This window comes from Jaculus jaculus, chromosome 12, assembly GCF_020740685.1.
Source record: "Jaculus jaculus isolate mJacJac1 chromosome 12, mJacJac1.mat.Y.cur, whole genome shotgun sequence".
NCBI lineage: Eukaryota > Metazoa > Chordata > Mammalia > Rodentia > Dipodidae > Jaculus > Jaculus jaculus.
The window spans coordinates 7927395-7999483 of NC_059113.1; the positions used below are offsets into that span (position 1 = coordinate 7927395).

The following is a 72089-nucleotide window of genomic DNA, read 5'->3' on the forward strand; positions in this document are numbered from 1 at the left end:
TTCTGTATCCATGCTTGCTTACCTATAGCCTCCCCCACCCCCATTCCTGGGAAGCCTCTACCCAAGGACATTTCAGAGATACCTAACCACGGAGGCCCAAAAGATAAGTTCGGCAAACAGCTCTTGCAAAAGATAGGTTCTGCAAACAAGTTACTGACCTAAGACAAGTAGGCTGGAGTTGCACCTTCTCTGAAATCCCCGTGCGCGTGCTTTTAAACCTATCATTTCCAAAGTCGCAATGTACCACTGCTTGCTTAGCCAATCATGGGCCCATCCCCTACTTCTTTGTTCAAATTCCTGTATAAGCCCCTTCTCCCTGAAGGAAGGGTCTCTCTCTCTCACTACTGCTGTGCCGGACTGTATGGACGGAGCCCAGGCCTAGGCTTGCAATAAAGAAACCTGTTGCTTTTACATTTGAGTGTCTCGGCTTCTGTGGCCGTTCTCTGGGTGACTCCCGGGTGACCAGAGGTCTTGGCTAAACTGGATAAAAGAGGAGATAACATGTCTTACCTCTTAAGACTAGCTGGGTGAAAGTTGAATAAGGCACAAGACAGACGGGTGTTAAAGAACCCTTCATGGTGTACAAAACACTGGGAACCTGTAAGAGGAGTCAGATAGGAAGGAAAGAACAAGCATTCTTCAATAGTAGAACATGTCCCTGTTTCTACAGAGAACATCACCCGTTTCTAACTGACCTCTACACATGCCCGCACACTTAATGTCCCTATATACCCTAAAACCATGAGGGTTCCGTGTGTCACCTGAGAAAAAAATTCCGACTTCAAAAAACTTGGAAATGAAGACCAGAGTATACATTTCAAGAAATGGGCCTCAGGTTTCATCTTGTTGGTGCTCTTTTACTTCTGTGATTATACGCTTTCTTCCAATGAAATAGTATTAGAACCTAACATGACATAAGGGGTCTCGAATGCAGCCTCCTCCTTTCTTTCCCTCTCTCCCTCCCTCCCTCCCTCCCTCCCTCCCTCCTTCCCTCCCTCCCTCCCTCCTTCCCTCCCTTCCTTTCCTGCTTTATTTCTTCCTTTCTGTGGTGTTCATCATATGTGGCGTCCAGAGGTCAATTCTGGGTGCCGCCCTCTTTTTTGTAACCTTACCTTTTGAGGCAGAACCTCTCACCAGAGCCCAGAGCTACCAATGCCACCAGTCACACTAGCAGGCCGGCTCCAGGATCCCTGGTGCTCCGCTTGCCCAGGGCTGGGACTACAGGCCGGCTGCCACGCTGTTGCCTTGCAAATTCCTGCGATTGAAATATTCCATCCTGAGGGCGAGGGAGTCAAAAAGGTCAACATATCTGGGAGAACTGAAACTTAAAAGGTCATGAGACCACTGCCTAAGGTTATAGGAATGATAAACAGCTATTGAGGGTTTGGAGGTAGACAACTGTTAATTAGCAATTAAGACATTCATTCCTGGGGGAAGGAAGAAAGCTCTGGAGACTCAGGAAGTTAACAAGTCTGGGGGAGGGGGGAGGTCCCAAGACCCCTCCTTAAGGCGATATAAAAGGAAATCTAGCGCTTGAGGATGACCCGGAGTTGCCCTCAAGGCAACTATTGCGCTCCAGACTCTGCGACCAGCCTAGCTGCTTGCAGATTGTGCAGTGAGCTCTAGAGATCCAGCTTCCCTGGGGTATCACCAGTGCTGCGACGGCCTTTTTGGGTGATGCAGCTAGCGGCCTTTGGGTCTTCACGCCCTTTAAGTGAGCGCTCACCCTAAGAGTGAGGGAGGAGCATCCACACGGGTAATCCCAACATAGGGAGCTCCACCTAAGTGGCTACGGGGCGGGATGAGACTTCTTGGTAGTGGGGCTGCTTTAGTGGGAGGTGAGAGGGGTGGGGTCTCCCTGGCTTCTGTAGGCAACCCCTTACCCTGCTCTGTAAGGCTCTGCAACAAATTCATTGGTTCACCAAAACTAGATTTGGTGCAATCATACAAAAGGAGGAACAGGTGCAAGATGGCATTTTTTTTTTTTTATTCGCAATCAGCCAGGGACAGGGGCCCAAGGAGACACCCGCCACCTTGCCCACCCTGGCAGGACTAGAACCCGTGTCTGACCCCAGTCTCTTCCAAGATGGCTGCACGGAACACTCCCCAGCGGCAGCTTCCCACTTCTTTCTCAGCTGGCCTTTCCTGGGTGGACCCCAATCAGATCGCCCCCTTTACAGGTGGAACCGGAGATGTGGCTCATCCTAATTGGATGTATATATAACCCACATCAAGGAGCCTGGCCGCATTGCAGCACTCTTCTCGGGCCCCTTCATCCCCTGCATCTGTCCAAGCGCAAATGTGTAACCCTCGAGCATGGCTGGTAATTGGGGAGGATTTCTAGTTCCCCATGTGCTTTCCTGCTTTGTTTTGGGGTGCTTTTCTGTGTTGCTACAAGTGTGACCTCTCTTTAAGCTCCAAGCCCTTAACTATGATCTCTGAGCCCCTCTTCGGGCTTGGGCTCTCATGCCTTATTTCCTATTTCGATAGATGTATGAACTCTCCCTAGCGCTCTTTAATTTCTGAGTCCTTTACCCCGTCTTAACCCTCTCAGATCCTCTACATGAGGGTGATGGTGTGGCTCGGCTCTCCTGTTTGATTTCCATATGCGCACTTGCCTTCCCAGGGTGCCTTCTTCCTCAGAAACGTGAAGATTTTCTCCATCTCCGCTCCCCTTTCTAGCTTGGCAAGGGGGAGAATTCTTCTCTGTCTTGAGCCTTTCAGATAGCCTTCCCCCTGGGTCCTAACTCATAATTCATAATTTACCCTTCTTGGACTCTGTGTTTTCCTTTTTCTTTTTCTTTTTCTTTTCTTTTTCTTTTTGCTAACTCAGATGAGAGTCCAAAATTGGGGGAACCACAGGCCTTGGATTGCCTGCATGTTTATGGAATTTTATCCCTCTGTGGGCTCAAAATCCTGCATCAGTACTTTGGTCTATCATCTGAGCCCTATCTGGGGTGAATAGATGTGTGTCCAGCTTGCCACCGGGACAAGTTTCCCTGCTCACATACCCATCTGGTATTTATGCGAATGTTGGGATTTGAACACCAATCCTCAAGGTTGCACAGTAAGTGCTTTATCAGTTCATCCATCTCCCCAGGCCCTCTTCCTTTTTCTTCTTTCTTTATTCTCCTTTCCTGTCTTTCTCTGTCTTTTGAGACAAGGTCTTATTTTAGCCGAGACTAACCTGGAACTGTGCAGTCCTGACTGGCCTTGGGCCCACTGGGGTCCTCCTACTTCAGCCTTCTGAGTGCTGGGATGACAAGGAGGAGCCACCTTGCTCAATTTTCTCCCTTTTCTTCAACCCTCTTCTTGATGGGCTGCAAACACAATGTGGAAAGTTTGTGAATCTCCATTCTCGAGGCTAGTTTTCGCATAAAACTGAAGATGTGTATTGTGAGGCCCATGAGCTCATGGGCCTTTTATTGCCTTAGTCACTTCATCCCCAGTGTCCAGAACAGTACTATGGTAGAAAAGAAGCAGAAAGTTGAACTGATTCACTGAGTTACTATATGAATTAATTGCTGAGGAGCTAAAACTTATTTTTCTCAGCAGATGGAAAAAAGTCCCAAAGAAGGAACTGTCCAGAAAGGGCCCAAAAGGATGATAAGAAGGAAAGACAGTTTAGGCGAAAACAAAGTAAAATGGAGTTCATTGTTAGGATGCCCTGACTCCAGAAATGATTGATGTGCAAATTGTCACATCTTGTTTGTTCACTTACCTCTCTCCTTGACTATGAAACCTATAAAATGGAAATAAATCTGTGGAGGGCTAACTCAAGCTCTTTGCTCCCTCCCACTTACCACCCTCCACCCTCTCCAGTAATAAACTCTACTTTGACTCATTCTGGCATTGGAGTGATCTTTCCAGAATTTCTACAATGCCTGACACAAATTTGTTGATATGAACCAATGTCAGAAAAACCAAGTGATTTGGACTAAATCACTCAGGAAACATCCAAGGCTGGCTCCGTGCATAGTGAGTGACTAGGACATTTGGAAACATTTCTGTCATCAGAATAGGGTTGCAGGAGAGCTATGTGCAGAAGCATGCTGAGAGTATTGGGTATGGGAGTTTGAGGGACTTGTAGTGACTGCACACAGTGGGTGAATAGACAATTAAGATAGCCAGCTTTCAGTTTAGACTCACTGGCTCAGCACTTCAACCCCTGTTGCAAAATACCACTTTCAAGCACTAAGCTGCTTACTCATCTGTGGATGTTTCCCTCTTTTGCTACCACAATGCTTTCTGTCATCTATCTATCTATCTATCTATCTATCTATCTATCATCTATCTATCTATCTATCTATCTATCATCACCTATCATCTATCAATCATCATCTATCATCTTTTTTTAAAAAAATTTTATTTTATTTATTTATTTGAGAGTGACAGACACAGAGAGAAAGACAGATAGAGGGAGAGAGAGAGAATGGGCACACCAGGGCTTCCAGCCTCTGCAAACGAACTCCAGACGCGTGCGCCCCCTTGTGCATCTGGCTAACGTGGGACCTGGGGAACCGAGCCTCGAACCGGGGTCCTTAGTCTTCACAGGCAAGCGCTTAACTGCTAAGCCATCTCTCCAGCCCTATAATCTTTTTTCTTTCTCCCTTTCACTCTCTTTTTTTTGGGTACTGTGCCATATTATGAAGTCCTAACTTTTCTCCAACTTGCTGTAGTCCTCCTACTTCAGCCTCTCCAGTCCTGGATTTAAAGCTGTGCATAAACACATCCTGCTTGGCATGGGACCTTAACATTTCTTAACATTTAGTGTGTATGTAAACCATATAAGAAATATCATTCATATGCATACTTTACACAAAAATTGTGTGTGTGTGTGTGTGTGTGTGTGTGTGTGTGTGTGTGTGTGTACATGGCAGCATGCGTTTGGAGGTCAGAGAGTAACTGCTGGGTCAGTGCTCACCTCTCCATCTCATTCAAAGCACTTGTCCTCTTGATATTTCTCTGCTGCACTGGGCTTTTAGGAATTTCCCATTTTTGCTGTGCATTTCACAGCCAGTATTGCTGTACTGGGGTTGCAGAAGCCTGCCATAGGTTCTGTTTTATATGGGGTTTGGGGATCTAGCTGGGTACTCAGCCTTAAGCAGTGACTGCTCTGTCTACTGAACCATCTACCCAGCTTCTAATATATAGATTAAAAACAATTAAGACAGGCTTTGACTTTAGCACAGGCTAGATTGAACTCAACATGTAGTCAAGGATAGACTCAAACTTGTGGGGATGCTCCTCCAGCTTTGACCTTCTGAGTGCTGGGATTATAGGCACAAGTCACCACACTTGCCTAAAATGCAGATTTTAATGCAGAAGGTCTGGGGGTAAGGCCTCAGGTTCTGCATTTTAATACATTGCTACATGATAGAAAGCTGTTCAGTTATGTCAACATTTTTTCTTTTTCTTTCTCTCTCTCTCTCTCTCTCTCTCTCTCTCTCTCTTTTTTTTTTTTTGTTTCTTGTTTTTTGAGGTAGGGTCTCACTCTAGTCCAGGCTGACCTGGAATTCACTATGGAGTCTAAGGGTGGCCTCAAACTCACAGCAATCCTCCTACCTCTGCCTCCTGAGTTCTGGGATTTATGTCAACATTTTGAGCAGCATGGCCACACAAACACTGAATATGACTTTAAGAACTATGTGTTTTTAAATATAATTTCTTAGTCTTTACAGGACGTAGAGAGTGGTGAATTTACAAAATTGCTCTTGTAAACTTTATGCCTGCACTTCAATAAATATGTCGTTTTACATGTGCATTTTGAAATGTGATTTGGCCATTAACTTGTAATTTAATTCAAAGCCAATTCTCCTTCATTTTAATAGTGATCCTGTACCTGTAGGCTTCCAGACTTTCAAAAAGTTCGATTTAGCCTTAGGTTAAAAGACTTTGGGCTAAGATTAGTAGCTATTAAGAATAATGCAGTAGGCAGGCAGGCAGGCTCTGGAAGTACTAGAGGTAAATTCAGGACATTTTGAAACATTCAAGCACTTAGAAAAAGTACCAATTGTGAAAGGGTGACCTATTTCAAGGCTAGGCTTAGGTACAGTTATTCTTATCCAAAAACCCAGACTGTGTACACCTCACAAACAAAAGATTTCTATCTGTAGCAGTTGCCCTTATTACATACTGTTCATTACATTAGTTTAAGGTGGTGAATAACTTAGGTATCACCTGTAGTATTATCTGTAATTTCCTTGCTGTGAGTGTCTCATAAAATGTTACTATTTGTTTGTTTGTGTCATGCTTCCATTTAAAAATATTTATAAGATTCGTTATGGTTATGGATACAAATAAAACAAGTGCAAAATGAACTTTCTGCATTTATGAAAATGTATTTTATGGGAGAAAAGGAGACAATAAAGCATAACAAAATAAATACATGATTTCATTAATTCATTTCATGTGAAGATAAATACTGTTTCATGGAAATTGATGAGTAATCATTTAGACAGTGACTGATATTGAGGGTTCTCAGGTTGAGTGATCTGGAAAAATCTCCAGATTTTTTGTTTTTTTTTAATGAGAGAGAACAAGAGCAAGAGCAAGCAAGGGTGGGAGGGAGGGAGAGAAAAGGAGTGAGAATTAGCACGCCTGGGCCTCCAGCCACTGTAATCGAAATGACAGACACATGAGCCACCTTGTACATGTGTGTGACATTGCGCATACATCACCTTGCGTGTCCAGTTTACGTGGGATCTGGGGAGTTGAACATGGGTCCTTAGGCTTTGCAGGCAAGTGCTTTAACTGCTAAGCCATCTCTCCAGCCCCAAAGTGTTATTGTGGTGTGAGTAAAAAAGACATAATATTACAAAGAGAAGGGAGAACTGCACAGAGAAAATGCCATATGTGAATAATAATCCTGGGAGGCTGAAGGGCCTTCAAATCCAGACAGTGTATGGCACAAAGGATGGGGAGACAGTAGAAAATAAACCCAAGACATGGAACTGGCATCCCCATCAAGTAGAGCTCTGAAAATCAAAGTTGGGGATCCAGATTTTATTCTATGCTATTGTAAGTATTTCATGGTTTGAATGAAGAAATTAGATTTTTTAAAGTTTTCCCTTGTGAAATTTTCTTATTTTTTTCAGGTGAACAAATCCATGGTTTTCTTTATGGACCCAGATCATCATTATTACTCAATATCTATACTCAGTTCAATGTTGTTCAAGTTCAATGTGGGATTTGGGTGGTCCTGAGGTCCTAGCAATCCCAGGGTCAGGTTCTCCTCTTTGTTTTCAATTATGTCAAAAATGATTCTTAGACACTGGCTGATATTCACCCTCTTTATTCTAGTCTGACAAGACGAAGAGGTGAGGCTGGGGTGTGGCTCTGTGGTAGAGTGTTTGCTTAGCATATACAAGGCTCTGGCTTCCATTTCTAACACTGCAAATTTGGATAAACAGACCAATGGCATGAGCTAGACACAATCAGGGGATTTATGACTGACTAATTAGGAGATTGCCCACCTAGAGACAGTTCTCAAGTTTTGAGGATCCTTTCCTCTTTTCTGCTCTCTTCTACCCTTTCCCTCATCTTTCCTTCCTCCCTCCCTTCCTTCTACAGGTTTTCATTTTAGCTCACAGTGACCTGGAACTCACTCTGTAGCCCAGGCTTAGGACCTTCCTACTTCAGCTTCCCAGAATGTTGGGATTACAAGAGTTAGCCACCATAACCAGATCTTTCCCTATTGTTGTTTTTGTTGTTGTTGTTGCTCATTTATTTATTTATTTGAGAGCAACAAACACCGAGAGAAAGAGGGAGGGAGGGACAGAGGGAGGGGGGTGGAGGGAGGGAGATGGAGGGAGAGAATGGGCGCGCCAGGGCCTCCAGCCACTGTAAATGAACTCCAGATGCATGCACTCCCTTGTGCATCTGGCTAACATGGGTCCTGGGGATCAAGCCTTGAACTGAGGTCCTTAGCCTTCACAGGCAAGCACTTAACCACTAAGCCATCTCTCCAGTCCCCAATTCTTATTTTTGTATTTGAGGTGGGTCAGTAACAAGGTGTTGCTTTCATAGAGCAACCTTAAAGAATTCTTGTAAGAACTTTGTTTGCAAGCTCTTAAAATCTGCTTCTGTGTAGAGGTACTTTTGTCTTTTGTAAATCCTTAGGGCAGTACTATCATACTACTAAGTGACATGTTGCATGGGTTTGCAAAATGTTCGAGCCACCTTTTTGAGTATCATTAATCTTATAGTCATGATATGTCCCCAATAGCAGACTTCATCTTTCTTTCACATTTCTCAGTCTCTTCTCTATTCAGTTTTTCACCATATGAACATTTCTCTACTATATTAAACATTTCTAAAATAGTGTGTTTTCCTGCTATAGTGCATATCATTTGTTTTCCAACTGGTCCTTTTGACCCTATTCCTTCAGAGTACAGACTGTGATTTAGTCATCTTTTGAATGCACATAGCTCCAGGTACAGTGCACAGCTCACAGCAACGTTCAGTGAAGGACCACATGAGTTCTTTTTATTACTATTATTATTTTGTTTTTTTCAAGGTAGGGTCTCGCTGTAGTACAGGCTGACCTGGAATTCACTATGTAGTCTCAGGGTGGCCTCAAATTCATTGCAAGCCTCCTACCTCTGCCTCCTGAGTGCTGGGATTAAAAAAGCATGCTCCACCATGTCCAGCTATGAGTTCCTGTATTACCCTGGAACTTATGCTTCCACTCCTAACTTTTCTATTGGATACCAGCCTCTTATTTTAAAATATCTATTTGAATTTTAATTGATGGTTCTGCATTTCCTCAAACTCAAAATTACGTACTCATTAGCTTTTCAAACTTCTTTAATTTTGTAATACCAACCTTTTTCTTTCCTAAATCAGAAATCTTAGAGTCCTTTGATACACTTTGAATGTTTGGATTTTTTTTTTTATTTGCTTCTTTGACTCAAAAGTCTGATTTGGGCTTTCATCATGTAATTCTTGAAAATAAGATTTTCTGCTGCCTGAAGAGTAACTCTGAGTAAAGTTTCTTTACTCCTCAAATTCCTACTGCATATTTCTGCAAGATCCTTCATTGTTATGCCAGACATGTTCATACATTGTTACATTTTCACTTTGTTTTTGCACAATGAATATGTGCCTAACACATTATTCTCTCTGTAAAAATCATATTCAATGCTTCATGAACTAAATGAAATAGTATTTTGACTTTATTTTGCAGAAAAAGAAAATTAAAAATTAGATTACAAATTTCCAGGTTAGCTATACCAATAACAAAATGTTATAACTGAGACTTGAACACATGTATACTTAGCTGGGCACTCTGAACACTGTTTAATAATTGTATCTTAACTTCTCCCTTCACCTTGAAATGATTCCACTATACAGCTCACCAATCTTAATTTCACATTGCTGCTCCACTTTCATATAATATGCCGAATTCATTCCTAGTTATCTTTTAAAAATAATATGTATAAATATATGATATATAAATATATATAATATATAATACATATAATATATAAATATATATTTATATTTACTTAGGTTATAAACACCTCAGAATTACGATAGATGATTGTGGCTGTCCCACAACAACCCTATTATTGTTTATTTTTGGACATAGGGTCTCCCTGTAGCCCAGGCTAATGTGGAACTCAACATGTAGTCTCAGGGTGGCCTTGAATTTAAAGTGATCTTACCATTGCCTCCAGAGTGCTGGGATTAATGGCATGCACTACCACGCCCAGCCTCCCACAACAAATTCTTGATACATAATTTATAATTTTTTTATACAATCCTTAATATGTATAAATGCTTACTAACCAATATTCTTCCTTGTTTGGGGAGGGTTCTCAAGATAGGTCATTTCTTTTTTTTCAAAGTAGGGTCTCACTCTAGCCCAGGCTAACCTGGAATTTACTACTGTAGTCTCAAGGCTGACCTCAAACTCATGGTGATCCTCTACCTGTGCCTCTTGAGTGCTGGGGTTAAAGATGTGTGCCATTATGGCCAGCTTAAAAGTAAATTCTTACTTTAGCCCAGGCTAGACCTGGAACTCACTCTGTCGTCCCAGGATGGCGTCAAACTCAAAGCGATCCTCCTACCTCTGCCTCTGGAGTGCACCACCATGCTGGTACAACATTATTTCTCTGAAGTACTGATACATCAAATTGAAGATTAGGATATCAGGATATTCTCATCTGTTCTACAGTCCTCAGAGCCTTTTGCTTGATCTCTTCACAATTCAGACTTAAATTTAGCCAGATTCAGTTAGTTCACTTTAGGGTTATCCTACCCTTTCTATAAAGTAGAACATACACAATATAGACCTCTCCATGGTAACAACGTTTAGGAAAATGCAGTTGCTGTTCTGAGAATATACTGGAGAAAGAATGGAATAGTTCTATTTGTCTTGCGTTTTCTTCTTCTTTTTAAAAATTTTTTTCTTTTCTCTTGAAAATCAGATATGAACATATTTAGTATGTAAAACAACACATGCTGCTACCGCCTCCTTTTCCCCTCCCCCCACCACAGTGAAAGGTTAAATCCGCGATTTTCATTTGACCGTAATGAAAACTGAAATATTTTTCCTTGACTTTCTGTTTTAAAAGTTCCCAGACGCAGAAAGCAGCACTCTTCAAGCCTCCTCTGTCCTTCAATCCCGCCTCCCAGCTGCGTGTGGCCCACTAGCTCTCCCAAGCTCCTGAGGGCCCGCGCGCTGCGTCGCGCCGTCGCGCCCGTGACGTCACGCGCCCTCCCGGAAGCGCCGCGCGGGGGGGCGTGTCCTCAGCTCCCTCCTCGTGTGGCTCCAGGTTAGACGCGCGAGTTTCGGGTCCGGGGTGCGGCGGGCCGCTGACGGGCAGGTCCTGTCGGGGCCGCCGCCATGGACGTGGTGGAGGCCGCCGCCGCGCAGCTGCGAACCTTCCAGTTCGGTGTCTCGGGCACGGGGGCTCGCGAAAGCCCCACGGGGTCGTCGCCGCCGCCGCCGCCCGCAGAGCCCGGGCCGCCGCCGGTGCCCACGCCGGACGGGTCCCCGGACGCCGAGCGCGCCGCGGAGCCTCAGCCTGCCGGCCAGCCGCCTCCCGGCCCCGACCCCGGCGACACCTCGGACTCCGACTCGGACTCGGACAGGTCGAGTAGGCCCCGGAGCTGGTGGGACCGGGTCCTTGCGGGGGGCGGCACGAGCTGGGCCCTGGGAGCCCTCGGGGTCCCGGGCTGGGCCTGCGACGCCCACGTGGGGCTGCTGGGGAAGGTGGTAGCCTGCGAGGGTCTGTGTATCGGCACTCGCATTGTTTTAAAGGATGTAGTTTGTAAGCAGAGCGGTAGGACAGAGATCGGCAGAGGGAATGGGCACGCCAGGGCCTGCAGCCGCTGCACGCTGGCTTCCAGATGCATGCGCCGCTTGGTGCATCTGCCTTTACGTGGGTACTGAGGAATCGAGCTCCGGTCCTTAGGCTCTGAAGGAAGGCAGACGCCTTGAAACAGCTGAACCATCTCTCCAGCCCGGTAATGGCATTCTTGCCGTGCAGAATGTCTGAGGATTGTCTGTCCTTCATGGTTATGACTTTAGAATTTTGTTTCAAGTCTGAATCTGTTTTTCCCGTTGGTTGTCTTTTTTTTTTTTTTTTTTGAACTGGATGAATTGAGGATCAGGAAAACGGTTATTTTGTGTGTTTCAAAGTTTTTTTTTTTTTTTTGAGATAGGATCTCGGGCTGAGCTCAAAAGATGTAGTGGAGAGGACTACATAGTGAGTTCCAGGTCAGGACAGGTCCTACCTGGGAAAGCAACACAAAACAACTGTAACGGAGAGTGGCTTGGAACTCCTGAGCCTCTCAAGCGGTGGGATTACCGCCGTGGCTCATCCTTTCGAAGTTGGTTCTTGGTGATTGATTAATGTTGATTCCTAGAAGCCTTTAATCCTTACACGTGGCTGAACAGTTTTTATTGTTTTGTGTTTTAGAAGTTGCCTCTCTCTGTGTCTAATCTTTTGTAGTGGAGAAAATTCAGCATATGAGACATTACTAAGGGACACTGAACAGTGTCTACAAGTAACTGTGTGTATGAGGGAGAGAGCGGCACTGACCAAGTCAACAAGATAGGCATGATGAAGAGATGGGGAAGTTTTGTGGAAGGATCAACTAGCGGTGAGAGTGGAGAATGATTTTTGAGGGGAGGGGAGGTATATATTGCAGTAGATTGGAGAAGGAATCAGCCATTTATAAACAAAGTTAGGTTTCTTGGTGGCCCCAAGATTATAATCATCGTAGGATTTCAGACTCCATATTACTAGGCAGGCCATGTGCAGGATCAGGAGCCGACGTGGAACACAGCATTGTTCAGTTTAGTTTTTGTGGGTGATGGCATAGAGTCGCAGATATTTGAAGAAATTTGGGGTACAACTTTTTACCTTTGTTTTGGTTTTAAGTTCTTGGCATCATGATATGTGGGAGTGGGGTGCGCTTGTGAGCACCCCAAGCCCAGGACATTGGTAAGACAATGAGACACTCCCAGAGTGTCAGGGCCAGCATGCTTAGGATTTTGGCTGGCATCTAAAGAGAGGTTAAAAAGGGGAAAGGAAAAATTAAGAACTCAGAAAAGCAGGCAGGTTTACAGGGTAGACTTGCAAGCAGCTGCTGTTTTCTGTTGTTTTCAAACTTATTGGGAGTATGAGGTTGTTCATACTGGTGTAACCAGCATGCAACAAGGTGGAAGTACAGCAGCATCAAGAGTGAATATGTGGTTGCTTATGGTGTGCGTGCTGTACGTATGAAGTATACAGACAGGGGAGAGCGTGGCAGGATGGAGTCCTTATGTTAAGGCACTGGGGACATTTCTCAGTGGACAAGCAGAAGGACTTGAGTTTGGATCCTCAGCACCTCATGTAAGGGCCAGATGCGGTGGCATGAGCCTGTGATCCTAGCACCTAGGAAGTGGAGGCAGGAAGATCCTGGGGTTTGTTGGTTAGCCAGTCTTGCCGAGTCAGTGAGCCAGGCACCATGAAAGACCTTGTCTCAAAAAATAAGGTGGAGAGCAATTGAAGACAAGTTACATTGACATCTGGCCTTCACACACAGGTGCTTACAGGCAAAAAAGACAACAGAAACAAGCAAACAAAAACCCCACAGAAAATAAACCTAAACTTTGCTGAAGTGGGGGAGCCAGTAACAGTTTCTGCATCAAGGGCCAAGGGAGTTTTCCAAGGAGAGTGATTAAATATAGTAACTAAGGAGTTTGAAGTTGAAGACTAAGAAGAAGCCACTAACAATTAAGTGATCCCGTCACTGGTGACTTAAGTAAGGTGCCTTGCCTGGAGCTCTGGTTAGTCAGTGACAGTCACAAGCTGAATTGTACTCACATGTATTTCATGTTATGCAGTTGTACCAGGAGGGTCTGGTTTATATTAGGGGGGTTTAAAATGTCATTGGTGGACTAAAGACTATTTTCTCGGCATTATAACAAGTTTGAAATGTTACCTTTTGAGTTAGACCAGCGAAGTAGCAAACTGCAGTAAACATTTCCTACTTGAAGCAAGATTTTCATACAGTTTCACTAATACTTGACAACATTTTTACCTTTTCTACAGTGAGACAGACTCAGACAGTTCAAGCTCCTCCTCTTCCTCATCATCTTCCTCAACGTCTTCCTCTTCCTCCTGTGTCTCACTTCCTCCCGTACTGTCAGATGGAGAAGATGATTTACAAATTGAAAAAGAAAATAAGAATTTTCCTCTTAAAACAAAAGATGAATTACTGCTTGATGTAAGTACTTGGATTTGTCAGGTTCATGTTAAAATGCATTGCTGCAGTGCTGTGTTTGCTGCACAAATGTGATGCCTTGTTGCCAACTATTTTGGCCATGCATTGATGTTTACAAAACAGAGAAGTGATTTGGATAATTTCTAAGATTGCTTTTAACCCAACATTTGGTGATAATTATTCTTGTGGGTATCAGTTTCACTCTTTTTGTTTGTTTGTTTGTTTGTTTATTTATTTACCTTTTTGGGCTGAACATTGGCTCAGTCAACTTTGGCGCATTTGCCTAGCATATGTAATCCATGAGGCCCTAGGTTCATTCCCCATAACTGCTTTTAGAGACGCAGGAGACAAAATTAAATAATTTATTTATTTTTAGGATTCCTATTCACTTGAAACCTTAGATTGCTTTTTAAAAGTTATGTTTGAAGAATGTTTTTATTTATTTATTTTGGTTTTTTGAAGTAGGGTTTCGCTGTAGCTCAGGCTGACCTGGAATCCACTATGTAGTGTCAGGGAGGCCTCAAACTCATGGCGATTCTTCTACCTCTGCCTCCCGAGTGCTGGGATTAAAGGCATCTGTCACCAGGCCCGGCTAGAAGAAAGCCTTTTATTTTGGAGTGGTATATATTGGCATCTGACAAATTTAGTTATCAAAGTTAACTTTTATGAGGCTGTTTTCTCTTAAGCTATATATTGTCCTGAGGAGGATGATGGTAATTCTGGTGAAACCTATGTTTGAGAGGAAACCTTTTCTGGAGAAAAAAAAAATGTATTTTTACTCATCTTTTTTCTCTTCCATGAATTGCAGATGGCATTAATGCATCCTAAAAGTTTAGTACTTACGAGTCATAAATATAAAATGCTGACAATGATGAGATAATTTATTGTGAAATTTTTTTAAAAAGACTAGAGACAGTGAAGTATAATTTCTTGAATAGATTCTGCCAATAGTATTCCTTTTGCTCTGCTCATAATAAGGCGTTTTGTATCTCATTTACGCTTTTCCCTTTGGAAACCTTTAGGTTTATATGGAGTGGTTCATGTTTTCATGCTACACATACTGATAGGTCATAATGGTCTCATCAGGTCTATAATTGCTTTCTGAATGATTTAGAGAACTGCTGGTTCTCTTGATCTTCTTTCACCAAATTTTCCGTAGAGTGTAAAAATAAGCAGATCATCCCTTTTTTGGTATAGTGTGTAAGGTGTGTGTGTGTGTGTGTGCGTGTGTGTGTGTGTATGTGGTGTCCTCTGTTGCTCATCTGTGTATTTCCTTGAAGTGGAAACCTCTGAACTCAGCGCTGTAAGTTTCATAAGCTGAGCAATTTTCTGGTGCCTCCTCCCCACAGAACGAGGATTACAGATGTGTGTGGCTATGCCTGTCTGTATACATGGGTCCTGGGGCATGGAACTCTTGTAGTCTCAGGCCTTCGTGATTGTGGCAAGCACTTTTACCCACTGAACTCTCTCCCTAGCCCAGGCCATAACATTTTTAAAGTAAATTTATATTGCTTTGCTTATCTTATGTCTGGAATTCTTATGTTGGGCATTATTTTAAATTTAATGCCATCATACCCTCTATTTTATTTGGCTACCCAGGACAGAAACTGTCCTTTGAGGAATGAGGTCATACATCTGATCTCTATATCTTCTCTGATATCCAGTGAAGCTTTTTATTTACTCTGATAGTGGATTCAAAGTGAAAAGTAGTATGAGCCAGGCACGGCGGCTGAAGCCTGTAATGTCAACATGAGGGAGGCTGAAGCTGTAGGATCGCCATGAGTTCTAGGTCAGCCTGGGCTAAGTAGACCCTGCCTAAATAGCAAAGTAGCCCCTCCCTCCCAAACACAACAAACACAACCGGAAGTAATGATTCCAGAATGACTGTGAGAGTGGTCATCTTTCTTTCGTCCTCTGAAGTTGTCATAGAAGACCTGCCATTGCCAGGGGCTTACTTGAGAGAGAAGCAGGCAGAGAGGGAAGGGGCGAGTCAAGGCCTCCAGCCACTACAGATGACTCCACTCTAGATGCATGGCGGGCTTTACATGGGTATTGGGGAATCAAGCTTGCGTCTTTTGGCTTTGCTGGCAATTGCCTTAACTGCGTAGCCGTTTTTCCAGCCCTAAATGTAGGATTCATGATTAATTATTCACTTTTATTTATGCTGACAATATTCGGAAGGAAACAACACATTCCCGTCCTTTATGCCACTGTGTTATGAGGGACTGTAGAGGTGTGATGGTTTCTCGGGGTCTGCCTCAGTGACTGAAGCAGAAGAGTAGGTAGGAGAGAATATCTTAGTCTTTCATACCGAGGGTGGTGTGACTATACATGCCCTGTCTTTCTGTCTCTGTCTCTTTATGTGTTGCTCCGAAGTGCTGATAGACCACTAATGCATCTTTATAAAAGTCACTGGAAGGGCTTTGGCCTGCTTACCTGCAGCTTGTTGATATACAGGCTGGAATACATCATTGAAGCCAGTGGAATGACTGTTCAGTTTGCTTAAGCATGAGTCTTATGGTCATTTCTATTTGGGCCTGTGTGTAGGAGGGTGAGAGTGAGTAGGAAAGTGAAAGCTTGGAAGCATGGGCTAGTGTGAGGTGTGGGAGTGCCCGAGAGCGAGCTGTCAGGCCGGGAGTGTGAACGTGTATTTTGAGGAGGGTGGGGGTTGAGTGTATGTCACTGCAATGTAAACCACATGGGTGGGTTTTCTGTCACAGGAAAGGAGGGAGGAGGCTTGCATCCTTTTCAGAAAGGGATGCTGCACAGTTGGGATGTTAGTGTTACTCTCTGGAGGCACGTACTTGGCAGTGATTATGAGACTTGACTTGTACTGGACTCTCGTGAGGAGCTGAGCCTCAGGTTGCCTGAAGAAAGCAGAAGGGTTTGCAGTCAGCCTACCTGGGTTGGAAGCCATGGGAACTGAGGCAGCTGTTTGGACATGCTGTTTCTTTCATGTGTCCCTTGGGCATTTTCGCAGGTCATCTTTTTCACTCTAGCTTTCTTTAGCTATAATATGATATCTTTGATGTAGCTTCCTTGTGAATGGATAATACTGTGTTCTTTTTATTGTTTTGGGATAGTACTATCACTTAATAGTCACTTTTTTTCTTTAGGAAAATGACAATCCCATCTTCTTGGGAAGTGTTCTGTCTTTACTACAACTGATTTTAAGGGTGGCAAAAGCTGCTTGTTCAGAACTCCCGGTGGATCCACCTAACACTTGCACCTTAGCACTGAGCTGTGGTTGTACATGTGGCCTGTGCTGTGATTATCTAATGAAACACTAAAGAGCTGTCCTGTCCATGTTGTCTTTGCTGCTAAAAGGTACACATAAATTAAAATGCTTCAGTTTATGATAACTTTATAGTTAAACTGATTTTCCAGGGAACTCTGGGACATTCCCAATTTAATCCAGTTTTATGTCCTATCTTTCAGAAGTATTTCACCTTTATGCAGTTTTATCTTGTAACTCAGTTTCACCTATGTTTTGTCTGCTTGTCAAGCAGGAATGGTTCCTCATGGAGTCACTCCTCAGCTCTTTCCATTGCTTGAAAGTTAGATCGCAGTGATCTTACTATAGATTGAATATCCCAGATCTGAAAATCTGAAATCTGAACATTTTGAATGCTGATGTGAAACTTTGTTTCAAGCATAAAGTTTTTGAAAAAAACAATGTGCAGGATTGAGCCCATCAACAGGTTATGGCAGATGATGGAGGAGGGCAAAAAAAAAAAAAAGACATTACTATAGAAGAGGGAGCTGCAGGAAAGAAGGGGGATTCAGTGGAGTGGAGATAGGAGGGAGGGAGAGGGTGATGGCAAGGGACTGTGTTTTTTTTTTTGAGACAAGCTCAACAGACTCACCTTTTTTTTTTCTTTTTCTTAATTTTTTGAGAGCAAGAATGTGAACTGGTTGAACTCCGGATGCACACACCGCCTTGCGTGGCCTTCCGTGCTTGTGTCGCTGTGTGTGGCGTGCTGGGACCTGCATGGGTAGTTAAGCAGCAGTCTTCAGACTTTGCAGGCAACTGTGTACACTGCTAGCCGTTTCTCCAGCCCTCCTGCTTGTGTGTTCCTTTTTTTTTTAAATTTTTTTTTTTTTTTGATTTTTGAGCTAGGGTCTCATTGTAGCCCAGACTGACCTGGAATTCACTATGTAGTCTCAGTTTGGCCTCGAACTTGGTGATCCTCCTCCCAAGTGCTGGAATTAAAGGTGTGTGGTACCACGCCCGGCTTATGTAAATTTTTTAAATAAAGTTTTAAATTTTAATTTACAGGAGACATTTCTGTAGAAAGATATGTACAGGTATAAGTACATGAATTGAAAAGTGAAAATTATGTTACTGTACTGTGCAAAAATTGCCCATGGTATATCTGAAACAAATAGATTTCATGTTAAGGCTTGGGTTCTATCCCCATGATATCTCATTGTGAGTATAAATGTGTCAAAATTGGGAAAAAATCAGAAACACTTGATGGCAAGCATTTCTGGTGAGGAGTATCAGCCTTTCCTGAGCTGCTTGAGGGCCTCTTTTTAAAGTGCACTTAGGTAGGGATACTGATGTTTGTTTGCACGTGTAATATAGCATGACTTGGGAAAAGTTAAGGTTAAGGGATTGACCAGAAGTTCTTTCATAATTTGAAGCCTACTTCTGCTGGATTGGAGGGAGCATTGTCATGGGGTTGAGTGGCTTGTCTGTCTTTATGGTGCTGGCAGTACAGACACGTCCAAAACATCCCCGTCAGTGCAGAAAGAATCTGGGCCACCTCTGGTGGCTGGAAGTTGCAGTGAAATTTTCATACCTGTTTGATCTCCTGTGAAATTGTATTGTTCTTTGGTGTACACTAATTATTACTAATTGACTATCTTTCTTGGAAGGCCTAAGTTCTTCATTAATTTTGTCCTAATAGTAGGGCAGGCCTCTTTCAATTAAGCTTTTTATGACTCTTCGTAGATTTGGAATCGCTACCTTGTAACTTAGAATACCAATGGCACTTATTACATTGGCCCCTAAATGGCTGGTATTTATGCAATGGTTTGTATATTTGAAAAGAGATTGTTTTTAAAGTTTGTGCAAATTATTCCACAAAGCTTTTATGAGGCATGAATGTCCTTTATATTTCCAGTGCAGGTACCTATATAGGATTGTTATTACACAGAAATATCACATTTAAAACACCACATTAAAACTTTTTATTTGTGTGTTTGTACTTGCCCACAAACTTCTTGCAAATGAAGGTCAGACACTAGGGCCACTTCTTGCGTCCTGCTTACCTGCATAGCTTGGGAATTGAACCTGGGTCGAAAGGCTTTGCTATCTAGCACTCTCTAGCCACTGAATCATCTTGCCAACTCATGAAACATTACGTAGTTTGGGCTCTCCCATTCCCCAGTAGATTTTCACGAGTTTTGCTGATTGCTGTAGAAGATACAGAAATGTAGGTTTGAGGAGTGTACGTTTGAGGAGTGTACTTGCTGTGAGATGCACTTGTCAAAAACAAAAGTAACAGGGAGTGCATACCAATGTCAGAGGAGTGCTGTGTGCAAGAGGTTGTAGGTTAGAGGAGAACCAGGAGTTACCCTCCTTGCAGTGGTCATGGTTAGACACCAAGGGAGCAGAGTTGGAAGGTGGGTAGGTTCCAGATGGAAAGATGACAAGTGAAGAGCTTGTGAACTTTCCTCATGGAAAGGAGAGGTGTCTATGTCATGGTAGTTATGTTCTCAATGTCAACCACATAGGAGTTCAGGGGGTCATCATTTGAATATTTATTTATCATACATACATTGTCCATTTCAAAATGAACCTGCTTTTTAAAACCTTTCAAGATTTCAGAAAAATTTAAGTTCATAATCTGTAGTAGTTTACGGTTTGACAGTGCTTTTCTCTTAGTGATATAAAATAGTGTCTTATAGATGAACTGATGGATTCCTCAATTATGAAAAGTTATTGTTTGATTTTTTTCTTATTGAAACTGTTAATAATTTTATTTCAGTTTTATGTTTGTGTCAAGTTTTTGCAGGTTTTCAACGAGCTGTGAGGGACTTTAAAGGAGAAAAAACAGGGGGAAAACTTGTTAGAAAAGAAAAAATTAAAAGACATTTCAAAGAATTGATTTATGTGAAAATATTTAATGGGTAGCCTGAGTCTGGTTAGTGTCACATAACTGTAATTAATGAGGGCATGCATAAATGGTGATAATGGATAAGCAACTGAATTGTATGGAAACTTGTGAAATTACTCTCCCTGGGAAAGTTGAATTGGAACCTAAATACAAAGTGGTGATGATTGACACAGAGTGTACAGACTAATTCATTTTTTCCCAGTATGTTTTACCAGATATAGGAAAAACACAGTCCAATCATGGCTGTCAGCATGCCGGGGCTTGTACTTTGCGCACATACCAGAAAAGTGAGGGCTCACCTGATAGTGTCAGGTAATTGGCTGCCATGTGCATGTCCCCTGTTCTTGGGTAACAGGAGAAAAGTGGCCAAATAATTTTATTCCACATTTCTGCTTTTCTCAAGTTCTCCCCAAACTAGTACCAAAAAAGATTGGCTTCCGTATGAGATGTTTGAGTCCTTTTCTTACCACCTTCTGCTACTCTTACTTAGTTTTTTGGCGTTTGGATTTTTGAGGTAGGGCCTCGCTCTTGCTCAGGCTGACCTGGAATTCACCATGTAGCCTCAGGATGGCCTTGAACCCACAGTGATCCTCCTACCTCTGCCTCCCTAGTGCTGGGATTAAAGGTGTGCACCACCATGCCCAGCTGGAGACCCAATTTTTAATTTAACTTTAATCAGTTACATTTAAACTTACAGAGACAAATGTTGCTTATGTCATATAGTTAGATCTGTAAAATAAAAGGGACCATTCTCAATCACTATACCTTTCTTTGGTGGCTGTAGGGCAGTCAACCACTCACCCTTCTTTCTACAGTGGTTGTTGGGTAATCCGTGCTTAGACACTAGTATTCCTACTCTATAGTGAGTAAATACCTTCCTTTTCACGGTGCTAGGATTGTACTCATGTCATAAAGAAGGTCTTTCCCAATTTTCCTTAATTATCTCTGTCTTCAAAATTTTTGTCTTATCAGTATGCCTCTTTCTAGTTCTCTAAGTTCTGTGTGCAAGGAAAGTGGCAATGCTTCTCAGTATGTATGGTGGCTGTTTTTCTTCAATTATTAGTGTTTGTATGTTTCTCTTTCATGTCACTTGTATATTCTGTTTCCCCAACACACATGGAAAAATGAAGTAATTGATTTTTATTTAAAGGAGGTTATGTCTCCGAGGAGACTTGTGCTGTTTTGGAAGCTAGGTGTTAATCTAATTGTGACGGTGCTTGCTGCTGTGAGCCAGAGGGACCTGTGCATCCTTGGCGGGCGGTCTTCCTTGGCAGCGCTTGTGTGTTCTTTTTCAGGAGGATGTGTTCAGGTGTTTTTCCTTCCTTGTGGATTGTGCATTAAATTGCATATTCCTTTTCTGATTTCTCTACTTAGTGACAGACAAACTTCTGAGACTTTTGATTAGCTTAGACTGACAACATATTTATGTTTGTATTTAATAAATATAAAACAAGCACCTGTTATATGCCTGCTTCGTGGGTCCTAGTCACTAGATTCATTGTATAGCTGGGGAAGTGAAAAGTAAGCAATACATAGTTATCCGAGCTGGGAGGCAGAGGTAGAAGGATTGCTGTGAGTTTGAGGCCACCTTGAGAATACATAGTGAATTCCAGGTCAGCCTGGACTAGAATAAGGCCCTACCTAGAAGAACCAAAAAAAAAAAAAAATAAATAAAGACACAGTAAACCAAGGAACTTCTGAGCTCTTTCAGAGGCCTGCATTCTTTGAATCTTCTAAAGTTCTGTTTCTTTGAACCTACTGAAAATCTTCATGGGAATAACTATAGTCCTATCCTGTGAGGGCTTGAAACAGGAGGATTACCAATGATGGCCTGCTTGGACTACATACCAAGACCCAGTTTATATTGTTCTGGGAAATATCATTAAATCTGTGCCATCGTCCTACATTGTAGTCTTCAGTCATATTTAACAAGGTGTGGTGGGGCTTTAGCAAAGAACAACTTGTTTTGGATGCTTTGCCTAGTTTTTATTGAGACAGGGTTTCATATAGTCCAGATTGGCCTTGAACTAGGAGTGTACTAAGGATGACCTTGAACTCCTCATCTTCCTGCCTCAACCTCCCAAATGCTTGGATTAGTGGATATGTGCCACCACACCAAGTCAAGAACTTCTTTTAAAAGGCTTTTCAATGTCTGGTACATGTGCACACCACTTTGCAACCAGGATCTTGTGAAGAAAAAGCTGTCCCTACTTGGTTTAAATGACCAGTGGTTGTCCTCTCTCTAAAAATACTTGGGGGTTCTAACAGAGAAGGCAACCATTTCCTTCAACACCAGGCAGCTTTCAAACACACAGAGGCAATGCTGCCTTCTGCACCGAGTTATTTGAGTTGTTCCTTTAGTGTACCTCCCCATAAATAATCCAGGTGAAGCATGTCTCAGAAGGAAAGTGTGTGTGTAAGAGAGAGAGTGTATGTATTTATACATTAAGTGTATTTTGTTTATTTACAAGCAGAGAGGAACATGAAGGGGGAGAAAGTGGGAACAAGGGGGATGCCAGGACCTCCTGCCACTGCAAACAAACTCTAGATGCATGTGCCACTTTGCATCTGGCTTTACATAGGTGCTGGCGAATCAAACCCAGGCCACCAGGCTTTGCAAGCAAGTCCTTTAACCACTGAGCCATCTCCCCAGCCTGGAAAGTATATTTTAGATGTATGCTTGACTTAGGTTAAAAGCTTTTCTAAAAACCTCATTCCCATGGGGGGGGGGGGATGATTACTCACAATACATTCATATGTATTTTATAATTTCCCATCTTTCCATCATTTCTCTAGAAGTTAATTTCTCCCCCTGCATAACTTGTAACATTCTGGTATGGTCTTTGCAGTTCCAAGCCTTCAGGAAGAAGTTTTCTCTGAGTGTGTCATTTGGAAAGAATTAGGCACAGAAGACTGTTATCTAATGTAAAAACAACAGTTTGATTCTTAGTTTTCTCTTCACCTCAGTCTCTACTTCAGTATCTAGTTTCTATAGCAACTGAAGTACAGATTGCAGCTGGGTCAAGAAAGAGAAATCTGTAGGTGTAAAGAAATTTATTTTTTAACCTAGAAAGACAGTGTGTAAGGTACACCATCCCAGCTTTCACAAATGGCTTTCTAGTTCTATAATTATATATATTTGACTAATAGGTATCCTTCCTTGCCTCTTTTCTAGGAGTCAGACCTTCACAGTAAGTCACACATCCCCAGATAAGATTGCTACTTGTATGTTTTAGTTAATCACAGTCAGATCAATTAATTAATAAAATTAACAAAGCTGTTCAAAAAGAGACCTCTCCCATGAAAATGAATTCTGTCATTCCAGAATTCCCTTAAAATGAATGTCTCTGGATTTCTTCATAATAGCCTTACTTAGGGGACAAAATCTCTTGTTCCAATGTGATTGAAAAATATCTTAGTCTTAACTATATTTAGGTGCATATATTCTAGACCAGTTGAGCCCCTTAGGTGGAAGGAATGCCATCATGAGTCTCTGTAGCTGCTACAAAGGATAAGTCCTTAATGTTATATTTGTACTCATGGCCAGAACACTTTTAAGTTGAAAATACAGTATTTCTCATGTTTTCAAAGTTCATGCTGGAAGATTAATACGATTAATGATTTTTTAAAATACTATAGGAACTGCCTTCTGTTGAAGAACTCACTATCATTTTGCCTGAAGATGTTGAGTTAAAGCCTGTTGGGATGGTTTCAAGCATTATTGAACAATTAGGTATGTAGATAACTTTACTAACAAAATTGATGTGTAAGCACACACAAATAATTAGATCAAAGACTTGATGACTAGTAAATTTTCTTTGAAATATTTAATACACCTCATTTTAGTCATTATTTGGAAGTATAAAATTCAGTGTTTATTTACATAAATATATATTCTTCTATAAAAGTTAAATGTATTTTTACTAACATGTTTAGAAATTCATAGGATTTGGCTTATTTTCTTTGAATTGCTGTAACATACTACTACATCTTTACTGACACTGTCAGCCTATAGTTTCATGAATCTTCCGGTCTTACTGGGCTAAAATCAAGGTTTGCAGCAGGGGTTGAGCTGCTGTTTTTAAGGTCCAGGGGGAATCCATCTCCTTGTTCTTAGCTTCTAGACCCAGCCCATATTTCCTACCTCATGTTGAAATGGAGCCTCTGTCTGTTAGCAGTTAGTCTAGTCAGCAGTTAGTGCTATGTAGAAAGAATTCCAGAGAAGAAACAAGAATAATTTAAAAAACAAAGCAAAGCTAATTTGCACCTAAAATGATGCAAAACACATTGGAGTTTCAAGACAAATAGGAATTAATATATTTTCTGTTAGGTTTGATAGTATTCTTTTTTCTTGGGAAGTGTAACTTTGGTATTAAAAATACCCACCATACATCTCCCTTTGCTGTTTGAGGATTAGATTTTCTTGAAGAGGAATAGCTGCTGAAATGTTATTCCACTTTAATTTTTATTTTGAATTGTTGTACTTAAGCCTTAAATTCTCTCTAAAATTCTACATTATTTTGTTTAAATCTTGAAATAATCTGGTCTTGATTTTTCAGTTATAATTGAGTCTGCAAGTAACCTACCTCCAGTCAATGAGGAAACTGTCATTTTCAGAGGTGATCGACAAGCGGCAGGAAAGGTGCGTCCGAACTCAGTCTGTGAATGACTTTGTTTGTTTCTCTTTTTTTTGTATACTTTTATTTTATTTTTATTGACAACTTCCATAATTGAAAGCAATATCCCATGTAATTCCCTCCCTCCCCCCACTTTCCCCTTTGAAACCCCACTGTCTATCATATCCCCTCCCCCTATCAATGAGTCTCTCTTTTATTTTGATGTCATGGTCTTTTCTTCCTATTATTATGGTCTTGTGTAGGTAGTGTCAGGCACTATGCAGTCATGGATATCCAGGCCATTTTTTTTGTCTGGAGGAGCACGTTGTAAGGAGTCCTACCCTTTTTTTGGCTCTTACATTCTTTCTTCCACCTCTTCCGCAATGTACCCTGAGCCATGGAAGTTGTGATTGAGACATTTCAGTGCTGAGCACTCCTCTATCACTTCTTCTCAGCACTATGGTGCCTTCTGAGTCACTGCCAACTGAAAAGGGAAGGTTCTCTAACCAAAAGTGAAAATAGCATTAATATATGGGTATGAACATTAAGAGAAGTGCTTCCTGGGCAGTTTGGTGAGCATAGTACATACATTTAGCCAGACATTAGCAGACATTACCACCCTAAGGCTCATGACCACCCCTGTTGTAGGTTACAGTATTGTTTTGGCAAACAAGCATCTTTAACCACTGAATAATCTCTTCAGCCCCTCAGAAATATTTTTTGTTGTCTGCCTCTCTCTAATAAATAAAATATAAAAAGCCTTCTCCCCAAATAATAGTTATTTTAAAAACAAGCAAGTCAAAAAACAAACACCACCACCACCAACAAAAAACATTGTTAAAGCCGGGTGTGGTGGAGCACGCCTTTAATACCAGCACTTGGGAGGCAGAGGTAGGAGGATTTCTGAGTGTAAGGCTAATCTGAGACTACATGGGGAATTCAAGATCAGCCTGGGCTTGAGTGAGACCCTACCTTGAAAAACCAATAATAAATTAAATCTAAATAAACCCCAACTATGAGTTGCTCAGTGGTCAACAATCACAGAAACTGAGGCCCACAGTACATCTACTGGGTGGTATATACAGTAGATGTGAAGGAACATTTTGCAGGTTAGAGAAAAGCAACGCAAGGCTTTTCCACACCTAAGCCCGTGATCCTAAAGCACCAACCTATGTAAACATTTGGAGAATCTAAGGCTCCCAGACCCTGGAGTTCTCAGCTGCTAAGCCAGCAGCAGCCTTCTTTCTTAGTCCCTCTGTCTGTCCTCTCCCACAGCCAAGTAGAAAGACAAGAGGTTTTCCATTGAGGTTATTTTACTGAGACAATAAGTACTACAACGCACCTACTAAACACAAGCGTTGCCATGGCATGAGAACAAGCACAGGGCATCAGTACAGACATGTCTCTAGAAGCTCATGCAATTAGGCACCTTAGTTGAAGAAATCTGCTGGATCCTGCTTACCTGGGCGAAGGTGGAAGACAAAACTTGCCCACCAGAAGAGGGGTGGTCTGTCAGCAAGACTTGATATTAGGGTGATGGATGTCCCAGATCAGGAGGAAGGCAGGCGTCACTCTGCATCTCCAGCCAGGGACTCCTCGGTTCCGGTGGACTCTCACTGGAACGGGGAGAGGCGGGAAAGGCAAGCTGCGGCTGAGGGCTCTGCTGCCCCGCAGACTCTCGCAGCTCCTTCTGCCTTGGAGATTTCCGAGCTCTGCGCTGCGGGTTTGTGTATCGGGCAGGCCCCACTCAGAAGACCACAGGGATCCGCCAGCAGCTCCCTGTGGACTTCCCAGGTATCTCCAGAGAGGTGGCCCAACTTTGGATATAAAGGACGTGCCCAGGGACCCGAACGCCATGGACGCGGGACCTTGAGCATTTGGGGCTCGGGCCTGTTCTGTGGAATCCCAGGCCTTGCGCACACAGCTGGAAGCGCTGGTCTATCAGGTCCTTCTCATGCCGGTGACCCGGGAGTGTCTGTCTGTTTCTTGATTGGTTCTCCTGCTCTCCCATATTTGTCTTAAGAGTTTATTTTATTCATTTATTAATAATTTTTATTTATTTGCTTGAGAGAGAGAGGCAGATAGAGAGAGAATGGGTGTATCAGGGCCTCTAGCCACTGCAAATGAATTCCAAACACATGTGCCACTTTGTGTATCTGGCTTATGTGGGTCCTGGGGAACAAACCTGTGTCCTTAGGCTTCATAGGCAAGCGCCTTAACTGCTGAGCCATCTCTATCCCCAAGAAGAGTTTATTAATTTCAGTAGATGGACAATATGGAGCCCTCAAATTCTAGTACATTCTCAACATTCTTTAATCCTTGTTTTTTACTACATGAATCATTAAACGCACATGATGAATTCTCCGTCGGCGCCCTCCTGCGGTAGTAGGTCTGGATACTGAGTAAGACGCCCCCGCCGTGCTTCTGGGAACAGTGGTGGTGACTTTCTGCAGTGCAGTTGTTCTCTGGCAGGTTTTGTTTTATAAGTTCCTTTTACTGGTGACACTGAAATTTTTCAGACTGGGTTTTTCAGGAGGTTCAGAATGCAGATCATCTCTCTAATAGTGGGAAAGTTTTCAGTGGCAGCAGGGGAGTGTTACTGTAAGCACACTTGAGGGTGTTCTGAATATCTGTGTTTCAGTAATCACCACCCGTGCCACCCATTTTGCCCTCTCAGGAGTAGTGGAGTGGCCCAGCATTTCCATTCTTTTTTTTTTTTTTTAAATTTTTATTTATTTGAAAGAGAACAAGGAGAGAGAAATAGAGAATGGGCGCTCAGAGCCTCCAGCCACTGCAAACAAACTCCAGACGCATACGCTCCCTTCTGCATCTGGTTTACGTGGGTCCTGGGGAGTTGAATCTGGGTCTTTTGGCTTTGCAGGCAAACCGCTTAAAGGCTAAGCCATCACTACAGCCCAGCATTTTTATTTTAATATTTATATATTTATTTAATTTTATTAACATTTTCCATGGTTATAAAAATGTATCCCATGGTAATACCCTCCCTTCCCCCCACTCTTTCCCCTTTGAAATTCCATTCTTCATCATATTACCTCCCCATCTCAATCATTGTACTTAAATATATACAATATCAACCTATTAAGTACCCTCCTCCCTTCCTTTCTCTTCCCTTTATATCTCCTTTTTAACTTACTGGCCTCTGCTACTAAGTATTTTCATTCTCACGCAGAAGCCCAATCATCTGTAGCTAGGATCCACATATGAGAGAGAACATGTGACGCTTGGCTTTCTGGGCCTGGGTTACCTCATTTAGTATAATCCTTTCCAGATCCATCCATTTTTCTGCAAATTTTGTAACTACATTTTTCTTTACCGCTGAGTAGAACTCCATTGTATAAATGTGCCACATCTTCATTATCCACTCGTCAGTTGAGGGACATCTAGGCCGGTTCCATTTCCCAGCTATTATAAATTGAGCAGCAATAAACATGGTTGAGCACGTACTTCTAAGGAAATGAGATGAGTCCTTAGGATATATGCCTAGGAGTGCTATAGCTGGGTCATATGGTAGATCAATCTTTAGCTGTTTTAGGAACCTCCACACTGATTTCCACAATGGCTGGACCAGATTGCATTCCCACCAGCAGTGTAGAAGGGACCCTCTTTTTCCACATCCCCACCAACATTTATGATCATTTGTTTTCATGATGGTGGCCAATCTGACAGGAGTGAGATGGAATCTCAATGTCGTTTTAATCTGCATTTCCCTGATGACTAGTGACGTAGAACATTTTTTTAGACGCTTATATGCCATTCATATTTATTTGTTCCTTTGAGAATTCTCTATTTAGCTCCAAAGCTCATTTTTTAATTGGCTTGTTTGATTCCTTATTATTTAACTTTTTGAGTTCTTTGTATATCCTAGATATTAATCCTCTATCAGATGTATAGCTGGCGAAGATTTTTTCCCATTCTGTAGGTTGCCTCTTTGCTTTTTTCACAGTGTCCTTTGCAGTGCAAAATCTTTGTAATTTCCTGAGGTCTCAGTGATTAATCTGTGGTTTTATTGCCTGAGTAATTGGGGTTGTATTCAGAAAGTCTTTGCCAAGACCAATATGTTGAAGGGTTTCCCCTACTTTTTCCTCTAGCAGTTTCAGAGTTTCAGGTCTGATGTTAAGGTCTTTAATCCATTTGGACTTAATTCTTGTGCATGGCGAGAGAGAAGAATCTATTTTCATCCTTCTGCAGATATATATCCAGTTTTCCCAACACCATTTGCTGAAGAGGCTGTCTTTTCTCCAATGAGTATTTTTGGCATTTTTATTGAATATCAGGTGGCTATAACTACTTGGGCTTACATCTGGGTCCTGTATTCTGTTCCACTGATCTACATGTCTGTTTTTGTGCCAGTACCATGCTGTTTTTGTTACTATGGCTCTGTAGTATAGGTTAAAATCAGGTATCAGCCCAGCATTTTTATTCTTAATGCAGGAGAACCAGCAAGAAGACAGTACTGGTAGTCAGCAGAGGGCTTTTAGAGCCTTTTAAGGTGCAGACTAAGTACTAATGAAACAAGTGTTTAGTTCTGAACTGAATGTGCTGAGTGTGTCGACTTGAGAACCCAGTTGCTCTCTTTGTGGAGACAGCTATTGAAATGTAGTTTTCTCAGATGAGCTGCTGGTCTCTCCCCCCGCCCCCAGGAGATATAATTAATTTACATTAAGTCGGGTAAAAGCAATATTCTTGGGCCAACTCATATGATCTCTCCTGTTCTCTACTTTTTCCAAGTGTTTTCTTCCTTCAAATAGGTAGAATGTGTTTAATAATACAGCTTAACTGTCACACTCTCGGCTCTGATAATTCTACCTCTTCCCAATGAATTTTAAAGTTAATGTAGGCTTATACATAGAGATATGCATTGTGTATTATATTGGACCAGTTCTAAGTTGCTTCATGTCCCATTGTACAAGTTAATGAAATGTGCAAAGGAGTATCATATATCCGCTAATGTTATACTTAGTGGAGAATACAACGTGGAAATTATGCAACTTCAGTGTTTTAGAGGGGGCAGGAGCCAAACCTACACTAAAGTCTAAAGAAAAAAATCATTCACTGATAAGAAGACACTGACATTAACCTGTCTAGGTAATACACCCCCCCCCCCGCACACACAATTAGTAACATTTTTAAGAAATCAAGGGGTTTGGGAGATGGCTCAGTGGTTAAAGGCACTTGCTTGGGCTACTAGTACCTCTGTAAAGCCAGATGAACAAAGTGGTGTATGCATCTGGAGTTCGTTTGCAGTGGCAAGAGACTCTAGTGTACCCATTTTCTCTCTTACCCCCAACAAATTAATAATTTTTTAAAAAAAATCAAGGATCGAGATAAAGGCTATAAGATCTTTTAAAAACAAGATTTAATATTCATATTAATATTTTGTTTTGATATTTTATATTTTTATTAAATAATTTATTTAAGAGAGAGAATGGGTATACCAGGGACTCTAGCAAACAAACTCCAGATGCATGTTGCCAACATGTGCATCTGGCTTTCATGGGTTTTGGGGAATTGAACCTGAGTCCTTACCCTTCTTTGGCAAGCAGCTTAACTGCTCAGCCATCTCACTAGCCCAGGATTTTATTTTTTTAACTTGAAGTTCAAATTTACTATTATTTATTTAATCATTTACTTTATTTTGGGGGGCTCTCACTATATACATGAGGTGGGCCTGAAACTCGGGGATCCCCCTATATTTGCCTCCTAAGGGCTGGGTTAAGGTGTGTGCTGTCTTAATCTTTTTTAACTAGAAACCAAGGTTTAATTTTGCATAAATATGAATGTTCTGTGAGAACACAGAACTGCTCTTGCTTTTTTGCATCAGAATCTTGATTTTATGTTTCCCATTGTAATATCCCTAAGGGAACCTGCATCTTTTTCAAAATTTACCAATTATTCTTAGTACCTAACAACTCAAATGAAGTATGGTTTTGAAAAAAAAATCATGATTTGATCTAGCAACTACCACAAAATGATTTTAGTTAGACAAGGAACAAATCTTAATTATCATTTTCAAGAAGTAAATTTAAAATTTATTAAATTTGTCACCAAAAATGAAAACAGTATAAAACTTCAGTGTGTGTGTATGTATGTGTGTGTGCGTGTGTGTGTGTGTATTTGCTCTAGCCTACAAAATTACCTTGTTTTAACTATTAGGAAAATTTTAAAAAGAAAGTAGTACTAACTTTTAAAATCATTATTTTATACTAAAAGAGGCCTTTCTGTTTTTTGTGTTTTATAGATATTTGAGATATTTGGACCTGTTGTACATCCGTTTTATGTGTTACGGTTTAATTCTTCAGAACACATTGAGAGTAAAGGCATTAAAATAAAGGAGACTATGTATTTTGCTCCAGCAGCAAAAGAGTTCACTCAATATATATTCACAGAAAAGCTTAAACAGTAAGTATCGCTTTGCTGAACTCTTCATGTCGCAAACAGTTACGTTAAGAGTGCGCTTACAGGACGCTTGCTTCTGACAGTTGAATGCTCTTGGTTTTCCAAAGTCAGTTTTCTCTCTGTTCACACCTTTGAAAGCTGGGATCTGTTGGCAGCTGCAGATAAATGTCATCTTACCTTTTGCGCAAAGGAGGTAATCAGCCACCAGCCAAACGGTGCGTGTGGACCAGCTCTGGGCGCGCATAGCTCTAGTGCAGTGTTTTTCTGCAGTACAGACTACTGCAATATGAGTAAAAAGAACCACTTAGAAGTGAAATTCCTTTTGGATTACATTCATGACGATAACTACTCATTGAGTCGAGAGATCACCAAGTTGGTCTAGCCAGCTTGCCCTGGGATGCACTGTCTCCTCTGCCCGAGCACGGGGTCAAGGTGTACCCACCATGTCCTGTGCCTGGCATTGGGCTGGGCCTTGTTCCAGTTGTGTATTTTGCAGAAAGTACAAAGAAACTTTACTAAGTCGGTAGCATCGTGCTTTACCCAAAGCACTCCTTTAGGCTGCTTTGTAAAAGAAGGTCGTTAGGAGGCAGGAATGACAGCTTGCCTCACAAGCATGGGGACCTGATTTGAACACCCAAATCCATTCAACGCCGGGTAAGGTGGGCGTACGGTGATCGTCTAAGTCCTGGGAGGAGGATCCCTAAGCTTCATTATCCTGCCAGTCTAGTCTAGTTAAGGAGCGCAAGTGAAGGAGATACAGTTTCAAAAGGAAAAAAAGAAATAGAAACATTAAATGTGACATCCGAGGTTGCCCTGTGGCCTTACATACATGCTTACACATAGATGCCCCCCTCCCCCCCCGTGCATTTAACACACACATTTAAAAAAAAACTATTTCTATTTAAAATCAGTTCTTTGATATTTATTAATTTTTTTCAGAGATGAAAATTGTGTTCATAATGCTTTAAGTTATTTTTAATAATCCACAGAATTATTTGAAGGAGGACTATTTTGCCTAACCACATTATTCAGACTGTGTAAGCTTAGTTTTCCTAATTATCTATTTGGCAATCAAGACACATTAAATAAATACAAGCTAATAAAGACATTAATGTCTTAAAATAATGTCTTAAATAACATTCCATCCTTTGGATATTAAGGTGAATCTGAAATATTTTAGCTTAAAACAGATAATTAGAATTTTTTTTTCTGAAAATGTTTACTAATTTTAAATAAAATAAGTCATCATTCTTATTTGCAGTTCTCAGAAGAAGTACCTGTTGTCTTTAAACTCCAGGCTAAGGAATCACACACGTCATTCAGTAGTAACAAAAGAACACTGCACTGGGGCTTTGGGAAATGAACAGGCTGTAAAATGACAGTTGATTTTTTTTTCCCCCAAGGATCATTGATAATATGCCATACATAATGTCAAAGTTCTGAGTCAGAATTTAAAACATACTTAATTGTTTTCATTTTATGATACCACATTGACATCAATACTTGATTTTCGTGTCATTAATCCCTGAGATTATCATTTATTTTTAAGATCTGGTTTAAAGCAGTGAGAGCATCTACTCATAATAATTAGTATAAACAATGTGGTTTAATAACAAAGATACTGCCTGAAACTATGAAGTTGTTAAGATAAAACAGGTAATGATTTAAAATGAGGTTTCTGAGACAAGAGTCATGTTCCTGATGGATACTTAGGCTTTTCCAATGGTATGAAACCCTAACCAAAGTGATTCATTTTCTCTTCCAGTTATTCATTTCACAGTCAGACTGACTACACTGCCCTTCAGGATTTCCAATGATATTCTATCTCTTTGAGTGTGGCTGGAATCGGCCTTGGGTGACTCACAGAAAGGTGTTCCTTAGGTGAATTCAGGGATCTAGAACTTGTGTTCTTACTTCTGCCTCAGGCCTGTTGAATCCTGGGGAAGAAATGGCTCGATTGATGTTACAGACCCTGCTCTTTTTTTCAGGGATAGGGGATCAGATGCATCATGGAAGAATGATCAGGAACCACCACCAGAAGTAAGCACACCCCTTTTCATTCAGTATTTTACAAAGCAGGGCATGGTTTTAATCTTACACATTTTAAATTACTTTATTTGGATATTATTTAACTTGTAATTTCTCCTCTGTATCAACTTTATTGGTGACTGATGGCAAACAGAAACCCAGTTCTCTAGTGAATTGACTGTGCAGGGTGTGAAGATGTTTACTCTGATGCTTTATTACAGGATTCCCTCTCAAATAGAGGTCTCTTGATTGTCTTTTGGTATATATGATAATTTAATCTTTAGATTAATGTGGAATTATTAAATAGTATATGAGTGAGTGAATCATTCAGTATATTTATTTGCTGTAACTCCAGGTTAAGCAGATTTTCTTGTGCTTAGTTTGGAGGCACGTTTTAGTGTTACAGAGTTTTGGAATCTGCTTATTAGATCACTTCAAACAGTGCTGTGGATTTCTACCTTTGCTGGGCTGTGGGTCAGGTTATGTCTACTGAGAGGTTAATCTCCTCAAGCGTGACTCCCATAGCCCGTCAGTGGTACTAGTTTCCTATCCACATTGAACTGGGATTATGTTGTCCAGTGAGCACCATGTCCACTCTGCACGGTCACTTACACGCTCTGTTTATGTTCGGGCATTTTCCTACTGAAGTCTCGTGCTCTTAGAGCACAGGTTTGAGATTCATGTGGACTTAAGTATATCTTCTGTGAACTCCTTGTTTTAGACAGAAAGATTAGTCATTCTTCTAGATGGCAAACTAGAGCATGAAAAATGTTGGGACTTTTATAGTAGTTATTGATAGCGTTTGTCCAGAATTATTGTTTGATATTGATCATAGATTAGAATTTGTATATAAAAGAATGTGGAGGAATTTTGTACCATGAAAATGTCAGACATATATAAAAGACCTAAAATTTACATAAGATGCATCTTATTTGGCTTTATATCCAATTCTAAATATACACATATAATTTAAATTTTAATTACTCTTAATTAATAGAAATTTCAATTAATTTATATATATATGAAAATGATTTTAGGAGGAATAGCAAAATTACACCAAAGTAATCTCTCTAAAATAAGCCAATCCCAGTTAAAATTCTTTGATTTCTCATTCTGGTTCAGAAGATACATGAGGACTTAAAATGGCACGGTAAAGGTCAACGTTTTCAGCTCTGTGATTTTGCTGTGGGAGATTTCCCTTTGCCTTGAAATTTCATTTTTACTTCTGTTTTATGATGTCTTTGCATATATCATTTCCTATCTGAAATTTTATAGGAATTAAATAAATTAACACATCCTGAGTATTCAGCTTATTGAAGAGTCACTGTAGGGATCTACAAAAAAAATATTTTTTTTTGCTATGTCTAATTTAAATGTTAGCAAATAATACTAAGCATTGATGGTCACATTTTCCTGCTTAGCTGGTGAATGACAAGCTTACTTTTATCTCTAGGAGTATGTACTATTGAATTGGCAAATCCATAGCATTCAATTGCTGTTCTCTTATTTGCAAGGCCTTGGATTTCAGTGATGATGAAAAAGAAAAAGAAGCCAAACAGAAGAAAAAATCTCAGATTCAGGGCCGGAAAAAACTCAGATCTGAATGTAATGAAACAGGTGAGTCCAGAATCCTGTTCTCTGTCTGCATTTGCACCTGTGTTGGTTCCCAGTAACACAGCATAAGAAAGCCTCTGGTGCTGTCTCCGTCTTGGTACCTAGCTGTCATTGGATGTAGGTGAGAGTGTCACAGGGAATGGTGAACAGTCCTTTGCAGGAGGCTGAGGAGGTAGCTCAGTAGTACTTTCCCAGCAGCATGAAGCCTTGAGGTTAATGTCCAGCACCGCATAATGCCACATAATGTGCACACCTGTCATCTCAGTAAGCAGGAGGTGGAGCCTGGAGATCCATAATTGAAGGTCATCCTTGACTACACAGCTTGTTCGAAGCCAGCCTCAGCTACATGAGATACTGCCAAAAATAAGAAAAGAAACTTTTGCTGTTAAAATGTCTTCATATCTTGGGCTGGAGAGATGGCTTAGTGGTTAAGATGTTTGCCTGCAAAACCAAAGGATCCTGGTTTGATTCTCCAGGACCCACATAAGTGAGATGCACAAGGGGGCACATGCATCTGGAATTTGTTTGCAGTGGTGGAGGCCCTTACGTACCCATTCTCTCCCTCTCTCTGTCTGCCTCTTTCTCAAATAAATAAGTAAAATACATTTTTTTTAAAAAGAAAAAAAATGTATATATCTTAACTAGCTAAGCCTATTACAGTCATTTGTGCTTTTTCTTAAACTATTGGCTTCCATCTTTAGAAGTTAGTAGTGTGGCACAATTTAAGATCCAAAATAGAACATTTAAAAGTATTCCAGCCAGGCATGGTGGCACACAACCTTTAATCCCAGCACAGGCAGAGGTAGGAGGATTGCAGTGAGTTTGAGGCCAGCCTGAAACTACATAGTGAATTTCAGGTCAGCCTAAGCTAGAGTGAGACCCTACCACGAAACCCCCCCCCCCCCCAAAAAAAAAGTATTCCATTTTATCATGCTTTGCTGTTTTTTTTTTTTAAATAAAATTAGATTTTCTGAGGTAATTGCAGATTCATGTGTAGTTATAAGAAGTAACAGGAGAGCTAGGGTATGTTGTTGTGTCTCATTGGCTCCAGTTGTAACTTCCTGTCAGGCTTTATGGACATGGCTGACTTAATGCAGTCGAGACTCACAACCCTTCTGTTGCCAGAAAGCTCCTCCGCCTGGTGCCCCATCATGTCGTGCTTCGTCACTCCTCTCCTCCTCACCTCGCCAGCTGTTTGTTCTTGTTCTCTCTGTCCCCCTCTTTCTACCCCCCTTTCTTCAGTGCACAAAACCAGAGTTTGCACATGCTGTGCAGGTGTTGCCGTTGAGCTGTGTGGTCAGTCTTGTCTCCGTCTCTCTATCTACGCTGTCATTTCAAAACACAACAAGTGAGATCATACACTGCGTTGTAACTGACATCGGGTTTTGCCACCGACCGTCGTTTTCTGGAGAGCCATCCGGGATGCATCGGTAGTTGTCTCTTGTCTTCACAGAGTGCTGTTCCCTGGTGGGAATATGCCACACATTCTGTCACCATTCATCCATTAAGGAACATCTGGCTTGTTTCTATGTCTGACTTAACTGGAAATACAGCTGCTATAAATATTTATGCACAGACTTTGGTATTGAAGCGAATTTCCATTTCTCTGGAACCAGTGCTGAAGAGTGCAGTTGCTGGGTTATGATACACGCGACGCTTACTTTCTGTCGCCGTCCTGGCGCTTTTCCACGTGACTCTGGTACATCTCCATCGGCTTTCCCGCATTCTCTCACCTGCCTTTGTTGTTGCCAGTACTTTTCTTAAGGCTTGTAGTGACTGGTTTCATTTTGCGTTTTCCTGATGGCGAATGATGTGAACACCTCTCTCCATGTCTGTGTGCCCTTGTACGCCTTCCTCAGTGACAGCACCAGCTCATGTCCATCTGTTTCCCTTTTTGTGCTGAGGTGTGTGTGTGGGGGGGGGGCGTATTTTGCAACCAGGTTATGAATTTTGCCTTTAAAAAAATGTTTTATTTATTTGAAAGACAAAGAGTACTCCAGAGCCTCCAGCCACTGCAAGCCAACTCCAGGTACATGTGCCAACTTGTACATGTGACTTACATGGATACTGGGGAATCAAACCTGGATCCTTAGTCTTTGCAGGAAAGCACCTTAAGCCACTAAGTTGTTTCTCTAGCACATTAAAAAAAATGATTTATTTATTTACTTACTTGAATGCAGAGATAGAGAGGGAGGAAGGGAGAGGATGGGCATTCCAGGGCCTGTACTACACACCACTTTTTGCATCTGACTTTATGTGGGTACTGGGGACTCAAACCCAGGTCATTAGTTTTCACGGGCAAGTGCTTGAACCACTAAGCCATTTCCAAACCAGGTTATGGGTTTTTAAAAACCAGGTTTTAGGGCTGGAAAGATGGCTCAGCAGTTTTGGCACTTGCCTGTGAAACCTAAGGACCTTTGGTTCGATTCCCCAGGACCCACGTAAGCCAGATGCACAAGGTGTGCATGTGGAGTCCTTTGCAGAGGCTGGAGGCCCTGGGGTGTCTTTTTTCTCTCACTGTCTGCTTCTCTCTCTTTCCCTCTCTCAAGTCAGTAAACGAATAAGACATTAAAAAACGAGGCTGTCGGTGCTCGTTGTCCTTCTCCGTGTGCGTCACTGCACAGTCTCTTCTGGCCGAAGCTGGTCTTCTTAATCTAGACGTAGATCCTAAAGGTTTTTCTCCCTGATAAAATTATATACTCCATCTTTTCAATATCTTTATACGCATGACTCACCTGAAGTTAAGGTTTGAATGGGACGAGAGGGTTTGACCAGTGTCCACCCCTTTGCTTATGTCTAATTACTTTTGCATCAATTGTTGAAAACTTATAGTTTTGCCAATGAATTGCTTTTGAACCTTTGTTAAAATCAGCTGGTTATATATTTTTTAATTAATTAATTTAGGCAGTAGCTTACCCTGTGCCCCTGGTTGAACTGGAATTCCCAATTCTCCTGTCTCATCTCCCTAGTGATAGTATTATAGGCATGTGCAACCATGTCTAGCCGAGCACTTAGCTGTATTTGTGTTAGACGATTTCTGTGTTTGTTTGCGTTTCTAGTATTTGGCTGGAATGTTGCAATATTCATCTTTAAAACTTGTGTTAATTTATATATCTTTTTTTTTTTTGGTTTCTTGAGGTAGGGTTTCACTCTAGTCCAGGCTGACCTGGAATTCACTATGTAGTCTCAGGGTGGCTTCGAAATCATGGTGACCCTCCTACCTCTGCCTCACTGGGATTAAAGGCACGAGCCACCATGTCTGGCTAAGTTTCACCTCTTCAGTTCATTTAAAATTGATAATTTTCTATCTGCCATATATTGGTAACATCAGACTTATTAAGTGGAAGCTTTATATGGACATATGTGTTGGAGGGAGTGTAATGGGGTGGGCTTATAGGAATTATAGCCATTGTCCACTTGCCAGTGTTTGGCATACTCTCCTCTTCCTGCTCATGCCATCATTTTCCCCTGCCATCGTGGAGCTTCCCCTCAAGCCTGTAAGCCAGAATAAGCCTCTTTTTCCACAAGCTGCTCTTAGTTGGGTGCTTTCTACCAGCAATGCAAACTTGACTGCAACATAACATCGTTTCCCTCCTCTCTGCCCCACTCCACTGAGGGCTCTTCTCAGTGGGATTGCTGCTCTTCACCATGGGGTTGTGGGTTATGAGTTGTAAGTGCATCAGTCAGTCATAGAGGGGCACAATGCCTCTGGATATTCCCTCCCACCCTGTGGTTCTTATAATCTTTCTGCCTCCTCTTCAACAAAAAATCCTTGAGCCTTGGTGGGTGTGCTTTAAGTCTGCATTTGTGTTGAGCTTTGGATTTCTTGTTCAGAGTGAGATAGAGAAAGAGCGTGTGGTGTGTATGTGTGTGTGGTTTGCAAGCCAAACAGACTGGCCATTTAATGAGAGAGAGAAAATTTGTGCTCCAGGGCCTCCAGCCACTAATCTCCAGATGTTTGTCCTTTGTCCACTTGTGCAACCTTGCGCTTGAGTCACCTCGTGCATCTGGCTAATGTGGGTCTGGGGAGTCTAACATGGGTCCTTAGCCTTGGCAGGCAAGTGCCTTAACTTGCTAAGCCATCTCTCCAGCCCTGCTTTGGTGCAGTTTGAGTGTCCTCAGTGTCTGTCTCCGTCACCCTGGTGCAGGTTGTCAGGCTCTTTGTGGAAGCAGCACTCTTGCTCATCTTGAAAAGCATCTAACTTTTAAGCCCTGCTCTTTGATATATTAAACTGAATTTTAATTTTGTCTTTATATGTTGTCCCTGCTCAAAGGTGAAGACTTTGCTGAAGTACATCAGAATTGGAATGCTCATAGCTCTCCTTCAGAGCATTCGAAAGGATACCGCAACAGAGAGTTCACGAGAGGCTTTCCCAGGGCCAGATATCCTCGAGCAAGCCACAGCAGGCCTCCACCTCAGCCGTTCTGTAACTCAGGTCCTGTGATGTCTCAGGAGACTTTGGGATTTCCACCCCAGAGACAAGACAGCCCCATCCTGCCGCACTATCCCTTTCCTCCTCCAGTGTTTGACATGCACAGCTTCTCACTGCCCCCGCCGCCCCCGCCTGTGAACATGGGCTGGGCCCCCCCTGATGCTGCCTCTCACCCCCTAATCAATTTACCCTACTCCCTGCCCCCACCACCACCTCCCCCTCCTCCTCCCCCACCTTCTTCTGGAGACAGTAATCCTCCTCATTTTGGACCTTACTATTAGGTGTATGCTCGTATCTCCTGAGAAATAGACTTTTCAGGTTACGTGTTAAGGATTTTTTTAAAAGGAGAAACTATTATAGAGCTAGATTTTTTAAAATATTGTACTAAATGATTGAATTGTAAGCTGGTATATATTTGTAACCTATAAAATTGTATTCACATGAAAATTTCATCTCATTGTTGCAGACAAATCTATTTATGTAATATTTAATTAAAACTTTGACTCATGTCTTGACTACCCCACTCTACAAACGTGCATAGTACTGGGTGTGGAACAAGTTTATGTGGAGTATAATATGTTAGACATTGATTTCCTTCTTTGGAATACCCTTAGGTCAGATGTTGCAGTCTTCTCGAGAGCCTTTAAAATAAACTATTTTTTATAAACTTACTCTTTGGAATGATTTTGTTTGTGCAGCAGCAGTTCTTCACATACTTACGGGAGCTCTGCAGGCCGCAGTTCCCGGTGGCTCCCACTGCCTGCGGGTGCGCAAGACTTGTCCGCCTGTCTCTTCTGTCTTTCCCAGCTTCCACGCGCCTGGTCCTGGCTGTGTGCTTCAGAAACATTTACTGACTGCATGAAGGAATTTAGAATTAAACAAGCAGGAAAGTTGAGTGTGGCTTATATTATTGTGCATGATAAAAGAGGCTGGAATAGTTGACCTAGAATAGACCTTCCAGATGATCTTTCTCACTTCACCAGGGTGCTGACGTGCGGCAAAGAGGCTCCGGCACTTAACCAGTCACTTAGCCATTAGAGTGGCAAGGAATTGAATCAAGTTTTCATTTTTCTTTTACACCTCAACATTTTCCCACTCAATTTGTGCTTCCTAATCTTTTATTTCTTGACACCCTTAGAGAAAACGTGTTTGGAACGTTCTGGAGACCACTTGTCCCAGGTTTGTGGGCTCCGGCTGCGTGGGCATTGAGATACCATTTCTCCTCTGAGGGTTTAGTTGTTTTATGGTTTTTTGAGGTAGAGCCTCACCCTAGCCCAGGCTGATCTGGAATTCACTGTTTTCTCAGGATTGCCTCAAACTCACAGTGATCCTCCTACCTCTGCCTCCCAGGTACTGGGATTAAGGGTGTATGCCACCACACCCAGCTTAAGGTGAATATATATATATATATATTTTTTTAATTTTTTATTTATTTATTTGAGAGCAACAGACACAGAGAGAAAGACAGATAGAGGGAGAGAGAGAGAATGGGCGCGCCAGGGCTTCCAGCCTCTGCAAACAAACTCCAGACGCGTGCACCCCCTTGTGCATCTGGCTAACGTGGGACCTGGGGAACCGAGCCTCGAACCGGGGTCCTTAGGCTTCACAGGCAAGCGCTTAACTGCTAAGCCATCTCTCCAGCCCAAGGTGAATATTTTTAATTGCTGTGATATTAAAAATAAGTTTCTGCTGGGTGTGTTGGTGCATGCCTTTAATGTCAGTATTCAAGATTCAGAAGAAAAAGAATCAGGGTAAGTTCAAGGCCAACCCAGAACTATAGAATGATTTCAAGGTCAGTTTGGGCTAGTGTGAGACTCAACCTCCAAGAAAAATTTTTCTTTTAAATCATTTGTTTGCAAGCTCTTGTAGTCAGTTTCAGCATTGCTGGTAGAAATCACCCAACCAAGAGCAGCTTGTGGGGAAAAAGGTTTATTTTGGCTTACAGGCTCAAGGGGGAAGCTCCACGATGGCAGGGAAAATGATGGCATGAGCAGAGGGTGGACATCACCCCCTGGCCAACATAAGGTGGACCATAGCAACAGGAGAGTGTGCCAAACACTGGCGTGGGGAAACTGGCTGTAACACTCATAAGCCTGCCCCCAACAATACACTCCCTCCAGGATGTGTTAATTTCCAAATCTCCATCAGCTGGGAACCTAGCATTCAGAGAAACCTAAGTTTATGGGGCACACATGAATCAAACCATTACATTCTGTCCCTGGTCCCCATAAACTGATACCCATACATGATATAAAATACAATGCATTCAGTCCAACTTTAAGTCCCCATAGTTTTTTATTAATTCCAATGATGTTCATACATCCCCATAATCCAAGGTCTTTTAATTGAGCCATAATACCAAAATTAGCCTTAAAAAAGACCCATAATGGGACAGAATAAATATTCACACTGTAAAAGATGGCATGTGGCATAACAAAGAAATATTCAACCAATACAAGATTTAAAACAGGGCAAACACCAAACTAGCTACAAGTCCAATAACTAGCCAGTCTCTTAAGTCCAAGAATCCTAACCAGCAACAAGTCTTTGGCATTCCAATTCCACCCCTCCAGCTAGGCTACTCATAGTCCTGGAAAGCTTCATCCAGGGCCAGCAGCTTTCCTTAGCAGCCATCTCATGGTCCTGGCATCTCCACTGGGTCTCTACTGCAATCCACAGTTCATCCTCAAGGCCCCATGGGGTCTCCATGCAGGCATCCAGCAAACCTGTTTCACACTGCCCATGGCCATTTCCAAAACACAAGACCATGTTGCAAGCTCAATGACCCTTTCTTTGCTGCATTTCTTTACTACATTTGTTAATTCGGGGGGAATAAAGCAGACTGAAGAACAGGACACTCCCTCAGGCCCCTTCAAAAGTCTATATTCTTCCGGTTGCCCCAGTGTAGGTCAGCTCGCCCAATCTCAAAGGTTGTAATTTCTCAATTGCAGCTGATTGGGCAACAGTTCACCCAAAAATTTTTCTTTCTGTGCAATATCCCTCTGCTCACATTAGTTCATTTCTACGCAAAGCAACCCTGCACAACTTCTCAGGACATGGGCATAATAGCAAGCTTCTCACATAAACTGCTAGCCCAGTCCAAGCAAAGCTTTCTTACCCTCGTAAGCCAAACCTCACAGTCCGTAGTTCTTACTGCATTCAGGCCTTCCAACTGTGATCAGAATAGTCCATCAAGCTATACTTACAGCAGCAGTGCAAGGCATCTCTTGGCCAAGGTTTCAAATCCACATTCTTCTTGAAAATCAGCTCCAAAAGCCCAAAGCCACAACCTCAGGTGTCTAGTAGCAACCCCACTTCTCAATATCACTTTATTGTTGCAGTCAGGCTCAGCATTGCTGCTAAAAGTCACTCAACCAAGAGCAGCTTGTGGGGCAAAAAAAAAAAAAAAAAAAAAGAGGTTTATTTTGGCCTATAGGCTCAAAGGGGAAGCTCCATGATGGCAGGGGAAAATGATAACATGAACAGAGGGTGGACATCACCCCCTGGCCAACATAAGGTGGACCATAGAAACAGGAGAGTGTGTCAAACACTGGCATGGGGACACTGGCTATAACACCCATAAGCCCGCCCCCAACAATACACTGCCTCCAGGAGGCATTAATTCCCAAATCTCCCTCATCTGGGAACCTAGCATTAAGAACACCTAAGTTTATGGGGGACACCTGAATCAAACCACCACACAAGCACCGAGGGAATGGGCACAGCAGGGCCTGTACCACTGCATGCACCACCTTGTGCATCTGGCTTATGTGGGTACTGGGGAATTGGCCCTGGGTCCTTAGACTTTGCTGGCAGCCTTAAGTGCTAAACTATCTCTCTAGCCATATGACGGTGGATATTTAATATCCAGAACAACTGAATTGCACCATTTGACCCTGGCTTTCATTTTTGTTGATACCATAACCATTTAGACTATTTGCTTTCTTTTCTATACATAATTCAGGGTGTTTGAAACTTTAAGGTACCCAGAACTCATCTGAATAGTTTGTGTAAAATAAATAGCCAGACCAGGTGGTTAGTTTCAGGATATATCCTTTAGTCTGCAAGTACTGTAGGATCAGCGTATCACTCTAACTTACTGGGAACTCACTTGACTAATATATTTGTTTTTATTAAGATTATCTTGTTCCTTTTACAAAAATGATAAAGTTGTCCATAGCAATGGGATGACTTTGTTTATTAGAAATTGGGATTGGCAGACTGAGCTGACATTGCACAGGAGATCTGGATTAAACGTCTGAAAGCGTCGCGAAGGACACGCCTTATTCCACGTTGTGCTGGTGGAGCAGTGGAACGGATTGGATGCCATCACATGGCAGAAACAACAGGAGAACAGGGAGACCTTCTTTGGAATACAGAGATTCCAATCTCATTGTCCAGTGCCTCGTAACGATCCTGCCTCAGTGCAGCTACGATGGCAATTAAATCTCCACATGCATTTTGGAGAGGACAGATATCTAAAGTATACAGATATTTTTTTTTAAAGTGACATTGTACATAGTTAAAGCTGTATAGTTAAATACTGCAATGTGTCTGTAACTATAGTGAACTGACTAGTAACAGTCCTGAAAATACTAATACTGATGGAGTAAGGACAGCTAGGTAATCGGCATTCACAGGCGCCGTTCCTTTGGGACATGGAGGAATAGAGAGTTTTCTCCTTTCTCACTTTTCTTATGTCCCAACCACATGGTGATTTGTCATCCCACCCCATTTCTCCTTGATAACATATCTTTGTTGTTGTAAACATCAAGTATGTTTTTAAAAATTCAGGCATTTGGTAAGTTCTGTCATCTATTTTATTTTTATTTATTTTATTTATTTGCAAGCAGAGAGATGAGACACAGAGAGAAAATGTGCTCACCAGCGCCTATAGGCGCTGCAAACAAACTTGGGCTGCATGCATCGCTTTGTGCATCTTGATTTACATGGGTACCGGGGAATCAAACGCAGGTATTCAGGCTTTGCAGGCAAGTACCTTAACCGCTAAACCATCTCCCCAGCCTGGAGTTCTGTCATTTTAAGCTGTTCAGTAAACCTGAAGAGGTGGTATTTAAGATTTCCCTGTGTTGAAAACCCTGACTTCCTAGAAGTTTTCAGTTTCCTGACCATCGTATCATTTTGAGGAGACCTAATTTCAGGTGTAAAATCCTGTTTATGTGCATTTTTTTTTCAACAGTGATGGCAGGTATGTGGATTTGATTTAAGAATTTATAAATTGTAAGGTGTTCAACCTTTAATATTGCCTATTAGTTCTTTTACAGAGCTTCCACTATTGAATTCTGTTTAGTAAGACAGCCTTTCTCATCTCTTTTCTCCAGGAAATACCAGCAAAAGAGAAGTAACGTGTGTGTGTGTGTGTGTGTGTGTGTGTGTGTGTCTGTGTGCACACACACACATTTTTCACTTTCCCCAAGCTCTTTAGCTAAGGTTCTAAGGAATATTTGAGAAAATTCTTAGGACAATATCAGCACATACTGAGGGTATTCAGGGTTATTTAAAAAATAAAATCATCAAGTATTTCAATAATTAGGTGCCAAATACTGTTTTATTTTTATTTATTTACTTATTTGTTTGTTTTATTTTTTTATTTTTATTTTTTTGGATTTTTAAAAAAATTTTTATTAACATTTTCCATGATTATAAAATATATCCCATGGTAATTCCCTCCCTCCCCACCCCTACACTTTCCCATTTGAAATTCCATTCTCCATCATATTACCTCCCCATTACAATCATTGTAATTACATATATACAATATCAACCTATTAAGTATCCTCCTCCCTTCCTTTCTCTACCCTTTATGTCTCCTTTTTAACTTACTGGCCTCTGCTACTAAGTATTTTCATGCCCAGTCATCTGTAGCTAGGATCCACATATGAGAGAGAACATGTGGTGCTTGGCTTTCTGGGTCTGGGTTACCTGACTTAGTATAATACTTTCCAGGTCCATCCATTTTTCTGCAAATTTCATAACTTCATTTTTCTTTACCGCTGAGTAGAACTCCATTGTATAAATGTGCCACATCTTCATTATCCACTCATCTGTTGAGGGACATCTAGGCTGGTTCCATTTCCCAGCTATTATAAATTGAGCAGCAATAAACATGGTTGAGCACGTACTTCTAAGGAAATCAGATGAGTCCTTTGGATATATGTCTAGGAGTGCTATAGCTGGGTCATATAGCAGATCAATTTCTAGCTGTTTTAGGAACCTCCACACTGTTTTCCACAATGGCTGGACCAGATTGCATTCCCACCAGCAGTGCAGAAGGGTTCCTTTTTTTCCACATCCCCGCCAACATTTATGATCATTTGTTTTCATGATGGTGGCCAATCTGACAGGAGTGAGATGGAATCGCAATGTCGTTTTAATCTGCATTTCCCTGATGACTAGTGACGTACAACATTTTTTTAGACGCTTATATGCTATTCATATTTCTTCCTTTGAGAACTCTCTATTTAGCTCCATAGCCCATTTTTTGATTGGCTTGTTTGATTCCTTATTATTTAACTTTTTGAGTTCTTTGTATATCCTAGATACTAATCCTTTATCAGATATATAGCTGGTGAAGATTTTTTCCCATTCTGTAGGTTGCCTCTTTGCTTTTTTCACTGTGTCCTTTGCGGTGCAAAATCTTTGTAATTTCATTAGGTCCCAGTGGTTAATCTGTGGTTTTATTGCCTGAGCAATTGGGGTTGTATTCAGAAAGTCTTTGCCAAGACCAATATGTTGAAGGGTTTCCCCTACTTTTTCCTCTAGCAGTTTCAGAGTTTCAGGTCTGATGTTAAGGTCTTTAATCCATTTGGACTTAATTCTTGTGCATGGCGAGAGAGAAGAATCTATTTTCATCCTTCTGCAGATATATATCCAGTTTTCAAAACACCACTTGCTGAAGAGGCTGTCTCTTCTCCAATGAGTATTTTTGGCATTTTTATCGAATATCAGGTGGCTATAACTACTTGGGCTTACATCTGGGTCCTGTATTCTGTTCCACTGATCTACATGTCTGTTTTTGTGCCAGTACCATGCTGTTTTTGTTACTATGGCTCTGTAGTATAGGTTAAAATCAGGTATGGTGATACCACCAGCCTCTTTTTTGTTGCTCAGTATTATTTTAGATATTCGAGGGTTTTTGTGATTCCAAATGAATTTTTGGATTGTTTTTTCTATTTCCATGAAGAAAGCCTTTGGAATTTTGATAGGGATTGCATTAAGTGTGTAGATTGCTTTAGGTAAGATTGCCGTTTTCACAATATTGATTCTTCCAATCCAGGAACAAGGGATGTTTCTCCACTTTCTAGTGTCTTCTGCAATTTCTCGCTTGAGTGTTTTAAAGTTCTCATTGTATAGATTCTTTACTTCCTTGGTTAGGTTTATTCCAACGTACTTTATTTTTTTTTTTTTTGATGCAATTGTGAATGGGAGTGATTCTCTGATTTCATCCTCTGTGTGTTTGTTGTTAGCATATATGAAGGCTACTGATTTCTGTGTATTTATTTTGTATCCTGCTACATTGCTGTAGGTTTTGATCAGCTCTAACAGCTTGCTAGTAGTGTCTTTAGGGTCCTTTATGTATAGAATCATGTCATCTGCAAATAATGATAACTTGATTTCTTCCTTTCCAATTTGTATCCCTTTTATGTGTGTCTCTTGCCTTATTGCTATGGCTAAGACTTCCAAAACTATATTAAATAAAAGTGGGGACAGTGGACACCCTTGTCTTATTCCTGATTTTAGTGGAAAAGCTTCCAGTTTTTCCCCATTTAGTATTATGTTGGCTGTAGGCTTATCATAAATAGCCTTTATTATGTTGAGATATGTTCCTTCTATTCCCAGTCTCTGTAGGACTTTTATCATGAAGGGATGTTGGATTTTGTCAAATGCTTTCTCTGCGTCTAATGAGATGATCATGTGATTTTTGTCCTTCAACCCGTTTATGTAATGTATTACATTTATAGATTTGCGTATGTTGAACCATCCCTACATCTCTGGGATAAAGCCTACTTGGTCAGGGTGAATGATCTTTTTGATATACTCTTGTATTCTGTTTGCCAATATTTTGTTGAGAATTTTTGCATCTATGTTCATGAGGGAGATTGGTCTGTAATTTTCGTTTTTTTGTTCTATCTTTGCCTGGTTTTGGTATCAGGGTGATGCTGGCCTCATAGAAGGAGTTTGGTAGAATTCCTTCTTTTTCTATTTCCTGGAAAAGCTTAAGAAGCAATGGTGTTAGCTCTTCCTTAAAAGTCTGGTAAAATTCAGCAGTGAATCCATCCGGGCCTGGGCTTTTTTTAGTTGGGAGATTATTGATAACTGTTCGGATCTCCATGTTTGTTATAGGTCTATTTAAGTGATTAATCTCATTTTGATTTAATTTAGGTAGGTCATATAGATCAAGGAAATAATCCATTTCTTTCAGATTTTCATACTTTGTGGAGTATATGCTTTTATAGTATGTCCCTATGATTTTTTGAATTTCTCTGGAATCTGTTGTGATGTTACCTTGTTCATCTCTGATTTTATTAATTTGTGTCTCTTCTCTCTTTATTTTGGTCAGATTTGCTAAGGGTTTATCAATCTTGTTTATCCTTTCAAAGAACCAACTCTTTGTTTCATTAATTCTTTGGATTGTTCTTTTTGTTTCTATTTCATTAATTTCTGCCCTAATCTTTATTATTTCTTCCCGTCTACTACTTTTTGGTTTGCCTTGTTCTTCTTTTTCCAAGGCTTTAAGGCGAAGCATTAGGTCGTTTACTTGCGACCTTTCTAATTTCTTAATATAGGCACTTAAGGCTATAAATTTACCTCTTAGAATTGCCTTCATTGTGTCCCAGAGATTTTGGTATGTTGTGCTCTCATTATCATTTGACTCTATAAATTTTTTGATTTCCTTTTTGATTTCTTTATTGACCCATTCATCATTTAGTAGTGTATTGTTTAGTTTCCATGATTTTGTGTATACTCTATAGCCTTTCTTGCTACTGATTTGTAGTTTAATTCCATTGTGGTCAGATAGAATGCAAGGAATTATTTCAATTTTCCTGAATTTGTTAAGATTTGCTTTGTGTCCTAATATATGGTCTATTTTAGAGAATGTTCCATGTGCTGCTGAAAAGAATGTATATTCTGCAGCCTTTGGATGAAATGTCCTGTATATATCTGTTAAGTCCATTCCTTCTATGACCTCATTTAGTCCAGATGCCTCTCTGTTTATTCTTTCCTGGGATGACCTGTCAATTGATGAGAGTGGGGTGTTAAAGTCACCCACCACCACTGTGTTTGGTGTTATCTGTGACCTTTGTTCTAATAGTGTTTGTTTGATGAATTTGGGAGCCCCCATGTTAGGTGCATATGTTTAGGATTATAATGTCCTCCTGTTGGAGTGTGCCCTTAATCAATATAAAGTGACCCTCCTTATCTTTCTTGACTAACGTCAGACTAAAGTCTACCCTGTCTGATATTAGGACAGCAACCCCTGCTTGTTTTCTAGGTCCATTTGCTTGAAACGCCGTCTTCCAACCTTTCACCCTAAGATAATGGCTATCCTTTGTAGAAAGGTGAGTTTCTTGGAGACAACAAATTGTAGGATCCTGCTTTTTAACCCAGTCTGCAAATCTATGTCTTTTCGTTGGGGCATTGAGGCCGTTGATATTAAGAGATATTATTGAAAGGTGTGTATTTATGTTTGCCATTTTGTGTGTGTGTGTGTGTGTGTGTGTGTTTCTGGTTCTACCTGTGCTCTCTTCTGTTAACTAGTATTTGAGTATTGCTTGTTTTTTCTAGGTTCCTTATATGTGTGCTTTTCCTTTTCTTCAGCATGGAGGATTCTATCAAGTATTTTCTGTAGAGCTGGTTTTGTCTTCAAATACTCACTCCAAGCCCTTCTGGCTTTAAAAGTTTGTGTTGAATAATCTGCTGTAATCCTGATGGGCTTGCTTTTGTAGGTAACTTGATTTTTCTCTCTAACTGCTTTCAATATTTTTTCTTTGGTGTGTGTGTTTGGAAGTTTGATTATAATATGGCGAGGAGAGGTTCTTTCTGGGTTTTGTCTGGCTGGGGTTCTAAAAGCTTCCTGTATCTGCTTTGGCACCTCTTTCCCAATTTGGGGGAAATTTTCTTCTATGATTTTGTTGAAGATGCCTACTATGCCTCTTGAGTGGAGTTCTTCTCCTTCTACTATGCCCTGAATTCTTATATTGGATCTTTTCATAATGTCCTGAATATCTTGAAATTCCCACTCATACTTTTCTATAAGTTTGTCTTTCTCTTTGTTGGACTGCATTAGGTCTGCCACCTGGTCTTCTAGCTTAGATATTCTGTCCTCTCCCTCATCCATCCTACTGGTGAGATTTTCTACAGAGTTTTTTATTTCATTAACTGTGTTCTTCATTGCTAGTAATTCTGACTGGTTTTTCTTTATTATTTCTATTTCCTTATTTATGTCTTGTATTGCCTTCTTTATTTCATTAAATTGGTGTCCTGCATCTTCTTTGATTCCTTTGATTTCCTCTTTGATTTCCTCTTTGATTGTTTTGATGTGTTCTTTGACCTCTTTGAACATATTTATAATCATTCTTTTGAACTCTTTCTCAGGCATTTCCTCTAACTTTCTCACTGGAGGACATTTCTGATGCATTAATATTTTTAGGTGGATTTATATCGTCTTGCTTTTTAGTGTTTCTTGTGTTATGATGTATATATTTTTGCATCTTGGATTAAGTTAATGCTTGGATTTTCTAGCTAGCTGTTTATTCTTAGCTGTATCAATTGATTTGATGTAATATATTTTCAGGGTAGGACCTTAAGGTGTTAGGTGTGGCTCTTAAGACTCTCAGAGTATCTACAAAGATGTTCTTAGGGGTTGAGTTTCCCTGCTATAGGAGTATTCAAGCAGGCTGAGTGGAATAAAATACAGGTAGATTCTAAAATTTAACTAAACACTGTACACATTCAATCAAAAACAGCCCCGAGTATGTATGCAAGAGTAGTTATTATAATGACCAGATCCTCTATCAACAAAGAGGTTTAGATTTCTGGTCTGTTGAGGGATCCAAGTCAGCTTGCGACCAAGTGAGACCCTATTTTTTTTTTTTTTTTTTGAAATAAGGTCTCATTCTAGTCCAAGGTGGCCTTGAACTCAAGGTGATCCTCCTACCTCTGCCTCCTGAGGGCTGGGATTAAAGGCGTGTGCCACCATGCCCAGTGCCAAATACTGTTTTGTTAAATAACTAGATCCTTTAGCAAATTGGTCTTTCAAGTTAGGGACTCAGTTTAGCTCAGGCTGACCTGGAATTAACTCTGTAGAATAAATAATCTTTATGTTCACACAGTACATTGTATGTTTGACATCAGTGATAATCTGTGAGCTCTAAATTTGAAAAAAAGTGTCCAATAGAGCATGAGGTAGAAATGTACATTAGCAATTACAAAAATTTATTATGAGGAGATGTAACTGTTCTCTTTATAATGTAATAATTTTGGATTCTAAAAGAAAGCTCCACACATTTGTGTCCTCTGCAGACACAAAATGCCCATGTTCCAGGTCACTTTTAGGTCTTCCCCTCATGTGGTGTGAGTGACTTCACATGAGGATATGGCTGATCCCTGACTTGGATTGCACTTCATGCAATCACAAACCTGAGCAAAGGAAACAGTTACTGTACTGTCGCTGAAATTAAGGCAGAGCAGTATCTCTTTAATATCTGTCAGATCAAAACACTTGCTTGGAGCGACCAGCTGCAGTGATGTTCCATCTTACCAACTGTGTGTGCCCTGTGTTCCCAGGCTCTTCAGCGAGCTGACATGCACAGTTACTTAGCATCCTGGAAATTACATACAGTTATGTGTCAGTTTGAAAACTACTTAGTGAAAATAGCCAGTGAAAAATATTGGATAATCTTTATAAAATAAGGAATAAAACTTTAATAAAAGGCTTCGTATTGAAGTTTGTTATTAATAAAGGTATAACTTTAATAAAAGCATGCATACTATTATATGTAACATGCTTTTGTGCATGCGCATATGCATGTCTACTGTGAAAAACCTGACTGTGGGGCTGGAGAGATGGCTTAGCGGTTAAGCACTTGCCTGTGAACCCTAAGGACCCTGGTTCGAGGCTTGATTCCCCCAGACCCAGGTTAGCCACATGTGCAAGGGGACGCACTCGTCTGGAGTTCGTTTGCAGTGGCTGGAGGGCCTGGCATGTCCATTCTCTCTCTCTCTCTTTCTCTGCCTCTTTCTCTGTCTGTCTCTCTCAAAAAAATAAATAAATAAAATAAAAAATTAAAAAAAAAACACCTGACTGTGATGCATAGTTTCATCAACATTAGTCCATTCCATTTCTTTTTTAAGGTTGATGAACTGGGGCTGTATCTTACATTGCCATACCTTATAGTTTACTCACATTATCCCATTCTCCAGACAGAACAAATTGACCTTCTTCATGTGGTAAAAGCTTTTATTTATCTTCAGAATTGATGGGCCAAACATTTTTTTTTTCCTAGCAAGAGATATGACCTAAATAATAGCCAAATAGAACAAACCCATAAGGGATGAAATCTATTAGCAGAGACGCCCTATTCAAACGTGGTGAACAGAAGACAGGGGTCTCCAGTGTTTGGATGGGAGAGGTGATCTGCAGTATGTAAGACCAGCGACCAGTACTGTGCACGTAACCTGTCATGGCACCTCTGTGAAGCTCTTGCCCTGCGTTCCCAGCACAGACCCGAGTCTGGGGCCACAGTCGAGCTCCTCCCTCCCAGCAGCTCTTGCAAATATCTGCTTGATTATGCATCATGCTGTGTGGGATCTCAGGCATGATTTGGCACTGGCAGACTTAATTACGGAAGCTCTCTTTCCCTGATTCACTCGAAGCAAATAATTTTGACAGTTTGGTTTTTGACTGTGGATAATTACTGATATGTTTTTTGGTGACAGTGTATGTTCAAATAAACTCCTCAGCAAGAATATGAGCAGAAAAGTATTTAAAGAAAAGAAAATATAGGCATTTGATTTTATTAAAGTATTCAAATACTGTTACTCAGACATGCAAAATTGCCTCCAAGATGGCAGTGCTCTTGGGTTCATGTGTGTAGGTGGCTGTGGAGTATCTTTCTTTCTGCATTTATTTTCCTTCATAGAACATCTCCCTGTACCATTACTCCACAGCACACTTGAGAAAATGCTGTGAGTGAGTACAGCCAGGAGACGTGGAAACACGAATGCCTCAGCAGTAAGTACTGTGTCTTGAGAGAAGACAGTTATTAGACCTCAGGGCTCAGAAGAAATATTAAGTCATTTCCACTAGAAAATAGGAAGCCTCTGTTTGTTAGTGTAGACTCTGGAGACTTACCTAGGGTTTGGTTCCCTAGTCTTTCAGAAACCTCTGAAAATTTGTGAACTACATGTTTTTCTAGGACAGGGTCTGTGGCTTGCAATTCATCCTTTTTGTTGTTGTTGTTAGGTAGGGTCTCACTCTAGCCCAGGCTGACCTGGAACTCACTATGTAGTCTCAGAGTGGCCTCAAACTCATGGCAATCCTCCTACCTCTGTCTCCCGAGTGCTGGGATTAAAGGCGTGCACCACCATGCCCGGCTTCATCTTTTGTTTTAAATTTATTTTCAAGAGAGGGAAAGCAGCGCCTCATGCTGCTGCAAAGGAACTCCAGACACATACATCTGCCTTTAGGTGGATGCTGGGAATTGAGTCCTGGCTAGCAGACTTTGCAAGCAAGTACCTTTAACTGCTGACCCTTTCCCAAGCCCTGAACCCATCTTTACTAATATCTGAAGAGAAACATTAGGGCTGAAAGCCAAAAGAGAATCCCTTTCTAGCTGTTCTCTTACAGCAAGTACAGATAGCATGCATGGATGTTTCTCAAATAGGAATGTACAAATCTGTGAAAGAGAATCTGAGAGAGAACTGAACAATGTGAGGTGTCAGATGGCTTTGAAGAAGGAAAGAGGGAGAGAGAGAGAGAGAGAAGGAAGGAAAGAAAGAAGGAAGGCTTTCGAACAATTGTTAAAAGAAGTAGGGGAGATATTTGATGCTCTTAGACATCTAGAAATTACTTGTCCATCGTGTATGTTTCTGCCTAATAGGGAATTCAGGTTTAGGTCACAAATGGAAATCATTCTTAGATTACAAGAAAGGAGGGCTGGAGCGATGGCTTTAGCAGTTAAGGCACTTGCTTGCAAATTCTAACAACCCACATAAAGTCAAATGCACAAAGTGACACATGCATCTGGAGTTGGTTTGTAGTGCCTAGAGACCCTGGCACACGCATTCTCTCTGTGTCTGTCTCTCTCCTCTCTGCTTGCAAATAAATTATATATGTATGTATGTGTATATATATATATATATATATATATATATATATATATATCATACATCGAATGAAACTTTAGTATTTGTATTCAATAGAATATATATAGTCTTGAACAATTTAGTTGTCTGTCTCCATTATACAAAGCTTGTTCGAGGAACACTGTGTGTGATAGAGAAAGTGTCTGCAAGAATGGGAATAAAAGTGAGAGCAGAATGAAACTGTTCTCTTGGACCTAATGGACAAGGTGTCTCTCCTTGACCTTTAGGTAGAGAACATACAAGATTTTATATTAACTTTTCTTTTGGTGTGTGCGTGGTAGGTGGTGCGTGTGTGTGTGTTTGGTCTGCAATTGTATGTGCTGGTACAACGCTTACCACCCGCCGCTGGAGGAGCTGGTGCCCCCTTCAGTCACTCCCAGCCTGGTTTTGTTTTTCTTTTCTGTTTCCTTTCCCCTGAGTCTTTGACTGGTTTCAGAACTTGTCCCAGCCATGCTCTGGTCGCCACTCCCCCAGGGCTGGGATGCCGCACCCCGCTGTTTATGTGGGTTCTGGGGACTGGAAGTTGGCTGGGCCTTTCGGTCTCTCATACTTGTACAGGAAGTGTGCTTATCCATTGAGCCTATTAACTCTTTGATTATTTAAACCCAGCCAAAGCCTGATTTGGCACACACCTTTTTTTTTTAAAATTATTTATTTCACAGAGAAAGAGGGATTGAGAGAAAGGATGGACACACCAGGACCTCCAGCCACTGCAAGGAACTCCAGATACGTGCACTCCCTTATGCATCTGGCTAACATGGGTCCAGGGGAATCAAACCTAGGTCCTTTGGCTTTGCAGGCAAACACCTTAACCACTAAGCCATCCCTCCAGCCCAAGCCTATTAACTCTTTATAGATGCACAATTTATATTTTACCTTGTTTTCATAAACTTCTAAGAAAGGATATTTTTTGTTTGTTTTTGTTGTTGTTGTTGTTGTTGTTTTGAGGCAGGGTCTCACTCTGGCCCAGGCTGACCTGGAATTCACTATGTAGTCTCAGGGTGGCTTCAAACTCATGGGATCAAAGGCGTGTGCCACCATGCCTGGCTACTCTTCATTTTTTAAAAATGAGAGAGGGAGAGAGAGAACGGGCATGCCACTGCAAACAAACTGCAGGCGCATGCGGCACTCTGTGCTACTGGCTGTCCATGGGTACTGAAGGACTAGACGCTGGACCGGCAGGCTTTGCAAGCAACGCCTTTAACCCCTGAGCCATCTCCGCAACCCCAAAAGATACTTTTCTATGGAGCTGGAAGGTCTGGCTCACGTGGTGGTTCCCAGAAGACCCGCTTCAAAGTCTCAGTTCCCTGGTGAGCACAGTGGCCAGGTCCACGTGAGCTCTGCCTCCACGGCCACAATCCTTGCTTCACTGCAGTCGCTTGCCAGGGGCTGATGCCCCTGGTCCAGCCCTGTGCCCTCGGTGATGAGCCCTGCAAGTCTGTGTCCCTCTCTGGAAAGACAGCCACGGAAATCCTGTTTCTAGATATTCCTTGGTGACTCACCACCCCTGTGATTCCTCTTTGTGTTTCCGTTTGTATGCGATGAGTCCAGCTCATGGCCACAAGCACCGTGGTGACCGTCTCTTTCCTTGATGACTGGGAAGTAGTTCTAGGAGATCAGGAACGTGTTTTAGCCCAAAGATTCAGAAAGGGCTTATAAAGATGAGTGAAAAAATATCGCTGTTTTTTCCTTTGGATTGATTATTTATTTATTTATTTATTCTTTTAGGGTAGGGCCTCACCCTAGCCCAGGCTGACTGAGAATTCACTTCTCAGGTTGTCTCAGGCTGGCCTCGAACTCACAGTTATCCTCCTACCTCTGCCTCCTGAGCGCTGGGATTAAAGGCGTGCACCACCACGCTCTACCCCTTATTTTTAACCAACACATGAAAACTTGTACGCGTTTAAAGACGAGCATGTAACATTTCAGTACACGAGTGCTTGTGTAATGCTTAAATCTGGCTAAACATATCTGTCTTCTTAAGCATCATTTCCTCATGGTAAAGACATTTGGGATCTTGCTCCCAGGCTTTTACACCGTGCAGTGAATAAGTGCGTAAGTTAAGTGTTACCTACGATCAGCACAGTGCGATAACACACCAGCACTTGCTGCTTCCCGTCTAACTGTAACTCAGCCTAAGGTGGCCCCCTCTCCTCATCACACGGTGCCCTTCTTTCCCCAGCCTCTAGGAAACACCATTCCATCCTCCCCTCCTAGGAGATCAACATTTTTTATGTATTTTTTAGAGTAGGGTCTCACTGTAGCCCAGGCTAACTTAGAAGTCACCATATACTCTCAGGCTGGCCTCAAACTCACAGAGCTGGGATGAAAGCCGTGTGCCACCGCGCCTGGCAAGGTCGATGTTTTACTATGCCACATGTGATTGAGATCAGGTGCGGCCTGTCCCTCTGTGCCCGGCTTAGTCTTTCAACAAAATGGCCTAGAAGTGGTTTTCAGAGAGACTTATCAATGCTTACTTAGAAACCATTGCAGTTTAGAACAGCAAAATAGATGATCTCACCCCCCCACTTACCCCCCATAGGAAAATTGTAAGTCAGATTGTAGATGTTGATGAAAAAGGAACGTAAGGAAGAGAGTGTTTTTACTTTATTTTAGTGTTTTATTTATTTATTTATTTTTTTGTTTTTTGAAGTAGGGTCTCACTCTAGCCTAGGCTGACCTGAAATTCACTGTGTAGTCTCAGGGTGGCCTCGAACTCATGATGATCCTCCTACCTCTGCCTCTGTAGTTTTTTGTTTGTTTGTTTTGTTTTTTAATAAATAGTCAGCTAGGGACAGAGGCCCAAAGAGAACACGGTTGTCACCTCTCCTGCCCTGGCAGGACTAGAACCTCATCTGAGCCGGTCTCCCCCAGGGTGGCTGCAAGCTACAGTGCGGCAGCTCAGCTCAGCTCAGCTCAGCCGCTCGGGCTGCCCCGCCTGGGTCTGCTTGCTGAGTCCAGCATGACCAGCCCCGCACACCTGAACCCCAGGACAAGACGCACCCTAATTGGATATTTCGTCCATGTAAAGGGGCCTAGTTGTGTGTGGAGTCTTCCTCGTCTGGGTCCTCTCCGTCCTCTGCTTCCATCTGAACGGAGGGAGGCATGCAGTCAGTCTCTGTCCCTCCGCCAGGCTGGGGGAGGGAAGTATTTCTGAATTGCCTGGACATCTCCCGCTTGCTTTCTGTATGTATTTTGGTCTTGGGTGCTTTCTTGTTCTGCTACATGGGTGATCTCTTTTCTCCTATGTGAGGGGGCAACCTTGGCTTGGGCTCTCACATCTCGTGTGTGTGTGTGTGTGTGTGTGTGTGTGTGTGTGTGTGTGTGTGTGTGGTCCCCAGAGGCTCCCCCTCCCACCTCTGAAGATTTCTCTGTGAAGAAGACTCCATTTCCCCAACCCTTTGCCAGCCTGCTAAGGGGGAGAATTTCTTCTGGCTTCAGTCTTTCAGTGAGCTTTCCCCCTGGATTTTAATTCTTTCTAAAAGAAACCTCATCATTTATAATGTACCCTTCAAAGCATCTCTCTTTACATTTCTTTGTTAACTCGGATAAGAATCTAAAAGTTTGGGTCAACAGGCCTGGGATCTCCCGTATCGTTATGCAATTTAATCCCTCTCTGGACCCAAACTGTGTTTAAGGGAGGTCAGTGCACTGTGTGGCTTTTCAGTTAATTTCTATGATGATCTCCTGGTAAGATTGTACCCATGCTGCTGTATCTGTAAAGCCGCGTTTGAAACGCTGACCTTCGTGGATGCTGTACGCGTGCATAAAGTCTCCAAGGAGTTTAAAGGATAAGAAGAGAAAACTTGGTATTCTGAGAGACACTTGTTTTTCCCTCCAGGTTTTCTCTGCTTGGTGAGATACCTTCAGGGTAAGGAAGCCTCTAGAGGCAATACAGTAGATTTCCTCATAAAATAGGAAAAAAAAAATTAAAAGTAAAAATGTGTTAAACTCTTGGAACAACTGGTAAGGGTGAAAATATTATTCATTTTTAATATTTCTTTTAATGAGCCGCTCTACTGAAATTGCTTACACAAGCTATTGGACTTTCATCTACTCATTGATTCAATTGAACATTTTTTTTTTACACTATGTGTTTGTTTGTTGCTGAGGATACAGCCCTTAGAGTTGAATAGTAGGAAATACACACAGAGAAAAGGACACCAGCTGCTTCCATACAATGAGGTGTTTGTCCAGGCTTGAGTGGGAATTCAGGAACAAGAGCAAACAACTTTACTTTGTTCAGGTTGGGAAGAGGAAACAGGTAGGGAAATAATTGACATAGAACATGATCCTGGGACTAAAAAGAGATAAAAAGCCAGGCACGGTGGTGCATACTTATGACAGTAAATGCTTGGGATGATGGGGCACATGAATCCATTGCTGATTCAAGCCTTTCCTGGACCACATGTGAGTTCAAGGTGCACCTGGAATATATGGTGAGACCCTATGTTAAAACCAAATAGAAAGGAGCTTTTTAAGTTTTGAAACCAACAGACAGATATGAATGGCTACATGAATAGGGTTTGAAGATAAAATCAGAAAACCTTAAAGCTGCAAAGAACTGAAAGTCAAATGGCAAGGAATTGTGTGGGCCTACTAAGCAGAGCGTATTGTATCCTGCAAGGACTGGGGAGCCATAGCCACATGGCTTCTCATTGCACTACTGACATGCTTCACTTCATATTCAAGAATGAGATGGAGGGCTGGAGAGATGGCTTAGTGGTTAAGCACTTGCCTGTGAAGCCTAAGGACCCTGGTTCGAGGCTTGATTCCCCAGGACCCACGTTAGCCAGATGCACAAGGGGGCGCATGTGTCTGGAGTTAATTTGCTGGAGGCCCTGGCACACCCATCCTCTCTCTATATCTGCCTCTTTCTCTCTCTGTCTGTCACTCTCAAATAAATAAATAAATAGATTTTTTTTTTAAAAAAAAAAAGAGAATGAGATGGAAAGCAAACCTGGAGGCAGACCAGTGAGGAGATCGAAAGCAGTACAGGACGTGGCAATGAGGACTTCCTGCTCATCGGTAAGGTGGGGAAGTGAGTTGGATGAGCCTAAGGAATACCAATTCACAGAACTTGCAGTGTTAGGGGTGCTGAGGAAAGAAAGAAGAAAGACATGAAATGACCCTCAAGTTTGTGAGTTGAGTGGCTAGGGAGGGTGTCAGCCCATGAAAAACAAGATATATTTTACACATATCTTTGAATCTTCCCAACAATTTTGTAATATAGAACATTATTATTTCACAAAGACAGAAAACAAGACTTCTATGTATAGATAAAGGTAGAAAGTTTCATTTCTTGTAGTCAGGAATGATGAAGTCATTGACTTGAGTTAAGTGATTCTGGCTTGAGCTTACCACTTCCAGGTGGCCTCACAAGGCCATGGTAAAACATAAAATTTCAAAAGTCAGAACTGAGTAGTAGAAGAACTGTTAAAGCAAGGGCCAGGAAAATGACATCATTAAGGGATTAATGCTGTTGAGTTCTACAAGCAATTTATTAGCACATATTTTATTTAGTACCCACATATGCCTTGATGTAGATCTCACACTTAATAGTAATTCAAGACCAAGACAGTGACACGATTTTCTTTTTATCTACTTATATTTTATACCTGCTTCTTACAAGATTTCATGGTAAGGGTTCTTGTGGTGGCAATTTTATAACTAAGCTCACATTTCCAAGAATTTTGTTCATATATACTTTACTAGGCTAATACTTCATATCATTATGGTACCTACTAAAGTAACTAATTGGAAATTGAGGTGTTGGTAAAATTAGTTCTGAATTAGTTGCTTTAAAACTTGATACAGGGCTGGAGAGATGGCTTAGTGGTTAAGTGCTTGCCTGTGCAGCCTAAGGACACCAGTTCAAGGCCTGATTCCCCAGGACCCACATTAGCCAGATGCACAAGGGGGCACACGCATCTGGAGTTCGTTTGCAGTGGCTGGAGGCCCTGGCGCGCCCATTCTCTCTGTGTCTCTCTCTCTGCCTCTTTCTTGCTCTGTCTGTTGCTCTCAAATAAACAAATAAAAAAAAATAAACAAAAAAACTTGATACAATTAGTAAAAACCAAAATCAAAGCATATATACTGTAGATTAGTAGACGTGTTGTTAGCATTATACTCCAACATTAAATGCTGATGACTTGTGTCAGTTTTGGAAATTTATTTTGGGTAATTTTAGCAACAACTTAGATATCTAAGATCTGTTCAATGGAATGCATCTACTCATTCTCAATTTTGTTTATTTTAGAAGAGGTAATTTTGCTTCAAGAGGCAATTTATTATCATAATGATATTTGTAAGGTGCAAGGTTGGTGCAGGCAAGAGAGCAAGACAGAGAAAGGAGAACTGCTTAGCAACGGGACAGGGTTTATTCTGGGTGGTCACCTGCAGAGGGGTCTCAGGCAGGGGAAGCGGAGCCCATGTTCTGCTCTCAGGGGAGTTGCAGAGCCCTTAGGAGGAAGTAGGGTAGTGGAGGGGTGAAAAGCTTTGCAGTTAGCCAATCCTCTTGGTGGAAGAAATGGGCTGGGGTGGCTGTTGCTGATCCCCTTAGGAAGAAAGAAGTGAGCATGGAAAGCTTCAGTTTAGAGAGGAAAACCATAGCTATTTTACATTTTAGTTTGGGGGATTTTTTTTAACTGTAAGATGGAGGCTACTAGAATTGACTGTATTCATTTACATGATAATTTCACAAACAAATGTAATCTTTTATTTACTTATTTTTTTGCTTTCAAGATTATCCATAGAGCAACTAATTGAGGATAATTGTGGAAAATATTCAGCTCCAAAATCATGTGGCACTTATGTATCTTAAAACTTCATCCTAGTCAGGACAGAGTGAATAAGAATGAGTACATGGCCTAGTGACATTGTTTGGTCATATCGAAGCATCTTGCAGTTCTTTCCTTGTTTTGTTTCGCACATGTGTATTTGTAGGATGTGTGGTGTGTGTACTAGTGTGTGTGCACGCGTGTGTCTGTTTCGTTGCATGTGCCCCGCACGTGCAGGCAGAGGCCAGGGGACAATGTCCCGTGACCTCTTCTGTTGCTCATCCATGTGTCTCTCACTGAACCCAGAGTTGCCATTTTCTTTCTTTTTAAAAAAGGAAAATATTTTATTTATTTAGTCATGAGAGAGAAAGAGAGAAGGGGCACACCAGGGCCTCTAGCCACTGCATATGAACTCCAGACACATGTGCCCCCTTGTGCATCTGGCTTACGTGGATCCTGGGGAATATGAACCCGGGTCCTTAGGCTTCACAGGCAAATGCTGTAACCGCTAAGCCACTTCCCCAGTCCCCCCGAGCTGCCATTTCCATGAGCCCTGGTGACTCTGCCGTCTCCTTTTGACATAGGGCTGAGGGTACAGGTGTGCTTGGCCACTCCCAGCTATTTACATGGGTGCTGGGCAACTGAGCTGGGGTGAATGAGTCCCCCTCAGATCCACAGGCTTTCATAGCAAGCACTCTTAACTGGAAAGCGTTATACCCCGCTGGGCCATCTTCCCAGCCCAGTCTTTATTTTCCTATTTTCAGTTTGGCTTAGTTAGTAATTTAAATCAATGTTACCAACAGAGCATAGGGATGTAGTTCAGAGATGGAGCATCCTTCCAGCATGTGCAACGCCCTGGGTTCAAGCCCCAATACCACCAGTAAACAAATATAACAAACAATCATAAAAAGTGACCCACATGTTACGCTAGTCAATTCACTACAATGATGTGTGAATAGTAAAACATTCCCTAAAATGCCTTCCAAATACATTGAAGATAGTAATTATAGGGGCTAGGAAGATGGCACTCACTTGCAAAGCCTGCTGACATGGGTTCTGTTCCCAAGATACACAAGATACAAGATACAGCTGCAAAAAAGTGGTGTAAGTGGCTGGCGTTCCCGGGTAGAGCAGAGGCAATGGTGCACCCATGTATAAGCACACACACACACACACACACACACACACGCAGATAAAAATGTCAAAGTACTGGCTAAATGAGTATTGTTTCAGCATATCAAATTGGCAAAAGTTAGATTAAAATGATTACTATGCTAAGTATGGCAGCAGTTACACAAAATACTGTTCTACTGCTAATAGTTTGAAAATTTGTGAGGAACAACTTGGTAAAATATATACTCTCTCATATGCTTAAATCAAGTAATAATACTTTTTGAGATTTATGATGATTTTATGAAGATAATATATTTGACAAATATATACATATTGTTTAAACAACATAATACTATGTATGTGGAAGTAAGATGATGATACAAATTTTGCTAATAATTTTTTAAAGTATAGTTTAATTCTAGAAAAATAAATCTTAAAATGGACATAAGGAGGCTGGAGAGATGACTCAGCAATTAAAGGCATTTGCTTCCAAAGTAACTATATAAAGCCAGAGACCCAAATTGGTGACTGTGTCTGAATTCACTTACAGTGATGAGAAGACCTGGTATGCCCATTCTCTCCCTCATCTTTCCCTTTCTGCTTGCACATAATCAATGAATATTTTTAAAAAAGAAAAATGGACATAGGAGGAAATAAAAAACCACAGAAGTTGCTTCCATAGGTATTAAATAGAACCATGTGGGGAGAGTAAAATAAAATCCAGCCTTCCTACAGAGAATATTCAAATAGCTTCATCAATGAATTCTAAATATTTTAATGACAAATATGCAATTTTATGCAAAATTTATCAGAAAATAGAATAAGAAGCAATGTTACTTATTTAGGAGACCAGCATAAACATTAAAATCTGAGTGGAACATTATAAAAAAGTTATGGGAATGTCCCATTAATGTAGACATAAAGTTTACTCACATAGTAAATTAACTACTTGAATCCAAAAGTTTTCAAAAAGATAAAACTGCCAAGCAGGGCTTATTTTAGACATCCGGGTTGGTTTGATATGTAAATCACTAGTAATTCTCCCTCTTCCCACCTGTCATCATTTTTCCTTATTGGCAAATTGGGTCTCATGTTTTATATATAGTTTCAAATCCTCCACTTGGCCCACTTCACCAGCTACTGTGTTTCTCTGCTTTGTTTTGCAAAACAGTGACTGCAGCCATGCTCAAAATCCCAGTCTCCCGTTCATCTTTGGGAACTTTCTCTTTATGTTACTGTAATCAGGTTTTTGCTCCATTGATTGGTAGAACGTGTCCTCGGCATTGCCATGAATGGCATTCACAGTGCAAACCTTGATGATCTGAACTCTGCCTTTATCAAATGCTTAGCATCTTATTTGTTTTTTTTAAAAAAAATATATATATAATTTTATATATAATTTTATTTATTTATTTGAGATAGAGAGAGGGAGGGAAAGTGAGATGGGCACACCAGGGCCTCCAGCCACTGCAAATGAACTCAAGATGCATGCGCCACCTTTTGCATCTGGCTTATGAGGGTCCTGGGGAATCGAACCTGGGTCTTAACCATTAAGCCATCCCTCCAGCCCTCATGCTTAACATCTTTGCATGATGGATACCATGTTCTAGTCATTGATGTGCTAGTCACTTGCTCTCTGCTTTCTGCTTCAAAGTCACTGATGACCTTTTCTCAGACGGGCTTCCCATTGTACAATTCCAGAAGATCTTGTGGAGCTGTGCAGAACAACAGCAGTCCTTCACGGCGCCTTCTCTCTTCCCTGCCTTTTAAGGTAGGAGCACTGAGGGCCCTGTGCTTGGTGCGTTTCTGTTTTCTATGCGCACATCCCTCAGACTTCACCAAACATCCACGGCCACTTGTCCTCTTTACTAAGACAAGTAATAGATCTCGTACCACATCCCAAACAGAACGACAAACTTCCATTCCAAATTTGCCTCATTAGAAGTTTTTGCTCTCTCGGGTGACAACTCTAGCCCCTCAGTGACTTGAGCCTCAGACACCTGATTCAAAACAAAACAAGGGAAAACACACACACACACACACACACACATACACACACACACACACACATACACACACACACACATGAAAACAATCCTTACTGTTTTATTTTTCTTTATGTTTGGAGATGGGGAGAGAATAGTAGTGGCTCAAGTAGGGCGTTAGTCCTTTTTTTCAGCTTTCTAGAGATTGCTCCCAGAATGAAGTATTTCAAATGGGTTTAACAACTGCTAAAGACGTTGACTACCAATTTCCTCTCCCTTGACATTCTTTCCTTTCTTACTTGTCAGATACTCACATCTTTGCAGCATCCCCCATACTTCCTACCTTTATATGTGGCAGAATATGTTTATGGTTTGTCGCTTTCAGGAAACTGCAGAGTTGGTATGCCTTAGCTGGAGTGTTGTCCAGATTTTTAAGTTTTTTTTTTTTTTTGTATGTGTTATTTTGCCAGATAAACAGTAAAGGAGTTTTCTTAAGAGCCTTCAAAGAGCAATTTCTGGTTTTAAATGTTTTAAAAGTTTTGTGGGGGCTGATATGAGAAAAGAAATACACCTAGCTCATGTGGTAGAGAAGAAAACTCAACTAGTTCTATCAGTTTTATTTATTTATTTTTCATTTATTTGAAAGCAAAGATAGTAGAGCAAATGGGCACACCAGGGCCTCCATATGCCATGATGTGCATCTGAATTTATGTGGGTATTGGGGAATTGAACCTGAGAGGCAGGCTTTGCAAGCAAGCACCTTTTGCTGCTGAGCCACTATGAGATTTTAATGTAGGCCTTTAATCTGGTTTTCTTTTTAAAAAATAATTTAAAAAATATTTTATTTATTTATTTATTGAGAGAGAGAGAGAGAATGGGTATGCCAGAGCCTCTAGCCACTGCAAACAAACTCCAGACACATGTGCCACCTTGTGCATCTGGCTTACATGGGTACTGGCAGATCAAACCTGGATCCTTGGGCTTTGCAGGCAAATGCCTTAACCACTAAGCCCTCTCTCCACAGCCCATGGTTTTTCTAAATCCGACTAAATCCCTATAGATTGTGGTTCTTGATTTCCAGGTCTACAAATATCTATGCCATATGGTGGCTAAAGCTCATTAGATGTGATTCCAAAAATATGTACTCCAGTTTGACATGGTGGAAACAGAAATAGGAAAATCCTAAAACAAACTAAAGGGTAGCTTTGAGTCCATCTTTAGTCCTTTCTACCTGGTATAAAAACGCACTGAGACACATGCACAACACTTTGCTTAATTAACCCTGGATTTTGAAACCCGTGAGAGGAAGACCCAGCTCACTAACTATTTTTAAAGTGGAGGTGGCGGTGCTTTGTGCAGCAGTGCCATGGCTGGTGACAGGGATGGCAGGTGTGCCTACCCAACCCAACAGTCTCACATAGGGCATTAATGCGCACTCTGCACAGGCCGACAGGCAGGATGTGGCTCATGGTTCATTTGTAGCCAGTCAAGGCAAGGTCATATAAGGACTATATCTCTGTTTTAGAAGCCCGTTCTATGCTTAACAACTAATGTTTTCGTTTCATGTAGGATCAGGAGATCAGACATGTGTCACTGGTCACTAAGACCTCATTTCATTTACAGGCTCCCCTCAGACTTACTGAGGACGGATGTGACCTTTAAATACACACAGCATGTGAGGTGATTCTGGGAAGCACCTTTCTTGGTAAAATGATGTCAGGTTTTAGCTCCCGACAGGAGCATTCCTCTTCTAATAGCAGAGCTCACAGAAACCCTTTATATTGTGCTTTTTCTAAGCAAGATAGGATGATGTAATTGTTTTTTGTTACAACCTGTGTTCTTTCTGTATGTTACTTTCTTCACTAGGTCAAATAAATATGAATAATTATTAGTGATATGATAAGATTATTCTTTCTTCCTAGATAAATTGAAATGCTTTCTTTCCTCCTCCCCCACATTAATAAATAGCAATTGCATGTTATTATTCCAGGTATAGTCTAGCCAAATTATATTTGTATTTCTAAACTTTTTTATTGACAGTTTTCATAATACATTTTGATCATAATTTCCTCTGTTAATATCTCTTGTTCCCATGATTCTTCTTAAACTGAACTCCTTCCTCTTTTCTTCTTTCCAACTAGTCCCTTGTCTAATTTGAGTCATTTTGCCATCCTCTATCATCCATGATTGAATAAATACTATGCAGGTCTTGTGGAAGTGACAACTGTGGTGGTAAGGTCATGAATGCAACAATTGCTTCACATCATGTTCCGAAGACAGGCTCTTACATTCTTTCTCCCCACTCCTTTGCAGTGTGTTTTGGGTCTTGAATGGAATGACAGTGTTACCTCATGTAGTGCCGAGCACTAAACAGTCACTGAATCTCAACATTTGGATGAGTCTTGAGGTCAAGGCAGCACTCATCTGTGGGCACAGAGAATTTTTTTTAGAATATTAGCAAGAAGATACACACACACACACACACACACACAGAGAGAGAGAGAGAGAGAGAGAGAGAGAGAATGAGAATGTCAGAGCCTCCTCCACTACAAATGAACTCAAGACACATGTATCATTCTGTGCATCTGGCTTTATATGGGTCCTAGGGAATCAAATCCATTTTAAAGCGAGTGCCTTTAACTTCTGATCCATCTTTCGACCCCAAAACATGAATATTTTATGTTGCCATTAATATGTAGTAGACAGCTTCATGTCACTGTGATGAACTTCCAAGCCGTGCACAGTTTATGGGAGGAATGGCATTTATTTGAAGCTTACAGATCCAGGGGAAGCTCCACAATGGTGGAAGAAGCAGTTGGGCCATCTTCCTTAAGACTGCTAATGTGTTTGACGATAACAGCTTCAGTAACCTAAAACCACTCTCTGTGCCAATAAGTTTTAAACTTGTTTGAGTGATTCCAACTTTAAATCTTATTTCTCTCAGTCCCGTATCTTTAGCCAAGCACATCAGTCCATTACAAATTTAACCTTGATCAAGCTCTCTGGGCATGGGCAGCCCAACGCAGCCAGGCCTTACGCCAGTAGCGCAGTTCCAGCGAAGTTTTCTGCCATTTTTCCTTCCCCTGAGAACATTCATAAGCCAAGCCTCCAAAGACAATTCTCTCTGCACTTGGGCATTTTCAGAATCTCATCAGAATAGCCCATAATACTTGGATTACCACTCTAGCACGTTATCTTCAGTTGCAAGCACCAAGTGTCCTATTCCTCCATCACCCAAGTTCCACGTGGTCAGATTCATCTCAGCATTCCCCACACTCTAGGACCAAATTCAGCAGCAGACAGCTTCAGGTCCCAGGAATGAACTTCCAAACCAGGCACAGCTTATGGGAGGAATGACATTCATCTGAAGTTTACAGGTCCAGGGGAAGTTCAACAATGGTGGAATAAGCTGCCTCCCACCCTTCACAGATCCAAGCAGAGCAAGAAGAGAGAGCGAGAAAGAGAGAGGGAGAGAGAGAGACAAAGAAAGAAAAGAAACCATCACCAAAAGCAATCAAGCACACTTCAGGACATGAGGCATAACCCTAACAAAGCTCTAGCACTTGGAATATCTTTAGACTGGAATTCCCCAAACACTCCTTCAGCCTGGACTCCAGTCACCCAGTGACACCTCCTCTAGCCAGGTAGCTGGAGATCTCAATTACAAACTTTACAATATATTTATTTATTTATTTATTTAACAGAGAAAGAGGGAGAGAGAGAGAGGAGAGAATGGGTGCACCAGGGCCTCTAGCCACTGCAAATGAACTCCAGATGTGTGTACCCCCTTGTGCATCTGGCTAATGTGGGTCCTGGGGAATCGAACCTGGGTCCTTTGGCTTTGCAGGCAAATGCGCCAACTGCTAAGCCATTTCTCCAGCCCTCAATTACAAACTTTAATATATTCCTGAATGTATTGGGGGACATCCATTCAAGGTACGTACCACATAATACAAAGCAGGTAATTAGTAGGAAGAAGTATCCTTGAGTTGTGTATAATATGAGAAATTTAATCTAGTTGTATTCACTTATCTTTTGCAACACTGGATTGATTTACTTGGGGTAAGGAAGAGGAAGAAAGTGAGCTGTGAAGAAGCAAAATCTTTGTGGCTGAAGGTTTGTTTTGACAGCGTCTCCTGCAGCTAAAGCAGGCCTAAACTTGCTACGTAGTTGTGAGTAACCCTGAATTTCCAATCCTGCCTGTACCTTTCAAATTCTGGGCTTGCAGAGGTGTTCCACCATGCCTGGTTCTGGCAGTGCTGGGGAGCAAACTGGAGGCTTCAGACATGCAGAGCGGGCACTTTGGCCACTGAGCCATATCCCAGTGTGTAGGTTTTAAAAATATTTTATTTTTATACATTTATTAGAGAGAGAGAGAGAGAGAGAGAGAGAGAGAGAGAGAGAGACAGAGAGACAGAGAGAATGGGCATGCCAGGGCCTCCAGTTGCTGCAAATGAACTCCAGATGCATACGCCCCCTTGTGTATATGGATTATGTGGGTCCTGGGGAATTGAACCTGGGTCCTTTGGCTTTGTAGGCAAGTGCCTTAACTGCTAAGCCTTTTCTCCAGGCCCCTGGAGCTGTTTTAATAACACCTCTGTTTCTGCACCAAAAAGAAATGCTTTGGAGGATACAATATACAGATGGTCAGTTCACCATAATTTATTGTCAATAAAAAGCTCTGATAAAGGGAGAGAAGAGGGACCATTGTCTTATTGGATCTAATTTTGGAAAGGATCTCTGAACCAAGGAAAAAATACCAAGCTCTCCTCCTAAACTGAATTACCTGAAAGGAGGTGATCTAACAGTGAGCTATGGCTTCTTCAGGCCGTGTGTTCTCCTGTGGCACATGACTATCTGGCACATAGTAGGCTTGCAGCGGCTACCTGTGAGTGGGTAGATGGAAGATCAGATCAGAGCATGTGGTTGCCTGTGTTGTTTTCATGAAGACACCTTAAGAATATTTCCCAGAGTCCTTTACAATTGCCATAGTTCTTTATATCACTTGCATGAAGCCTAATGAAACAAATGCCTTATGTTGCTTTAGTTATAAAGATTTCTTGGTTGATAACTAAATATGAAGGAGGGAAACTTTTGACTAAATGAAAAACTGCAGGTTAGTATAAAGCATTAGCAATTATTACCTAAAATCATGATTACTGATTTTCTCATTCAATCCAGTGCCTCAACATTTAACTAGAACTTTCCTATTTTAAAAATTTTTTAATTTTTTTTATTAACAACTTCCATGATTATAAAAAATACCCCATGGTAATACCATCCCTACCCCCCACTTACCCCTGTGAAACTCCACTCTCCGTCATACCCCCTCCCCATCTCAATCAGTCTCTCCTTTACTTTTGATGTCTTGATCTTTTCTTCCTCTTATGATGGTCTTAGGCAGGTAGTGTCAGGTACTGTGTTTCCTTTTCTAGGAAGTGTGAGAGTTTAATCATTGAGTTTGGGAAAATAATGATCCATGTCAGGTGCCCAGTTGCAAGGTAAGTTTTAAAGGAGACATGGCTATACTGTTAGCTAGTATTTTCAATGAATGGCTACTGGAAAATTTAAAATATACCTTATGTTCCTATCAAGATATATGTACCCATTTATTTCCTTCTTCTCCTATGATCCAGTCTCATTCATCATTCTCTCTTGCTTATAAGTTGTTACAGTGAAAATGTTCGAGTAGAATAAGCTCTCTTAGGGGACAAGTGACCAGATGCTGTGACTTCTGAGAAAGCCCCAAGAGCTTATCTCCAACTAAATTATTCATGTACACAAATATTATGCACACAGGGAAATAGTTTTCTAGTGTTTTCTACATTCAAACAACCTATCTTTGGGGTTATATGATCATACTATGTAATACCGGTCAAGTATCCTTACATGTATACTACCTGCCTCTTCTATTTTAATTCCTGTACCTGAAGTTTACTACAGGAGCAGAATGGCTTTCAAAGGGGTAAAGCTTGAATTTGGGGAGGGAAATGTTCTTTTTTAGTGATAAAACACAATGATGTAATAATTATGTGGATGTCATATAAAGGATATTATAATTTCATTGCAAGGATAAGGAAAAAAAATGTCTAAAATGTCTCTTGGAAGGGAAAATAATAGTAATACAGAAAACCCAGAAACACTGTTGTGTATTGTGCTTTTAGTTTATTAAAGATTTTTATCCTCTCTCAGGTTCTGCCTAATGGAACAAATTGCAGCACACTAATAGCTCTACGGGAACTATTTTTTTTTAAAGTGGTTGAGCCAATGCAGAGCTCTCAGGTAAAAGCTTGTTTATACCATGGGCTCAGATCTGAGACTAAAGTGAAGTCACTCTTGTTTGAATTGAAGTCGAGTCATTCCTGCAAGACAATCTAAACCAGAAGCAGGAAGAGAGAAAGGTCTGTCATGCAGAGAGGATTGCCTACTGAACACAGTGTACCTGGACTCGCAGCAAAGGAGCAGGTGAAAGGAACACAGCCCGGTCCTTCCAGATGGACGCTCGGGGCTCTGCTTTGGGTCCCAGCCATCCCTCCTCTACACAAAAACATGTCCTTTATTTTATTAACCTCTTGGGAAATGTTATGTAGTTTTTGATTTTATGGGGGTGAAATGTTGCCTATAATAAAAGGTAAGTGTCATCCAGTATATTTGTGTTTCTGAGAAGCCAGGTGTGGTACGGTATCCCTTTAATCCCAGCACTCAGGAGGCAGAGGTAGGAGGATCAAGTTCTAGGCCACCCTGAGACTCCATAGTGAATTCCAGGTCAGCCTGAGCTAGAGTGAAACCCCTACCTCGAAAAACCAAAAATAAAAAAGTAAAATAAAGTCATTTCTGCAAATAAAACAAATCTAACAAAAATTTATGTCTAACAGAATATTATAGCATATAAGACTATCTCCTAAAGTCTAGAGAATACTCAAATTAATTATGTTAATATTTAGTAGCTAGCACATATTTTATTTAAGAATCATAGGGAACAGATTCAAAAGTAATAAATGTTATCTTATAATTACTCACTTTTGTTTTCTGCCAATTTTTACTTTGTGATTTAATTATTAACAATATTTAGTACACATTCAAGAATATGCAATGGCCACTGTTCTGTATGTAACTTAGTAGAGAGTATGTCAGTTAATGTTTACAAGAGCGCTATTATATGAGAGCTGTTATTTGAGTTATATCATGGAAAAGGCTGCAGCATACAGTGGTGAACTTCACAAAGCTCACACAACTAAAGAAGTTCAAAGTTGAGACCCGCATCACAAGCCACTTCCACGAGGAGCCCGGATCTTAACCTCTACAACAACTTCTTTCAAAGAACTTTCTAGCATGTATCATCACATTCCAGAATAACCCTAGAGACTTTGCAAACTTGTGATTAAGAAAGACGGGGTGCTGATGTCTTGGCACAACACTGCAAGATCATAACTTAGTAATAGCAGGATGCAGAAAGATTTGTCCTGAGCCTAATGAAATTTTCAACTTCTGCTTTTTTAAATTTTTATTTACTTATTTTGTTCTTTGAGATGTATAATTTACCAGTGTATGCAAAAGTGCTGAACAAATTGTTGAGCTGAAGATATAATTAAGTTGGATTTATCTTATACACAAATAGCTCCCAGTCACTTCTACTAAATCACCAGGATTTTCCCAAGTATTAAGTGATCACTACTGAAACTGGGAAGACCTATTTGTAATATTCTAATGTTACCTCCTGCTCTGATATGAGTCAGATAGTAGAGCATTTCATTTCTATTACATTGTAAATTATTTAAGTGTTCTTTTATAATAGCTCTAGCTAATAAATTAATGAGCTTAGAATATAGGATGATAAAGTCCTCTTAAAAATAAATGCCTATCTAAGCTCCTGCAATCCAGCTCAGTAATTTCAGAAATAAAAATGCTAACATAATTTATGTCTATATTATATTCATGAAAGTAGGAATAAAATCAGATCACACGTGTGAAATAGCACAGAAAATGATCAGCAATTGGCTATACTTTGTTTATGTTTTCACAATAGTATCTTTTTCACTGGTTAGCTATATTCTACTTTATTAAAAATATATTTTTGGAGCTGGAGAGATGGCTTAGTGGTTAAGTGCTTGCTTGTGAAGCCTAAGGACCCTGGTTCAAGGCTCAATTCCCCAGTACTCACGTAAGCCAGATGCACAAGGTGCTGCATGCATCTGGAGTTCGTTTGCAGTGTCTAGAGGCCCTGATGCATCCATTTTCTGTCTCTCTGCCTCTTTCTCTCTCTGTCTGTTACTCTCAAATAAATAAAAATAAACAAAAAAATTTAAAAATATATACTTTTAAAAAGTGCTAAGTATACCACTTATGGCATTATCAGGCACTATGGCCTAAATGACGTTTCATTTATGTCTCCCTGGAGCTCTTTGAATTATGCATTGTATGCAGAATGTTTTGACAAAATACATTCTTTGTCTTCAGCAAGTTACAAGTTAAAATTATAATTTGTAAATAAAAATCTAAGAAAGGATGAGGCTGGAGAGATGTCTTAGAGGTTACTGTGCTTGTCTGTGAAGCCTAAGGACCCAGGTTTAATTCCCCAGTACCATCTGAGCCCAATGCACACACAAGATGGCACATGCATCTGGAGTTTATTTGCAGTGACTGGAGACCCTGGAGTGCTGATTCTATCTGCATTTCTCTTTCTCTTGCTCTCCCCCGCCTCTCAACAATAAATAAATGAATAAATAAATAAATAAATAAATAAATAAATAAATAAATCTTTAACAAGAAAGGATCAAATAAAAATTCCAAATAAATAGATAATAAGTCTTAAAAATTACAACTTTTGTGGTTCAGTGAAAATGGAGTAGCTGTGGTTTTAATAATA

General features: G+C 41.1%; 1 protein-coding gene across 1 annotated transcript; it reads left to right on the forward strand.

Annotated features, from left to right (window-relative positions):
* The first annotated feature begins 10852 nt into the window (after nt 1-10852).
* On the forward strand, nt 10853-39629 carry Naf1 (nuclear assembly factor 1 ribonucleoprotein). Its single transcript, XM_012951478.2, has 8 exons — nt 10853-11100; nt 13554-13728; nt 23490-23583; nt 24410-24492; nt 30726-30886; nt 32872-32923; nt 34426-34528; nt 38800-39629. The coding sequence occupies exons 1-8, from the start codon at nt 10853-10855 to the stop codon at nt 39237-39239; spliced, it is 1356 nt and encodes a 451-aa protein (XP_012806932.2). The 3' UTR covers nt 39240-39629.
* The last annotated feature ends 32460 nt before the right edge of the window (nt 39630-72089 follow it).

Bases quoted from the DNA above. Each gene is read 5' to 3' on its own strand.
- Naf1 (XM_012951478.2), top strand. From the start codon at position 10,853: ATGGACGTGGTGGAGGCCGCCGCCGCGCAGCTGCGAACCTTCCAGTTC. The intron at 32,924-34,425 runs GTAAGCACACCC...CTTATTTGCAAG, and splicing joins ATCAGGAACCACCACCAGAA to GCCTTGGATTTCAGTGATGA. The intron at 34,529-38,799 runs GTGAGTCCAGAA...CCCTGCTCAAAG, and splicing joins ATCTGAATGTAATGAAACAG to GTGAAGACTTTGCTGAAGTA.